Source organism: Lepus europaeus, chromosome 11 (genome assembly GCF_033115175.1).
Source record: "Lepus europaeus isolate LE1 chromosome 11, mLepTim1.pri, whole genome shotgun sequence".
Lineage (NCBI taxonomy): Eukaryota > Metazoa > Chordata > Mammalia > Lagomorpha > Leporidae > Lepus > Lepus europaeus.
Genome location: NC_084837.1, coordinates 24,677,015 through 24,748,405, shown reverse-complemented (window position 1 = coordinate 24,748,405; position 71,391 = coordinate 24,677,015). Strand labels below are relative to the sequence as shown.

The 71,391-nt window shown below is 45.3% G+C and overlaps 1 protein-coding gene and 1 pseudogene across 1 annotated transcript; both read left to right on the top strand.

Annotated features, from left to right (window-relative positions):
* Positions 1-15,539: 15,539 nt before the first annotated feature.
* Positions 15,540-28,230, top strand: TMX1 (thioredoxin related transmembrane protein 1). The gene is made up of 8 exons (XM_062205141.1): positions 15,540-15,780; positions 18,383-18,498; positions 20,076-20,121; positions 21,386-21,514; positions 23,346-23,391; positions 23,484-23,585; positions 23,681-23,747; positions 26,644-28,230. The coding sequence occupies exons 1-8, from the start codon at positions 15,629-15,631 to the stop codon at positions 26,823-26,825; spliced, it is 840 nt and encodes a 279-aa protein (XP_062061125.1). The 5' UTR covers positions 15,540-15,628; the 3' UTR covers positions 26,826-28,230.
* Positions 18,611-18,722, top strand: LOC133770813 (small nucleolar RNA SNORA70; annotated as a pseudogene).
* Positions 28,231-71,391: the final 43,161 nt, after the last annotated feature.

The window sequence follows — 71,391 nt, the reverse complement described above, 5'->3', positions numbered from 1 at the left end:
CACACCTCAAACTGCAAAAGTTATGGGCATATGTGTGACAAGCGCTCAGTTAAGATGAAAAATGTATTAAGTTTATGTATGCATGAATATGTGTAGTCAAAAGCATAGTAAATATAGGAAAAATATAGTAAATACCGGGTTGAGTGTTATGGTTTCAAGCATTCAGTGGGGCACCTCAGACTGCACCCCACAGGACTACAGTGCAGTTTATTCCAAAAGCTCAACGTTTAGGTGTAGTAGCAGGAGATGGATTACTTCTGCTTGAGCCATGTAAGACTTACCGGAAGTGACTTCTTCCAGAACAGCTACCACAGGCTTGGCACAGGCTGCCTCACACTCAGCGAAACCATTTCCTGTGTGACCTAGCTCCTGGCCTTCTTTGCATTCAGCTGAGTTACAGTTGTTGAAAAATCAATCAATAAAATGACAATAAATAGCCTTAAAGCCCGATGTGCACCTGTACTTCTTGATAAAATCTATAGGCAGTGTGAGAGCAATTTTTTCCTCTGAAATTCCTAAAATACTGGATTCTTTAAGCTTTTCTTTGTTGTTCTGCTTGTAGACAATTTACTATTTATATAAACTTGCGACTAACAGGTATAGCCATACTAGACATTTACGTTTGACCAACATAGATTTGAACATTTAAAAGGAAACCAAGTTTATTTCTGAAGTTGCATTTCGCCTATTGTAATTTGAAAATCTCAATAATGAAAAACAAAAAAGCATGAGCATGTAGTTTAACTAATAATACAAATAAGTTGATCGTGTTTAACATGTAACAAACTGTCAACATCCAGTTGATTTACCAATTGTTATTGTAAATAGTCAGCTTCTCTCCTGTCTCTTGTAGTTCAAAGGATAGTTTTAAAGATTTACAAAGTTGGGGTGGGTGTTTGACCTAATGGTCGAGATGCCACTGCGGATGCCCGTATTCCAGAAGGGAAGTGCCTAGCTTCAAGTCCCTGTTCCACGCCTTCTGATGTGCACCCTGGGAAGCAACAGTGATGCCTCAAGTATTTGGGTTCCTTGTACCCCCGAGTTCCCAGCTCCCAGCTTCAGACTTAGCCCAACCCCAGCTTTTGTGGGCATTTATGGAGTGAATCCAGAGAGTGGGAGTTCTCTGTCCATCTGTCTCTCAAGTAAAATTAAAAACTCTCTCTCTTTCTCTTTCTCCACACACAAACGCACACACACATACACACGTAAAAAGTTGATATTTCTTTCTTTTTTTTTTTTTTGACAGGCAGAGTGGACAGTGAGAGAGAGAGACAGAGAGAAAGGTCTTCCTTTTTTGCCGTTGGTTCACCCTCCAATGGCCGCTGCGGCCAGCGCATCTCGCTGATCCGAAGCCAGGAGCCAGGTGCTTCTCCTGGTCTCCCATGCGGGTGCAGGGCCCAAGGACTTGGGCCATCCTCCACTGCCTTCCCGGGCCATAGCAGAGAGCTGGCCTGGAAGAGGGGCAACTGGGATAGAATCCGGTGCCCCAACCGGGACTAGAACCTGGTGTGCCGGCGCCGCAAGGCGGAGGATTAGCCTGTCAAGCCACGGCGCCGGCCTGATATTTCTTGAAAGCATCTTCTAAGCTGTGTAGTACAGAGTATGCCATTTCACCTTTGGGTGCAGTAGAGGAGGGAGCAAGAGCAGAGGTTTGGCAGGCTGCCTTTCTGTCCTGCCCAGCCCTGCCACAGTCCTGAGACTTCTCAGATGAAGGGGGGGGGGGGGGGGGGGGCGGGCGGCTGGAAATGGCAGTGCACAGCCTGGCCGCAAACTCTGCCTGCCTTTGAATATTCAGCAAAGCCCCACCCAGACACCACCCTCTAAGCCTCCCAATAGCACTAAGGACAGCCTCCACATCTTCAGGGCAGCTCGGCCTCTCTCAAGTTTGTCCACACTCAGTCCTTGAGTGTGCAGTTTTGCTTGAACTAAATCTGCTTTCCTGTTCATTTTATCGATGTTTTCCTTGAATCGTTTGTTATTTGGAAATAAGAACCTGGACCAAACATAGCCTGTGGCCACTCAAACACTTTCACCCTAGGTAATCTGGGGACAATTTCATAACAACATGTAATAACACATAAGATTTAAACTTCTTCCTTTTAGCCAGCACTCCCACCTCAGATGAGGAACATGAAAATTTGGAAACACTGTTTTGTTTTTAAATATTTATTTATTTGTTTTTATTTATTTGAAATGCAGAGAGAGAGATGAAGAGAGAGAGGTAGGCCACTGCTTCACTCTCCAAACACCTGCGACAGCTGGAGCTGTGCCTGGCGAAAGCCGGGAGGAGCCAGAAACTCCATCCAGTGCTCCCATGTGGGTGGCAGGGACCCAAGTACTGGAGTCATCTTCTGCCACCTCTCAAAATTCGAGTGAGCTTGACTGGAAGTGCGGGGTAATCAAGGCTGGAACCAGGCTCTCTGATACGAACGCAGGCATCTCAACTGGCAGCTTACTGCACTGTGCACAAAGAGAATCTCTTTGTTAATTTAAATAATGTGTGTGTAGGTATGAGATAACACGTTCGCACACACTCCTCGCTTGTTTTCCAAAGAAGAAAAGCAGAAAGGAAACACAAGTATAAAGACACTCAGTAAACCGTTACTGATGAGCAGAGCGGCCAGCTGTAGGAAATCTCCCGAGTAATGTGTGCCTACGAAATCCCCACGGGATCACTGTGCTGCCTCACGGTTGTAAAGCCGTCACACAGGGCCACAAAGCTCAGCGTTAACCAGTACTGCCTTCCGAATCTCTCGCTTTTCCCGGCCTAAGACGGTTAGAAGTGTTGCTTAGGAGATAAAGAGAGACGTCGTTTGTTATCATGAATGCCTTTTGCAAGCTCAAGGCTTCCGAATACAGTGTAGTTTTCTGCAGATGAGCACATTGGACTTCGAAAAATAAGGTTTTCAACAGCTCTGTCCTTTGGTTTCATTTTATTCTTCCAAGTGTACATTGATGCCATTGTAACATTGTCCTTGCCAATTATACTGTTGGAGACTTAATATCTTGGGCTAGAAACTGGGGTATGGGAACAATTAGCTTTCATTGATGAATTCTTTCTTCCAAGTACACGGGAAAAGGAGGTTCTGAAGGAATGAGTTAAAATAATGATCAGGGAAAAAAAAAAGAGAGAGAGAGAGACAAGGGGCCATTGTAGCACAGTGGGCAAAGCTGCCGCCTGTAATGCCCACACCCCTTATTGGAGCACCAGTTCTAGTCCCAGCTGCTCTGCTTCCAATTCAGCTCCCTGCTAGTGCACCTGGGAAAGCAACAGGAGATGCTCCAAGGGTTTGGGACCCTGCCACCCATGTGGAAGACCTGGATGGAGATCTAGGCTCCTGGCTTTGTCCTGCCCTGCACTGGCTGTTTCGGACATTTGAGGAGTGAACAAGCAGATGGAAGATCTCTCTCCCTTTCAAAAGGAGGGAGGGAAGGGGAGACAGCTTAGTGTTTAATAAACTCATTTCATACAGACTTTAAGGATTAAGCTCATTGACATTAGCATGACACTGAAAATATGAGAATATACCTAAAGCCAAAACACACTTTAACTAAGTATATCACAAAATGGTTCCACTTTCAAAAAAGAAAAGCAAAGAAAAAAAGAATGATTCTCCCTGTTGTGAGTGTGGAATGAGGCTGTGAGCCAGCCACCCAGATGCTGATGTCCAACAGACCCGGTTCGAACCCAGCCCTTGGCACTTATGTGTGACCTGTGCACCTTGCTGGGCCCCTTCAAGACTCAGCCCCCTCCCCTGCAAAGTGGGAATTAAGTGCTTACCCCACTTGGCTGCCGTGAGGATAAACAGCTCCTGTGCACCCCCTCTTAGTCCGCTCCCTGGGACACAATAAGAATTAAATCAGTGTTTGTGGTTTGCTTATTAGTGTTGCTGTTGCTATCATTATCATTACAATACAACCAAGAGGGCAAATTTGTGATAGTGGAAAACTTTGAAATAAAAATCTATGAAATCTATAATGTAATTAAAACATTTGTTTTCTCCTAAAACCTGCTTCCTACTGGATTTTTTTGTGTCTTTGTAATCAAAGGAATCATCTTCTGCCACCTAGTGGCTCCATGTGACCAAGTCAAGAAATACAGAACAAGATACCAAAGCCCAGAACCAAAACCCATACTAAATATATAGATGTATCTATTTTTATTCATTTGCAAGGTAGAGAGACTGACAGAGCCCCCATCCAATGGTTCATTCAGGTCTCCTACGTGGGTGACGGACAGGAACCCAACCACAGGAGCCCTCACTCCTGCCTCCTTAGGTCTGCATTAGTGGGAAGCTGGGGTCAGGAGCCACAGTCAGAAACTGAACCCAAGGACTCAAATGTGGGAGACAGGTATCTGTACCACTTGGCAAACCACTTTCCCCCATATTCTTCTTTTTTTTTAAGATTTGTTTTATTTATTTGAAAGGCAGAGTTCTTGGGTGAGAGAGAGAGAGAGAGAGAGAGAGAGAGAGAGAGAGAGAGAGAGAAGAGGCAAGTGTTCCATCTGCTGCTTGACTCCCCAAATAGCTGCAACAGCCAGGGCTGGGACAGGCCGAAGTCAGGAGCCAGGAGCTTCTTCTGGGTCTCCCTTGTTGGTGCAGGGACCCAAGTGCTTGGGCCATCTTTCACTGTTTCCCCAGGAGCATTAGCCAGGAGCATTAGCAGAGAGCTGGATCAGAAGTGGAGCAGCCAGGACTCAAACCAGTACTCGTATGGGGATGTCAGTATTGAAGGCAGCGGATTTACCTGCTACGCCAAAGTGCCGGTCCCTCCACATTAGTCTTTAATTCCATTTTTCATAAACTTTTTGAAGCCTCATCTTATATAGATATGAGAGATTTATTATAAGGCATTGCCTTATGGATTATAGAGGCCGGTGGACCCCAAATCTGCAGGGTGAGCTGGCAAGCTGGAGACCCAGGAGGACTGGCAATTTCGTGTCTGAACTGACAACCAAGAATCAGGAGACCCAACTCAGGAAGAGCTGATGCTTCAGTTAAAGCCCAAGGGCAGGAGAAAAGTCAGTGTTCCACTGGGAAGGCCCTGGAGCAGGAAGAATTCTTCCTGCCTTTTTGTTCAATGCCAGCCTTCAGCCAGTTAGACGAGGCCCACCCACAGTGGGGAGGGCAATCTGCTTCTTGCAGTCTCCTGAGTTCTGTGTGGGACTCATTCGAAAGCCCCCTCCCAGAGACGGCGAGAATGCTGGAGCAGATGTCTACGCACCTCGTGTTCTAGTCACAGGGACTCATAAACTCAACCTTCACAGTAGAGGACGTGTAATCTTAAATTCCGGAATCTGAAAATTGCTCCACGTGTTTGGGCTGCAGGATTTATGGTCAGGGGAGTGGCTAGAAAGGTGGCTATGAGTCAGATTCCCAGAGGCCTTGAATGTGAAGGATCTGGTCTGGTCTGTAACTTGTGGGTTACTGGTGGCCATCATAAATCTCTTCAAAGGAAATCAGATGATGAAAATAGAAAATGTTAGTAAGGACAAAAGATACCATAGATTAAATATCTCCTATGTGCCACAATATTTATTTTTTGAAAGGTAGAGTTACAGACAGAGAGAGGGAGAAACAGAGAGAGAGAGAGGTTTTCCATCTGTTGGTTCACTCCCCAAATGGCTGTAAAGGCCAGGGCTGAGCTGATCTGAAACCAGGAGCCAGGAGTTTCTGCTGGGTCTCCCACATGTGTGCAGGGGCCCTAGCACTTTGGCCATAGCAGAGAGTTGGATCAGAAGTGGAGCAACCAGGACTGAAACCAGCACCCTTATACTTAGCCCACTATGCCACAGTGCCAGCCCCTGTGCCACAATATTTTTGTTTCCAAATATTGTCTCAGTTCTTACAAAAGCCTTTGAGACTTTGCTTTATTTTAGCTTATTTTACCTGTTAAGAAACTGAGGCTCAGAGAAGGTAAGTAACTTTCTTGAGGTCACACAGCTAATAAGAAAGGGAAAGTTCAAGGATGAGCTCTCCAGAGCAGACAGCCATTCCAGGAAATTAGCAGGCTTTCCTGCTATGGTCACATTTGTTTAGTAAAATAAATAATGTTCTGTTGTTCCAATTGACTTTTTGAGAACTCAGGAACATACCTTAGGAGGTGAGGCTTACCTCTTAAAGTGGATTTGTCTGCCGTTGTACAAGCAGGCGTTCAGATCCTCGCTACCTGATTCAGCGCTTTCTGCCAGCCTGTCTCCAGAAACGGAGAACGGGAGGCGTGAAGTCAAGCATCCTTAGGGGGAGCTGTGCTTCTTCAGCTAGTTGCTCATGATTGCACGAGCAGGCAACTTCTGGACAAGTCTACGAGGCGTTCTGGGCTACCCTATCACAATCAACAACGCGTGTTGAGTATGCGTTACACATATGAGCTCATGGAAAGCTCACAGGAAGCCAAGCCCGGAGCCCAGAGAGATGGCACCGTTTGCCCAAGGCTGAAGGCTGTTCCCAGGGGAGGCAGGGTTCACAGTCACAACCCCTGACCTCAGGAGCCCACTCTTAAACACATGGCCATATGGTCACCCTGGGCTGCAGCACCTTGCAGTGAACACGTGGTCTACTCGATTCGATTTTGCAGAGCCGTCCTCTAGGATGGTAGTGGAGACATGGGCAGCCTGGAGCAGCATGCAGGGATCAGACTTCCAGGGCCGCTGCTGGGCTCTGTGGCTTCCAGCCAAGAGTGATGGGGACTCGCGGAGGTGCCTTGGCCACTGTCCCTACCCAGGCAGGTCCCCTGCAGGGCTGCCTCTGCCAGGAGGAAAGCATGGCTTTTCCTAATAACTCACGTGCAGGTGCCGTGGAGGCAAGCAGAGGGAACCAGGAGGTGTAGAGGAAACCACTCACCTTACGTGGAAAACTCCAGAGCTGGAGCATCGTAGAGCACGGTCCTCGGCTTCAGGGTTTGGCCTGGAAAGACCCAGGGCTCCATTCAACCACTCAAGACTCTTGAAAGTCAAGTCTTCAGGGGCTGGTGCTGTGGCGCAGCGGGTTAAAGCCCTGGTCTGCAGCTCGAGTCCCGGCTGCTCCACTTCCATCCAGCTCTCTGCTATTGCCTGGGAAAGCAGTGGAAGATGGTCCACGTCCTTGGGCCCCTGCATCCATGTGGGAGACCTGAAGAAGCTCCTGGCTCCTGACTTTGGATTGGCGCAGCTCCAGCCGCTGCAGCCATTTGGGGAGTGAACCAGTCGATGGAAGACCTCTCTCTCTCTCTCTCTCTCTCTGCCTCTGCCTCTCTGTAACTCTGCCTTTCAAATAAATAAATAAATCTTTTAAAAAAGAAAGAAAGAAAAAGAGTCAAATCTTCAATGGATTTTAAAATGATTTTTTTTTTTTTTGACAGGCAGAGTGGACAGTGAGAGAGAGACAGAGAGAAAGGTCTTCCTTTTTGCCGTTGGTTCACCCTCCAATGGCTGCTGTGGCCGGCACATCTCGCTGATCCGAAGCCAGGAGCCAGGTGCCTCTCCTGGTCTCCCATGGGGTGCAGGGCCCAAGGACCTGGGCCATTCTCCACTGCCCTCCCGGGCCACAGCAGAGAGCTGGCTTGGAAGAGGGGCAACCGGGATAGAATGCAGCGCCCCAACCAGGACTAGAACCTGGTGTGCCGGCGCCGCAAGGTGGAGGATTAGCCTGTTGAGCCACGGCACTGGCCAAAATGATCATTTTCTAATCCATGCTTTTCCTTAAGGATTTTATTTCATGAGTTTTGAAAAGGAAAGACTGTCTGAATAAATACTCAACTGATCTGAAAATACAAGTAGTCATAGCAGGAGTGGAGGTAGCAGCTAGTTTAGAAGATCATTTCTAATATACAAATTATATGGGCACCCCTGAATTAAAAAAACAAAACCATAGCAAACCATGACTATTTATTAAGACCGTCATTCCTATATAACACTGCACATTTTCTGTGTACATCTGATAGATGTGCTCAAGGTCACAATGTTGACTTTAAAAAAAAGACAGAAAGCCAAACGGCAGAATAATGAAGCTTCTCAAATCAAAGCAGCAGCTGGGGACGTGTAGCCTGCCAGCATCATTTCTGCCCAAGACCGTTTTCTCTAAACTCTGGAGCTCACCTTGTCCTAATCCCTTGTCATATCTATCACACAGCAGATCCCTGACTACAGTTTTCATTTGAGGCAGATACCACTCTAAAATCTATCTTGAAAGAGTTTTCTCACTGGTGTTTTCATAAATAAGACAAGAGATTAATTAAAGTGATCAAACCCTTATTGTGCAATGTGAGCTTCTTAAACTCTATTAAACTTTTAACTCACACACACACACACAAACACACACACACACGTGGCAGTTGATATATTTTATATCTCCCTTTTCCCTGTGTGTTTGCCAGAATGTGATTTATATTGGACACTCTCAGAGGTGAGTGTGTTGTACTTCAGTGAACAACTCATTTGTCCACAGCAAAGCCTACTTGTTTGGTAGGAAAAGACCAATTTTCAGGAAGTGCCTTGTGAGAAAAACAGTCATTTATAGGACATACATCCACAGGTTCGTGACTTGTCGGAGAATTTCCAACTACAGCTACCTGCTTACAGCTTTGCTTTTGAAAGCCTCACTACCGCTCTAAGTCTGACTGTACTTTGTAAGCAAGAAATGAATATGAAAACTGAAAAGTACCATACACACGTGAGACATGAGGTGGTCATGGTCAGGGAGGATAATAAAGTTGAAGTCAACCAGGATTTATTGAACTCTCAGGATGCTTTGGATCAACTAATGAGCTGAGTGACTTCTACTTGTTATTTCATCTTTAAACGACTCTATGTAGAACCAACTATAAGCCAGGGATACTGCTCTCTCTCTCTCTCTCATTTTTAAAAGATTTATTTATTTATTTATTTATTTGAAAAGGAGAGAGAGAGAGAAAGTGAGATCTCCCATCTATTGATTCACTCCCTAAGTGACTGCAACAGCTGGAGTGGGCCAGACCAAAGCCAGGAGCCAGGAACTCCATGTGGGACAGGAACCAGGCACTGCCATAAGGGATGAGGCATTCCCAAGGGATAGCTTAACCCCTCGTGTCACAGTGCCCATTCCCAGGCACACCCCTAAGTCACTAATGTTGCAGGAGACTGTGGATCTTACAATTCTATTTTTTTTCTCTGCCAGGTTTATGTCTCCTATTCAGGAAAGATTGGGAGCACGGACAAGGAAGCCTGTGTAAAGCAGAAGGCGTTTACTCAAGAAAAACAAAGGAAACAAGAGTAAAGGAGGAGAAAACAAAACTCAACAGCACTAACAGGGATCCCTAAAGAAAGCAAAAGTGAAAGAAAAGACTCCCAACAGCAATGGGAGGGCTCCCTGGAGGAGGCAGCCATGTAGAAGACTGACTGTCTAGGGTTTTACAGGCTGTCAAAGGGGCCCTTCTCACACTGGTCCAGGAAAGGGATGGTTTTCATTGGTGAACTGACTGATGGTCCCCACTGGGATCCAACAGAAAACACATGGAACTCCCCCAAGACTCAGAATTCGCATTACCCAGGTCAGTTACAACAGCACAGAAAGACCTGGATTACAAGGACTAGCACACGACACCAGCACATCCGCTTCCCCCAGAGAAGCTGGGGACCTGAATTTTCTAAGCCCCGAAGAGTAGAGGGGCCCTCTTGTCCTTGTCCACAGAGCCAGGAGTCTATATGTCTGTCTGTCTGTCTGTCTATCACTAAGGTTATGGTGGTGGAACTGACACCACCAGGGACAGCCACAATAATCAAAGTCATCAAATGGATACATAATGCAATGCCAAGTAGTCATATATGCTGTGAATAAAAGACACACAAAGGATAAAGGAAAGAAGCCAGAGAAAATCTCTGAGGAGGTAACAGTTATGTAGCGATCTGAATACAGTGGGCCACTGGGCTGTGAATAGAGGGAAAAACATTTCAGGCAGAGGGAACAGCAAGTTTCTGAAGTAAAAGAGTTTAGAGGATTTAAATAATAACAAAGAGACCAATATTCGGGGAAGAGTGAGGAAGATAGTGAGAAGGAACCAGGTCAGAGCAGCAGTCAGTTGTCAGATCAGTGTATTAGTCAGCTTTTCATTAATACAGCAAAATACTTAAGACAAGCTCCTTATGAAGGAAAGAGGTTTATTCTGGCTTATGGTTTTGGAGGTTCACAGTCCAAGATTGGGTGGCCCCATTGGTTCAGCATCTGCTGACAGTGCTCTTGCTGGCACAGCCCTGAGACAGCACAGAGCATCACGTGGCATGAGAGAGCACGTATGACTGTGTTTCTCCTTGGGAAGCCACCTGACTGGGTCATGGGGCCCCACTCTAACAACCGCATCCAAGCTAGCCACTTTCCAAGGACCCAGCCTCTAAACACAATAACTGGATCAAGTTACCACTCTGAGGACTATGAACACAAGACCTTGGGCTCCAAGCCTTTACTACATGGACCTTTGAGGGCCACCCAAACTGATATCCAAACCTCAGCCATCAGGTTCCAGTACGCCAGTAAATCTCCAACTCTTGATGGGAAGCTACTAGAGGATTTTGAGCTGCAAAAGAACACGGTGGGACAGAACGTACCATTGCGCGTGTGCTAACTCATTTTCTTATTATAGCAAACTTGTGAGATGAGGCCAACCTTTCCACATAGCAGATTAGGAAATGGAAGACAGAGTAGGTAGTGCAGTCAGAATTGGAACACTGGTCTGTGTGATTCCAGAAGCAGGTTCTCAGCCACCAGACCTAAACCACCATGACCATCGGCATGGAGTTGCTGGGTGTGGTAGCCAGTGTACCCTTGTCTGTACCTATCATACTCCTGTGTGTTCTCCCTGGCAATGAGCAAGGCTGACAACATTAAGACCAATAGGATACTGGAAGAGACTAATGGAGAGCTGCTGCAGAGGCCAAGTCGTAAGGGACAGTGTGCTTCTGTCCTGCTTTGTTGGATGGAAACCAGTCATGAAGAAGACCTCATGCACTCTGGGAGAAGCCCACGCAGATGGGAGTGGAAGTCTCCCACCACCAACTCATCATATGGAAGCCATGTTGGGAGCAGATCCTCCAGCACTGGCAGCGCTTTCAGACAGCATCACAAAACACTCTGAGCCAGAACCACCAGGAATTAAGCCACTCCCGATGTACAGAAATGGAGAGAGAGAAGGTTTATTGTTGCTTCAAGTTACTAAGTCTCAGGCTAACATGAGGCAGCAGTAGCCAACTAATGCACTAGGCTTTTCTGAAAACAATGCCCCTCGGCCTATTGGGTCCTAGTGTTATGTGGAATGAAAACATTAGAAACCTAAAGCACCTCTTCTGGGGCTCTATCCGAGGGCAATGAAATCCAGCAGCCGCAGAGACACCTGCACTGCCGTGTTTATTGCAGCAGTATTCACAGTGACCAGGAAATGGAAGCAACCTAAGCGTCCAGCCACTGAGCAGTGGATAAAAAAACGTGGACGCATATCAATGGAATATTACTCAGCCATAAGGATGAAATCCTTTCTTTTGTAACAACATGGATGGAATGGTTAAGTGAGGTAAGCCAGGCACAGACAGATGAATACCACATGATCCCACGGATATGTGGTGTCTTAAAAAATTGATGCTCTTGTGGAAGTTAACAATGTAATTGCAGTTATCAGAGGTTGGGGAGGCTGAGTGGAGAGCGACTGGCTGGGAAAGCTAGACTGATGGGTACTGGGATGTGGGTAGACAGCAGCGAGAAGTTCTTGGGCTGTGGTGACAGCAGGTGAAGATAGATAATTTAATTTATGATATGTGTCTCTATGTAAAGAAAAAAACTAGAAGATAGGATTTTTTTTAATGTTTTTACTATAAAGAAATGTTAAATGCTTGAAAGGACAAATATATTTACCCTGACTGGACATTGTACAATGTTTACATATATAAAGAAACATCACATAGTATCTATAAATTCATACAATTTTTATACATCTGTTAAATTTTATTTAAAAAAATTTTTAAAGCAAAAAGACCCTAGTTTAGTGGGAATACAGACAACAGCTATAAACAATAATGAATGGAAAAATGACCATTTCACCATCAACAGTAAATTTTAAAATAATCACAGAAACTAGGTCTGTTAAATTTTAAAACATCTAACTTTGGCCTTTAATTTTTTCAAACAAGTAGTTATTGTCTATAATTATTGAGATTCAAAGTGACAATTATAAGCAAGTGTTGTATTAACTGTAAGCCTAACATTTGATATTTATCTATTTTAATTAACATAATATGTAAATGTAAATTATTATGCAATATTGGTTTTCGTTAGCTGCCAACAGTCACAGGGAGGAAAGACTGCTTACTGCCAGGCATGCTCAGATAACCATCTCGGTTCTGGTCTAGCTCAAGCATTTCTTGTCATCCTGGTTCTGCATCATTTACAGAACCCTTCTGAGCACCGGGCCATCTGTGTAGGGAGAGCTACCACTTGTCTCAGAGATTTTAATGACAGGTGCACACACTTCTTTCTGCTTCTGAAATTTGCCAGACTCCAGAATTTCAGTCTACTGTCTACAGCTTAGCTTTCATTGTGCTTCATCTTCCTTGTGATTAGTTAACGTTCACAGAGTGAAACCTTTCTTTATTAATTTTAATTTAGAGTTTCACATGATAAGACCCCTTTGAACACTTAGATTTTTCTCTAACTAGATTTAAATATTTTATCCATGAATAAGAACTGTATAAAATATTTAATAAACTTCTTTAAAGTTAAGTTTTAAAGCCAACCTCATAAATTTAGAATGACTCTCACTTTTGCTTTTCTGCATTGAGATGGGAGAGCAGAATAATTAATCTTTCTAATCTTGGCCTTAGGAGCTGGGAGGTAGTCTGCAGAGCTGTGTCCTCTCTCGATGACACATGGCCCCATGTTTCTCCAGCTGTGTTTTGTTTCTATTTTAGTGCTAGTTTCCTACTGTCACTAACTAGGCAATGTCAAAAGATTTATCTTGCAAACTCCAATTAGAAAACCTTTTGATTGTATAAGAGGTACCATATTTTAATATGCTGTCTATGAGATGACATTGTTCTTCTATTTCATCAGTAATTGTGAACATACCTACAATTCTTTTCACAAACATGCTGGAAAAAGTCCAACTTGCTAGTTCATCCCTTACAACAAAGCACCTGGAGTGAGGGTGTATGAACATACTTCTGACTGTTAAAGCATAGTGTCAGGTCAGTGATTGAGTCTCATCATTAAGATGCTGGTTATGAATTGCATCCTATTGGAGTGCCTGGGTTTCACTCTCAGGTCCTGATTCCAGCCTTCTACTAATGTACACCGTGGGTAGCAGCTGGCAAAGGGTCAGGGAGTCAGCTGGGTGCTTGCCACCTGTGTGGGAGACTTGGACTGAGTTTCTGGCTTCTGGCTTTGGCCTGGCCCGGCCCTAGTTGTTGAGGGCATTTGTAGGGTAAACCAGAGGATGGGAAATCTCTGCTCCTCTGAATAAAATCTTTCAAAAATGAGGATAGATGATTCAATCTTATTTAGAGAAGAGAGGGGGATACACGCTCAGTTAGAAAATTCTCATACTCAAGGCAAGAGCTGGCTGATAGAACCTGGGACTAGGATGTTGGCTGTGGAGATGGAAATTGGTGGCCAGACTCAGGATATGTTTTGGAGTTTTTAGGTCTTGCTAATGAAGTACTGGGGGAGGGGGTGAAAGAAGAAAACAATAAAGAATCAGCATGTATGGGCCAGCGCTGTGGTTTAGCAGGTTAAGTCACTGCCTGCAATGCTGATGCCTCCTGGCTGCTATCCAATCCAGCTCCCTGCTGATATGCCTGGGAAAGCAGTGGAAGATGGTTCAAGTGCTTGGGCTCCTGCACCCACGTGGAAGACCAGGAGGAAGCTCTGGGCTCCTGGCTTCAGCCTGCCCCAGCAACAGCCGTTTCATCTATTTGGGGAGTGAACGAGCAGATGGAAGATCTCTCTTCTTTCTCTAACCCTGCCTCTCCAATAAATAAAAAATAAATTAAAAAAAAAAAGAATCAATACATAAATTTTTGGCTGGAGCAACCAGGTAGACCTGAGGGGTCTTTACTGAGATAGAAGACTAGCACAGGGAGAATCGAGAATTCTCACTTTTTTTTTTTCCGCAGTGTGTGTGTGGGGTGTTGGTCTTGTGATATTTGAGCTGCTTATTAAATATGCAAAAGCTAACCAGCAAGGAGTTCAATATACAACGTCTGTAGTTCCCAGATGACAGGCGTATGGAAGGCTTTTAAAGCCAGGATGAGGTTATCTGGTGTGAGTCCACATGAAGAGAGGGGACCACAGAAGCAGTAGCACATCCTGAAGCATCATGCCAGTATCTGGCAGGCAGTACTGGAGGGCAAGGTGAGGAAGTCTGACAAGGAGCAGCCAGTGAGGAAAGCAAAAAACCAGAGCACCCCCCTCCAACCCTCAAAAGGCAAAACAATAAAGCAGCAATGCTGCAGGCGGTCTAGCTAGAATGCAGATTCCAGGGCTCCATCCACTGGAGGGTGGTACATGGGCCTACTGGAATTTACTGTTTGCATTTGGCCGACGTGGGCACTGCACATGGAACAAGCCTGTGTCTTCTGCCGTTTTGAAGTTCTAATCTACCATCTCTATTCCAAGTTTCTTATTTAAATTCAGGGGTACACCTCAAAGTGCATAAAGCGTACTGATCTTAAAATGTACAAACGTTTTTCTACATGTGCTCACGCCCGTGTTAGGAAACTGGCGCAGTTTTATGTACGGTGCGATCTACACCCTGATTTACATCCTAGGCCCCGGTTCCCAGTTCCCGCTGCCATTGCTGGAAGCCAGGTGTCAGCCCCACCCCCCATCCTAATGGGATTCGCTGCTCTGCTTCCCTGCCCGCCCTCCAGCAAAGTTTTAAAAGGGCCTGTTCCTGAACACGTGGCTCTCTTGGCTCTTCTCTCCTGCTCTCTTGGCTTCTCTCTTCTCGCCTGCTCACTCTCTAGCCTCTTCTCTCTCACTCCCCTCTCCTCTTTCTCTCCTCTTCCTCTTTCGCCCCTTCCCTCCAGTCTGCTGGATTTCCCCAATAAGCCCTTTCCCTTACTCCGGTGTTTGGTGTGCTTTGTGACGGCCTAACAGAAATATATAACACGTGTAACCCCTGTTCCCACCAAGGAAGCAAATACAAAGAGCACCCGCTAAGGGGCCCTCTGCACTTTCCCAGTGCACAATCACCCAGGGGTGAACCAATATTCCGACTCCTATCTACATCCATCAGCAGCACAACAAAAATTTCCAAAAACAGGTGAAATTTAACTGGAAACTGATTTCGTGCTAACCCACCAGTTGGCTAGAGCAACCTTTTGGCGCCAAAATCCTGGAGGCGACTTTTAAAAACCCATCTTCGGCGAAGCCCCGCCCCTCCCCACGCCACGCCCCCTCCGGGCTCTCGTCCTCGCCACAAGACTGGGGCACTCCAGTAGGTGGGCGGAGGCCGCTTTCTGTCATGCGCACTACGCGTCGGCGCGAGCCCAGGGCGCCGTCATGCGCATTCGGATCGCGCGCCCCGCCGCGCCGTAGTGCGCAGGCGCAGACCGGCGAGGGCGGAAGTGAGAGCCACTGCGGGGAGGTGGGGGCCGCCGCGCTGTCGGTGAGGTGGGCGAGCGTCCGACATGGCGCCCCCCGGGAGTCCCGTGCTTCCCCTGACAGTCTCGGTGCTGTTGCTTTGGGGGGCTCCCTGCACTTACGGGCGGAGGAGCGACGTGCGCGTCATCACCGACGAGAACTGGAGAGAGTTGCTGGAAGGAGAGTGGATGATAGAATTGTGAGTTCGGGGCTGCGGTCCCGGGCCCCTGACCCGCCGCACCGGCCGGGGTCCTACAGCCGAGCCTGGACCGCGGCTTGGCGCCCGCGCCCCTCAGCGGGGGCCTGGGTTCCCCGGAACCGCGCCCGCCACTGTCCCCGACCCCTCCAACTCCTGGAATCCGCCCCCGGCTTGGTGCCACCCCCCCTGCTCGGCGCTTACCTGGGAGCATGAAGTTCCCGCTGCAGCGCCCTGGGGTCCCTTCCCGCGCTGTGCTGCGCCCGAGGGCTTCGACGCTCCGTGCAGCGTTTCCTGGTGGCTTGGAGGACGGGGTGGGGACGGCGGGCGGGCGGCGGTCCTGCCGGGTTTCCGTGCGTGGTTGGTTTGAGAACGGTCCCGCACGGGCTTCCAGACTGGGCTCACGGAGAATGCCGAGCGATAGTTCGCGTAGAGCGTTGGGATTTGAGGTTGTGTTTAATTAAGCGTGATGTTTTTGTTGTGTAAACACTGCAAATGCTGAGCAAAACTCCAGCTGGGTTATTCTAAAGTCTCCGTTTCCCCTTTTTGCCCCGTGTTTTTCACTCCACTCTCGTTTTTCCTTTCAGGGGTTTTTGCAGTGTAGAGAATGCCTGAAGTTGCAACGCCTAGGCCTTTGTTACTGCATTGAAGTATAAAGTTAATACATCAGGGTGATTATTGTAAATTTTCAGGAGTGCTAGGTGGTTACGAGTTCTAACAAAATCATGTGTTTGTGAGGGATTCCATTTGAATGGCCTGCAGCGATAGGAAATGACCGCCCTTGCTTTCCATGCTTAGTTGGCGGTGTTGATGTTATCCATACACCTGTCGATACTAGTGAACAAAACCTTACTGCATAACTGCTGCACACTGATAAGCACCTGCGCAGATCTTATTAATTCTCGCCACGTTCTCTATGACAGGTGTTACTTCCTACATTTTTTAGCTGCCTAAATACCTTAGTTAACCTGTCCAGATGCTGCTCCGGGAGCTTTATGTGGGTCTCCAGAGGAGACATGGAGAGTAGGGTTACTGGAACACCCCCTTGTTTAACACCAGTCAAGCGAGTGAGTGCCTGTATCATGGATCTACCCAGGGTTACCAGTTTTGGATGTAGGTGGAAATGGAGATCGCAGAAAGCCAAATGAGTAACTCCTTGAGGTAGTTAAAGAAAAAGGGGAGAAACTCATGAAACTTCGGAAGGGTAAGACAGGAGAAATGATTTTGGGATGCATGTGGTCTACAACTTCAAAGTTCAGTTCAGGTACCATTGAAGCTAGAGGAAAAGGAAATACAGCGAGTGACAACTTTGTTTTGTCATAGCATTATGGGCAACATATTAAGCAATAGTGACTAAGAATTTATATGCAAGGATCATTCAAGTCACTTGGTCAAACTCTATAAACGTAGCAGACAGAAGAAGCATTAATGGGAACAAAACTCACAAACACTGAATATTAGCTAAGCCCAAATTAGTGTGTCTGTCAGAAATGATAGTATTGTGGTTTTCTATTTTTCCTTTGCTAGAAATTCTGACAATAGGCCTTTAAAAAACACAAAGAAACAAAATGAACTTTAAAAAGAAAGAATGTAATAGTCCGGATAGTCTTCACTTAGTTGCAGGTGAATCATCTTCAGTAGCTTCATTTTTGATTAGAAACTGTGTTGTAAGGTTGTTTTGTTGCAACACAGTTTATTGTTTAGTATAGTACTAGTTTGTTCTGCAGTGCTCTTTTGGGAGTGTGATTTTTCCTAAAATCTGTCAAAATGTGAAGAACAGAAGCTGTATTTGTGTGTAACAGCGATAAGCTTTATTCTTCTTGGTTCCATGGAAAAGGTGTATGGTGGGAGCAAATTCCAAGACTTCATACAAGTGAAGTGGAAAAATAAATTCCTGGGGAAAATCAGGGCCTGAGAAGACAATAGCAGAGCAGTAATTAAATTGCTAATGTGTTTGGCCTTAGAATTCTTTTTTCTATGAAATGGTTTACCTAACTGGGCCAAAGAGTTTCAGTTTGGCCTTAGTTTTGGGTGTGGGTTAAGATTTGAAATAATGCTTCTACAGAGAAATGCAGATCTCTGGCTTCTTTTATAAATGAATAGCCTGCCAGGGTGGGCTGGCATCCTTTCTGGCAGTCTTGCTGAGTGATGGTTGTGGCCTTAAGATGGAGTGAGGGCTTCCTTCTTCAGCACAGCCTAAAGGCACTTCCTGTTTTTCCAACACTTTGCATTTGTGACTTTGCCTTGTAAAATCATTAGAATTGGTGAACACCAAATTTGACTTTGCACTTCTAGTGGCTGCATTTCAGTAGAAAAATCCAAAGGCTATTAAAAAAGCTGATTTGCCTATGAAAAAGCACTTGAGTCCTAGGAACTTATTCTTGGAATTACTTTTATGTAGTCAGCATCATTAGCGCGTGCTTCTTGATTTCTAGATTTGTTGACCCACATTTAGAACTCTTTTGTTTGAAATTAACCATTTTGCTTTCTTGAGTGTTTTTACTATTAAATATGCTTCACAAGTTACACATTTTAAAGTTTTCATTACAGAATGAATGATCATTAGCTTGTGTAACTTTTTTTTTAAAAAAATTACATTCCCTAGTTATGCTCCATGGTGTCCTGCTTGTCAGAATCTTCAACCAGAATGGGAAAGTTTTGCTGAATGGGGAGAAGATCTTGAAGTGAATGTTGGAAAAGTAGATGTCACGGAGCAGACAGGTACTGAAAGTGTGTGGCTTTGTTTGTTGGCACATTGGGTTGATACATTCATCATATTTTCTGCATTACGTGGTTTTAACTCCACCCTTCATTAGATTTAAGACATAATGGTCTGCAGCTAGCTGAGCCCGCTAACCTACTTCCCTGGGGGGCTCAGTTTGCAGTGGCTGTGAAAAGCAGCTCCTTTTTGGTGCATGGTACACCGTGGTACCTTGGAGATATCACCCACTCCCCATTCTGGCCCACGTAACTGTCTCTGGTCTTTGGTTTGTATCACAAGCCCTAGGTTAGCATGTAAGATGCCTTTGAGAAATCCTAGAACATTGTATTGAGGTGGACAATAACCAGGGCATCGTTTGCATGCAAACCAAGTTTGAGAGTACTGAGAGTGGCTGAGTTTCTTTTTAGAGTGCAGGTCACTTTCCCTGTACAGAGAAGACCATCTCTGAAATTGAGTTCCACAATTACCACCCATAATTTGAGGGTATGGCCTCTTCATTGTGAAGCCCTCTGTTGGGTCAGTCCTGACTTGGCTCCCTGCACAAGTGGCCAGTACTGCCTTTAATGATGTTCCTTTTCAGGGAGCCACATCTTACCTGTTTTTGGTGGTCCCAGTAAACTTAACTTCTTAGCTACCCCATCCCAGATGATAGTAGCAGGTAATATTTCTTGAGCATATTCTCATTATAGTACTCTCACATGTCTAGCATTGATTATTTAATTCCTGCACAACTCTGTGAGATATATAATGTTCTCAGTTTCTAAGTAAGAAACCTGAAGGACACAAGGTTAAATCTTAGTTCACAGTGCTTGACACGTGGTTTATAATTGTTGGCTGCTGTCGTTATTGCCTGTTTTATGAAATGTTCACAGTCCTTTCTGTTTCTAACAACACCTTAAACTGCCTTTGATTCTTGAATTTAAAGTGCAGTTTCATTTGACTTTAGACCCTTCTAAGGTCTTAATGTAGTCAGACTTCCATATCCGGGTTCTGCATCTGAGGATAGGTTCAGCCAACCAAGTATGGACAATATTTGGGGGTTGAAGGGGAACAAGAATAACATCTATACTGAACATGTACAGACTTTTGTCTTGGTCAGGATTCTCTGAACAGTGCAGTATAACAACTATTTTCATAACATTGACATTGTATCATTGACATTGTATTTCATAACATTGGCATTGTAACTGTCATAAAGATGGTTTACAGTGTATGGGAGGATATGTGTGGGTCATGTGTAAAACTGTGCAGTTTTACTTAAGGGACTTGAGCATCCTCAGAAATCAAGTTGTGCTGTCCACGATTCATCACTAGTAGTCTTTATAACAGCAGTTGTGTTTATATTCATGAATGTCTTCAGTATTCATCCTCACATTTTAGTTGAGATAATAGTCAGCAGTGTTATGTTTCCACTAATGGCTTTAAGAAAATAATTCATATTTTTCATTGCTTATTACAAAATTCAACTATTTTATGTGCAATTTTAATATTTCCTACTAGTATTTAAATGATTAAAAATCAACCATTAAGTGGCAATTGGCCCATATAAAACCTATTTGTTCTTCACTGTTTGCAGGACTGAGTGGACGGTTTATCATAACTGCCCTTCCTACTATATATCAGTGAGTATTTGAAGATTTTCTGTTATGGAGAAGGAAGCATTAGTGTAATCAGAATAATAGGGCTCTGGCTTGAATCATGTTTGAGGAGCCGAAGTAATCTTATTATATTTGGCAGATATTTCACAGGCTTTGCTTTGTTCCTACTGTTGCCCTGGAAGCTTTTAAATAGACGGATGATAAATGAAATAGTCCACATTCTCAGAGCCGAAGTGCTTTGGGAAGGTGGTGTTCACAGGAACTGGCATGGTTTTGATTTATCATAGTCAGTGATTATGAGCCCAGACTAGTAGTGATTGCTGCAAAAAGCTGGGTAAAGGAGAAAGCACTATCAGGTGGAGTGATTCCTGGGTGAAACCTTGAAAGTAAAACTTTTTTTTTTTAAAGATTTATTTATTTATTTGAAAAGCAGAGTTACTGAGAGGCAGAGGGAGAGAACTCTTCTATCTGGTGGTTCATGCCCCAGATGGGCATAGTGGTCAGAGCTGGCCCAATCTGAAGCCAGGAGCCAAGAGCTTCTTCCAGGTGTCCCACGTGGGTGCAGGGGCCCAAGGACTTGGCCATCTTCTGCTGCCGGCCCCTATAGTAGTACCTTTAATATGTTCATTGCAGATCAGACTTCAAATTGATTTTCTGAGATTTATCTATATATTGTGTTTAGTAGTTTTATTTGGAAAAGCGCAATAAAATCTTAAAGCTTATGAGTTTTTAAAAATATAGTCTTATATAGGCCGGCGCCGTGGCTCATTAGGCTAATCCTCTGCCTGTGGGGCAGGCACCCTGGGTTCTAGTCTCGGTTGGGGCGCCAGTTTCTGTCCTGGTTGCTCCTCTTCCAGTCCAGCTCTCTGCTGTGGCCCGGGAGTGCAGTGGAGGATGGCCCAGGTCCTTGGGCCCTGCACCCCATGGGAGACCAGGAGAGGCACCTGGCTCCTGCCTTCGGATCAGCGTGGTGCGCCAGCCGCAGCAGCCATTGGAGGGTGAACCAACGGTAAAAGGAAGACTTTTCTCTCTCTCTCTCTCATTCTCACTGTCCACTCTGCCTGTCAAAAAAAAAAAAAAATATATATATATATATATATATATGTATATAGCCTTATTGAATTAAATTTGATGCTGAGTTGTCATGAATAGGTAATTATTATTTGTTTACTTATTCATTGCTAATGCTTTTGAATATTAGGATTGACTGTAAAGTAAGTTGTAGAAATAGAAAAAACAAAATTTACTACTCCATGCTGATTAATAATTTAATTCTGACCCTCTTTAGTTGTAAAGATGGTGAATTTAGGCGCTATCAGGGGCCAAGGAGCAAGAAGGACTTTATAAATTTCATAAGTGAGAAAGAGTGGAAGAGCATTGAGCCTGTTTCATCATGGTTTGGTCCTGGTTCTGTTCTGTAAGTAGGAGGGACTTTTTTCTTACCTATTTCAGAATTAATTGGAGCGGATGATGATGTCAGTGAAACATTCATACTCAGTTTTTCTTGTGCTTTTAAGGTACACTCGGGGTTTTTTGGGTGTTTGATATGACCCTAGCAGTCAGCTATGTATATATATGCTTGTTGACACAGGTCATACTTGTTAAGCTGGAAGGAAGCATTCTATAGAATTCAGTTGAATAGCTTTTCAGGAATTTTTTTGCTTTGTAGCTTTGGTCATAATTGTCATCAGACACCTAAATAATCCCCCGAGAGTATGAGTAATATAATGGGTAAAGTGTGCTAATTAGAAAGGAAAAAGCTCAAACATTTACCTATTCTAGTTACCTTTAGAGTTAAATTCTTGATGTAAGTTATTGAATTATGTTTGGTTGATTATTCTACTTGTCTGACAACTTCTGTGAATAGTGTGGATGAACGATGATCCTAATGGTATCACTGACCATTGAAATTTGTGGATTCTTGATGGTAGGTAGATTTCTCCATAGCAGTTTACTGTAGAGTGGTAAAGATTGGAAATGGCAAGCATGTGTCTGGCTCTGCTGTGGGGGTACAAGACCCCTCACTCATTTGAGAGACCTCTGGGAATAATGATGTTAGGCGTGTTCACCGTGCACTTATCCCTGTTTGGCTAAGCTGTCTCTTCTTGTCCCCTTAACCACAGTTGCCCTTGGAACATTTGGAGTTGGAGCCCCTGCTATATAATGGAAATATGCTGTGGATTCTGTGTGGGAGAAGTAGTTTAGCATCTTTTCCTTTCATACCCCTCTTTTTGACAAAACGTTTGAATTGTGTTTCAGCTGTCAGAAATTACCCATTGAACCACTGTGGCCAACTCAGTTAAGGGAACCTATTACTCTGGATATGAATTACGTGGTGCAGAATAGAGTAGGGCCATGTTTCAGTTCCCTGTTCCTATTCCCACTTAACCTTTTAAATAATAGAAAGTGCCTTTCTATGCTGATCTTAAAATGTAACTGATTTTTGATCTTTGCTATCTCATCTCATAACTGAACCTTTTACTCTTCTTTGGTTCAAGAAGGTAGTTGCTTTTAAATCTCTGCTGAATCCTCAGGACATGAGTGTGTGCCTTTTTAATTGGCAGTTTGAATTCATTCCTCAGCACATTTACCTGTCCTAGGGATTGGCACTTGGGTCAGGCCATCCTTTGGCTAGTTGGCAACCCTACCAGCACTTTTTGCTAGAGAGGAAACCGATGGGATCCCACAAGCCGTTACTATTTTTGTAGCGTGCCTTTTTTTTAACTGCTGTTTTAAACCTGAATTATTTTTATTCATGACAGCATTTATTCCCTATGTAACTAGCATATCATAATATGCCAAGCTAACACTACTGTAAATTTTCGTTAATTTTAATAAAAGGATAATTCTTGGGTAGGAAGGCTTCCTAGGCTTCCTTTTCTACTCAGTCTTTAGAGGTTTTTAGGAGTGACTAGAATTGCCATTTCCACCTGATTTCATAGTGTTTGTAACCTGTTACTCTGCATTCAGAAATAATTACATGAAGATTACTCTCAAAACAGTAGGAAAGGAAAGAGAAATATCCAGTACTTTATTTATGAGGATATCAGATTGTGATAACAATTCAGAAACAATTTTAATGAATCTGCTTTATTACAGGTGTGAAATAAGTGATGTGTCACTACTTAATTAACATCCAAAAATTCTGTCTTTTGGGGAACATTACAGGGTAAAGAATAGACTATATTAATGTGGACAATTTGTGTGTCTAAATCAGTTTTTTATTGATCTCTTATTTTTTATTTCAGGATGAGTAGTATGTCAGCACTCTTTCAGCTATCTATGTATATCAGGGTATGGACTAAAATATTATTTCCATCTTGAGCATTTTTAACACCAACTTTTAAAAAATACAGATTTTCAGGTTTTTTTTCTTTTGGTTTTAGACTTGTCATAACTATTTTATTGAAGACCTTGGATTGCCGGTTTGGGGATCATATACAGTTTTTGCTTTAGCAACACTGCTTTCAGGACTGTTGTTAGGACTTGTAAGTACTTAATTTTTAGAATACTAGGGAGAAAAATATTTTAAAATACGATAATATAGTTGCTGTATCATATATTCTTACATGTGTTTTTGCAGTGCATGATATTTTTAGCTGATTGCCTTTGTCCTTCAAAACGACGCAGACCACAGCCCTACCCTTCAAGTAAGCATATTTTAAGTATTTCATAATTTTATTTGAAAGGTAATGACACAGACACACCAATAGAGAGAGATCATCCATCTACTGTACTGTCCAAATCCTTATGACAATTAAGCTTGGGGCAGGTGGAAGCCAGCGACCCAGAACTCCATCTAGAGCTCCCATTTAGATGACAGGGACCCAGATACTTGAACCATCACCTGCTCTTTCCCAGGGTGTGCATTAGCAGGAAGGTGGAACTGGAAGTGTCTTTAACTCAGTCTGGGTTACCTCCGTGGGTGACAGGGACCCAAGTACTTGAGCTTTCACCCGTGCTGCCCAGGGTGCACATTAGCAGGCAGCTGGAAGTGGAAGTGGAGAGAGGACTTGAACCCAGGCACTTTGATATGGGTGTGAGCATCCCAGGTGGCATCTTAACCTGCCCCTAATTCAGATTTCAACATGATACTGCTGCTTCTATAACAGACCACTTGTTATTTTTCCAGGATTAGTGATTGGCTTCCTTAAGTTTTGAATTGAAAGGGATAGAAACCCAACTCTATCTCTTGTGAGACAAAATGAGAATTTATTGGTTCTTATAGCAAGGAAGAGTGAGGGCAGAGTTGACTGTATCTTTGGGGCTTAAATGTTGTTGTTAAGATGCTCTGTGTTCCTGAATTGCTCAGTTCTCCTTACATTTCTCTTTTCCCTTTTTTAAAGATTATTTATTTATTTGAAAGGCAGAGTTAGAAAGAGAGATCTTCCACCTACTGGTTCACTCCCCAAATGACTGCAACAACTGGAGCTGGACCAGCTTAAGTCAGGAGCCAGGAGCTTCTTCTGGGTCTTTCACGTGTATGCAGGGGCTCAAGTCTTCGGGCCATCCTTTGTTGCTCTTTCAGGTGCGTCAGCAGGGAGCTGGATCAGAAGTGGAGCAGCTGGGACTTGAACTGGCTGCCCATATGGGATGCTGGCACTACAGGCATTGGACTTACCTGCTACACCACAATGCTGGCCCCCTGGTTATATTTTTCTAAGGTTGGCTCTTATAGTCAGCATAGATAGTTATAAAAAGGCATAACTCACAATCCAAGAGTTAGAAGGAAATCCATTTTCCTCCTAACCCTATCTATCTTTTGTAGAAATATATTTTGTAGATATTTTTGTAGAAATCCCACTTACGTGGGCCGGTGCTGTGGCTTAACAGCCTAATTCTCCGCCTTGCGGCGCCGGCACACCGGGTTCTAGTCTCGGTCGGGGCGCCGGATTCTATCCCAGTTGCCCCTCTTCCAGGCCAGCTCTCTGCTATGGCCTGGGAAGGCAGTGGAGGATGGTCCAAGTCCTTGGGCCCTGCACCCGCATGGGAGACCAGGAGAAGCACCTGGCTCCTGGCTTCGGATCAGCGAGATGTGCTGGCCGCAGCGGCCATTGGAGGGTGAACCAACGGCAAAAAGGAAGACCTTTCTCTCTGTCTCTCTCTCTCACTATCCACTCTGCCTGTCCAAAAAAAAAAAAAAATCCCACTTATGTAAAGGGCTCACCTTGAGGACAAGTACTGTAAACAAGCATTATCAACCTCCACAAGAATGGCGTTTTGGGCTGGATAATTTTTTTTTTTTACAGGCAGAGTTAGACAGTGAGAGAGAGAGAGAGAGAGAAAGGTCTTCCTTCCGTTGGCTCACCCCCCAAATGACCGCTACAACCAGCGCGCTGTGCCGATCCGAAGGCAGGAGCCAGGTGCTTCCTCCTGGTCTTCCATGCGGGTGCAGGGCCCAAGCACTTGGGCCATCCTCCACTGCCTTCCTGGGCCACAACAGAGAGCTGGACTGGAAGAGGAGCAACCAGGACAGAAACTGGCGCCCCAACCGAGACTAGAACCCAGGGTGCCTGCCCCACAGGCAGAGGATTAGCCTAGTGAGCCGCAGTGCTGGCCAGGACTGGATAATTCTTAATAGTGTTCATATTGTATGTTCTGCAGTATTCTTCCCAAGATGTGCCAGCCAAAAATAAACTGTAGACATTGCTCAGTTGTTCTTGGGCGACACAAACATTTTGGGGGGAGATTCACCTCTGTGAGCTGTGGTACTTGCTAAAACCACATGGGCTATGGCATAGGCAGGGATTGATAACCCAACCAAAAGAGGGATTGTCCTCTATGGTAAATGCTTTCTGTCATTTTTTCTGTCTTACCTCCATCCCCTGACCACTCTCCTTCAGGTTTGCTGGATTAGGGGCAGTCTGGGATCACTGAAAAGAGAAAAGCTCTTTAGCCCAATTCTGTCTGCTGTGTCTCAGTAACATGATAGGCTATAAGCTTAAGTCACGAACTCCTGAACCTGTAAGAAAACAGAACAGGTATGGGTGTGTACCTAGTTCAGTATTCCTTGAGCTGAGCACTTGAGATTTGTACGTTTTGGGGCAAGTGTTTGGCGAGTAGTCAGGATGCCAGCTGGAGCTAGATTGGAGTGCCTGGGTCCAGTCCCAGTCGGACTTCCTGCTCATGTGCACGCAGGGAGGCCGCAAGTGGTGATGGCTCAAGTACTTGAGTCTGTCACCCATGTGAGAGACCAGGGTTGAGTTCTCAGCTGCTGAGTTTGGCTTGGCCCTCACCTGGCTGTTGTAAGTGGTTGGGGGGTGAATTAACAGGTGGGGGACCTCTGTCTCACTGCCCTTCACATTAAGTAAATAATAAGGTTTGTGCATGTTATTGTTACTAATTAACTTTTAAAAAATAGTTTAACACTTCATCAGAAACACTCTTCAGTGAAACTGGCAAAATTTTAGAATTTCCTTCTGAAAATCCAAATATAAATAAATGTCAAAGCAATGTATGGACATGTGATTCATTATTGTATATTTATTTTACTGTAAAAAAAATCTATTAATAAAAACACGTTCGTGGTCTTTTTTTTTTTTTAAGAGAAATCATTGCCAGAATTTTCTCAACCTTTGAAAAAAGTGGAAGAAGAACAAGAAGCTGATGAGGAAGATGTTTCAGAAGAGGAAGCCAAAAATGGAGGGGGAGCAAAGACAGACTTTGTACAGGCAGATGCCCTAAGACAGCGTGCGGTGGGCCCCTCGCAGGCCGCAGATCAGTCCTAGTTCATTTTGATACCTCTCTCAGTACTACGATTTCGGCAGAAACTGAAGATGGATCATTTCTTTTGGTTTGAAGTGAACTGTGACTTGCTTGTATAATGCAGGGTCCAGTCTAGTTTGTCATTAATTGAGCAGTCTTCAGAAAATAAAAGCACTAGTTATAAAAACTTGAAGTATGATTTAAGGACAGTATGGTGGTTTCAACAGTTTTTACATTTTGGAAAAATCTAGTGCCAAGCAATAAGATTTGTGTGTTTATTTTATAATTACCTGTTTGAAGTCTGAGCTGAAAAGTTATGTTTCTCAAGTATTACATTATGGAGTATTTAAGATCCTTACGTTAGAGAAAAAAGATTTCTCACTTGATATAATTTTTCTCAGTTTCACTGTGTGAAAAAAAAGAACATATTTCCCATAAATGGGAACTTTGCCCGTTGTCTCAAGAAATGTGTATTTCAATAACAGTTCTGGTCTTTTTAGAGACATGATCCAAAATCTCATATTTTTAGATTATGCAACTAATAATAACTACTTTAATTACAGTTTTCTACACATGGTAATAGAGGAAATGCTACTACTGATCACAGAGGTTTTTCTAAGTCCCTGATAACTTTCTCAGTTCTCACAAAAGTTGATGGCTGCTTTTGTTCCCTCTGTGTGTGTTTTATTTTCTTGGTGGCCAAGGGTCACCTTTTTCAAATTGAATGATGTGAACAGTATCACTGTTGTATTTACTGTGGGTGAATAATTCTTTTCTGTTGTTTCAAACTGAAATTTACTGAGGGAGCCATCAAGTTGAATTGTCGATAATTTTGGCCACTTTTTTCACTTTTATGTCACTCTTGATAAAAGTGTCTTTTAATTTTTCTTTTCTGTTTTATGGTTATGGAAGGTGAACATTCCTGATTTTTATTTGATGTGGAAAAGCCTTGGTGTTTCACATTTTGAAAATTCACTGCAGCTTAATTTGATATAAAATAAAGTATGCATTCTACTCAGGAAAAAGCATCTTTTAGTACATGTTTTCGGTAAAAGTTTGCCCTTGTGTACAGATAAGTCTTAATTGGTTTCATAGTCAATGTATGCTTGATGTTTTAAAGTTACAACTTTCTTTGTGTTTTTAAAAAGACAGACTTCTTATTCTGCTGGTAACACTACATGACACTTCACATGGGGCAGTCAGTGTGGTGGAATGTGTCATTTATTTTCATTCCTTTATGAGTGAGCACACACGTTGCACTATGGAGTAAGAGGAGTGTGATAGACCGTCAGCCGCAAGAAGGGGAAGCAAACCGGAAACACTCTGAATCACCTGACCATTATGTAATGAACGATTTCTGTCATGTTCCCTTTTTTCTAGACCCTCTTGCTGCTGAATTCATTAAACTTACTGTGTCGTAAAGCACAAGTTTCTTCAGAGGTCTCTTCTTTAGCATACTGAATATTTACCACTGAGGAGTTCGAATTGCACACAATTGCAATGCCTTAGAAAAACATTGTGAGCATGAATTAAACTTTTCTAAGTACTTCAAAGATAATGAAGACCCGTACAGTTTCTTGTCACATACTTGAAAGTATGCTTGGTTGCTTTGTATTTAACGATGTTCAGATAAATAGTGTGTGTCACTGTATGGTAATACTTCAAAATGTTCATAGAATATGGAACTAAAAGATACATGTATTATTGTGAAAATTTTTTGAAATCTTGCCTACAAGGGTTCTTCAAAAAATGCATGGAAAATGCATATGATGGAAAAACTATACCTGGATTGCAAAACTTCTACACCAAAATAATCTTAATTTGCAGTTCCATTTTTCTATGAACTTTCTGAACCTTGTGTGTATACTTAACGTGTATAATTGAAAGGTTGGAATCCTCATGTTACTTACAGTGATGGAGGAAATAATGCTGTTACCAAGCATTCTTTTTTCTGGTAGTGTTACATATGACATTTTCAGGGCTCTAATTAGAAAATACTTGATGTTGCATAAAATATGGATCTCTTAGTTCTGAAAGATTGTTATAGGAGATATCCTAGTAAGTTTTCTGTTGACGCCATCTACATTTACAAATGGTTCAGGAATAAGATGCAGTGAGCTAAATCCTGGAGAATTCTTGCTCATTCACCCTGTGTAACTATTAAGTTCCACCACTGAATTTTTTAAAAATCTGGTATGTAGCAGTAAATGCAGTGTTCTACCACATTTTGTGTGAATACTTAATGATTTATTAGCAAGACTGCAAAAAAATTTCATGAAGACTTTTGTGTTTGTCTAACAGGTACAACACATTGTTGTATCTATTGGTAGATTTGACAGGTGTTTCTTAGAATTCATTTAGTTCTTATAACTACTCTAAGATAGTTAAATATCTCTGAGGTGAACAGGCTAGGAGCTAAGGTGGACTCTTGAACCATTCAAATTCCCAGTCTTGCCACTTTTCTTCAGTGTAAGTACTGAAGATTCAGCCATCTCTATTTTGGTCTAGAAATTCCACTCTTATCAGAATATAGCAGTGAATGCTATTTAGAAGCCATAAATAGTATTTGCAGACTTGTGGCTTGGTTATTGTATGCAGTTGTTACAGTAACTGATGCTTTTGAAAGCAGTTTTCTCGAGCTGGTTGTGTCATTACTCAACCAAGTGAATCAAAGATGCACTAAGTCCGGGGTCTGGATGTAGTTATGATGAGAGTAACATTTTTGGATGAATTTTAACTTCAGGGTTAGCTAGGACATTCTGATTCATCCCCATAATTTTAAGTTAGAGTTCTTAAATAAATTGCTTTTGTTTTAGGTCTTTTTATTAGTAGATTATTGTTGTGACTTGGAATTTGAGTGAGTGGTCTTACTGAGTGGTAGTATTCTCAAAGTAGTTTTTTGAGTTGAGCATTCTTGTAGATGTTGGTATTGTATATGCAATATGTTGGTGCTGCATGTCTACCAGTTTTTGTTTGGAACTTTTAAATAAATTTGAATTAGAAATTTTGTAGTCCAGTTTGATAATACGGTTACACACTTAAATGGGTCTAAAATATTCTTTGTTTAAAAATAATTTTTATTCATTGATTACAACTCGTGACATCAGTGTTTTCACTGTTAATGAAATCAGCTTGTATCTCCTTTTTACCCCCTTAGCTACGTGTGATGTTACTTTTAGGCCTGTTTTCATAGAAGATAAGAGAAATGAAAATACTAGAAGTAAATTGCTCAAGTAGAGGTTTGATTTATCTAAGACTAAGTTTAAATATAAGGAGAGGCATTGTGGTCCAGTGGGTTAGTCTGCCACTTGAGTTGCCTGTATACCATATAGGAATGGGGTTTGAGTTCTGGCACCTCTACTTCCTACCAGCTTCCTGTTAATGCATTCTGGGAGGCAGCGGATGACAGCCTAAATATTTGAGTTCCTGCCACCCACGTGGGAGACTTGGATCAAGTTCCTGAATCCAGGATTCTGCCTTGCCCAGCTCTGGCTGTTGGGGGCATTTGGGGATGAACCAATGGGTGGAAGATTCTCTCCCCCCTTCTCTTTGTCTCTCAGCCTTGCAAATGAATAAAGAAACATATATATATATATTTCAGTTTGAAGAATAACTTAGGCAATGTAAATCATTCTAGAATCTTCCTAGCTCCAATGCTTTTAATAAAGTATATGGAAGACCTGGAAGAAGCTCCTGGCCTCTGGCTCCAGTCTGGCTCACCCTCTGTCACTGCATCCTTTTGGGAAGTGAACCAGCACATGGAGGAGCGATAGATTTCTCTCTCTCTAACTCTGCCTTTCAAATAAATAAATTTTTTTAAAGTTGATGGGAAAATGGAATTAAAAGTTTCTTTTGATACAAGATTTTTTGAAATACATATGAGGAGTATAAAATGTTCATGGAAAATTGTATATTGTGAAAAAATTTACTGCATTTCAAAATTTTTTGCAACAAGATAAATTTTATCTTTTAATTTCATGTTTTATCTGCCAATTTTTGAAGCACCTTTTATATATGTCTTGGTTGAGAATTTTAATACAGATAACTATATGCTACGTGTCTACCCCAATTAATGTTCCTAAAACTATAACAAGTCATGTGTTCCAGCAACATACCTCACATTCTGTCAGCGTTAATCCTTTCTGTCCCACAACTGATTTTTCACAAACCTTAGAAAGTTTTACCATTCCTTGGCAGTAGATCACATCTTGTTTTGTAGTATTTCTCTTAGGTTTGTTATACCATACGGCTGAGTGACACTGAGCAAGTGACCGTGCATGTCTGGTCCTCCTTAAAGTACAAAATGACTTCTGAGGTTTCTTTTCTACCTTGAGCAAGATAACCACTTTATTCATACACTGTCTGCAAAACCTGATTCCTTGAAGCCTGAGGCTCTTGAGAGACAAACTCTATTCTTTGTCGGGGAGACTTAGCACTGATTTTCACTTTTGTAAAACAAGTCTTTAGGCACCAACTAATGTCCTCATTTTTTTTTTTTAAAGATTTATTTATTTTTTTGGAAGAGTTACACAGAGTGAAAGAAAAGTCTTCCATCCGCTGCTTCACTCCCCAGATCGCCACAACGGCCAGCGCTGAGCTGATCTGAAGCCAGGAGCTTCTGGGTCTCACACACAGGTGCAGGGGCCCAGGCACTTGGGCCATCTTTCACTGCTTTCCCAGGCCATAGCAGAGAGCTGGATCACAAGAGAAGCAGCCGGCACTGTAGGTGGTAGCTTTACCCTGTATGCCACAGTGCCAGCCCCGTGTCATTCTTCTGAGATGAGCAGAGAGGAAAAATGCTGTAGCCATTGCCCTTACAGTCAGTACTTTGATTGTGTCACTACTAACACTGTCCCATCCTTCACAGCAGAGACCAGGATTTAATTCCACCATCTGTGTTCATGTGCTTCTGAGGGAGCCGACTCTGTTTTTGGTTATCACTGGGGGTTATAAGGATGCATGCTGATCCCGGCCATTGAATGACCGGGTTAATGGGCTTGTGATCTGATTGGCCCCAGTGAGATGCTGGGCATCACTTAAAAATGGGTATCAAAGAGAGAATTCTATTTCTTCTGGAGTTCAGCATTGAATTTTGTGGACAACCCAGTCAGAGGATTAAGCCAGCAAACAGGAGTGCAGAGAATCCCAGAAAAGCAAAGTCGAAGCCTGACATGGTGCATTTGTGCTACCTCTAGACATCTTTTTCTGAGGTAGTTTTCTGTACTACCTGTTTTGAATAAGGATTTTAGTTCCTTGAAATCTAAAGTATGAGTGTTGCTGTCTACTTCTCTGGAGTTTGTGAACCATGGTGTGATTTAGCTGAACCTATCTCAGTTCCATGTTTGTTGCATTATCTGAGTTGCCCCTCCTTCAGGCTGTGGGTTACTTCTCTCTGGTGTTCCAAGTCAGGAAATAAAAATGTTACGTGTGGTCGAAACTAATTCATGAACCAAATCAGACATTTCCTGCAAACATACTGGGTAATAAATGACTCTGGTTTGCCTTTTCAGGAACTTCTTTTTGCTCATAGTTTATTACACTAATATGTTCTGTAAGCATTAGAGACAGTCCTGGAAGCTGAAAGTGGTGTGTGTTGACATCAGTCTTTGAGCCTAGAAGAGGCTTGTTTGGCTTGTTTAAATCTTTTTGTATTTAGAGCAAATTTCTTATCATTTTAAACAGTAACTTGAGTCTTCTGAAAAGAGGAGCAGTGTAAGTTTGGAGGTGGTGAGGAGGAACCATTTTGCCATTCTGTCTCTGGAGAGGAAGGAGGAAAGGCTGAGGTATGTTTATGGTCTGGCATTTTTCTTAGTCTGATGTTTATTAATGTGGATTCTAGTTGAATAAACATTGCTTAATAGCCTGTAACTTGTGTAACATGAATTATTTTTAAGGGATTATTTTTGCATACTTGTCAACGTGATTGCTTTTTTGGATATGATTTTCTGCTCCTTGTGTGTGTGCACTGTCACCTTAGTGGTGGAGACGCCAAATGACTAAGAGTCAGTGATACAGTGCATGTAAAACTAGTTGTGCCCAGTGTTTATATGTGAGGTCACGTTGTGAAATAGCTTCAGCTTTCTGGTTGATTTTTTTTTAATTAATTAATTTATTATTTGACAGATAGAGTTAGAGAGACAGAAAGGTCTTCCTTCCGTTGGTTCACTCCCCAAATGGCTGCTATAGCTGGAGTTACGCCAATCCGAAACCAGGAGCCAGGTACTTCCTTCTGGTCTCCCATGTGAGTGCAGGGGCCCAAGCACTTGGGCCATCCTCCACTGCCTTCCTGGGCCACAGCAGAGAGCTGGACTGGAAGAGGAGCAGCCGGGACTAGAACCCAGCGCACATATGGGATGCCAGTGTAGCAGGTGCAGGATTAACCAAGTGAGCCACGGCGCCGGCCCCTCTGGTAGGTTTTTAATCAAAGGGAATATAAACTGCATAAAATGATGTCTTTTTTTTTTTTTTTAAGGGAAAGGGTTTATTGGGGAACACCCTACAGACCGGAGTGAAGGGGTGGCGAAGGGAAAGAGAGAGAGAGTATAAGAGAGAGAGAGAGGAGAGGAGCTAGCAAGGAGAGAAGATAGAGCAGAGAAGAGGAGAGCAGAGCCAAGAGAGAAGAGTCAAGAGCCAAGAGAGCACCTGTTCAGAACAGGCCCCTTTAAAACTTCGCCTGAGGGCGGGCAGGGAAGCAGGAGCAGCGAATCCTATTAGGATGGGGTTGGAGCCTGGCTCAGGTAGCTGGGCCATGTGGCCACCTGGCTACAACTGCACCAGTTTCCTAACATTCCCCCCTTTTGTTTTTTATAAAGCAGGGTTTGTACAGGACTATATTAGTCCCAAAAAGTCCAGGAGGGGTAGAGGGGCAATGATCTGTCTTTAGATCTACTTCCTGCTGGCATGGGGCGATGTCTCAGGCCGCTGTCTCCTGGGTAGGGAGCCGAGTATATCCTTGTAGCAGCATTTGGTTGACTGCCTGGTTGTTGAAGGCCTTTGTTCCATTATAACCTGCTGTAAACACTTAGACACTGTAGTATAAAAGACAGGGTGAGAATAGTAACCAGTGATCCAAAGAGTAGCATTAACCAGGTAATGAGAGGATTTCATAGAGGAGAGGAAATGGAGGGAGGTCTCTGGACCCTTGTGGGGACAGTTTAATGGATGTGGCTTAAAACTGATTCCAGCCAAGACTGGGAAAAAAGCCACTTAACTTTTACAGGTAGCAGGGTTTGTCTGTAGAGAAATTTTTTTTTTAATTAAACTTTTATTTAATGAATATAAATTTCCAAAGTACAGCTTATGGGTTACAATGGCTTCCCCCTCCCAAAACTTTCCTCCCACCCACAACCCTCCCCCCTCCCGCTCCCTCTCCCCTTCCTATCACATCATGATTCATTTTCAATTCTCTTTCTATACAAAAGATCAGTTTTGTATATATTAGGTAACGATTTCAACAGTTTGCCCCCATATAGCAACACAAAGTGAAAAAAAAAAAATACTGTTGGAGTACTAGTTATAGCTCCAAATAAAAGTGTACAGCACATTAAAGACAGAGATCCTACATAATATTTTTTTAAATTAATTAATTTTCTATGCCATTTCCAATTTAACACCAGTTTTTTTTTTCATTTCCAATTATCTTTATATACAGAAGATCGATTCAGTATGTAATTAGCAAAGATCTCATCAGTTTGTACCCACGCAGAAACACAAAGTGCAAAAATACTGTTTCAGTACTAGTTACAGCATCACTGCACATTAGACAACACATTAAGGACAGATCCCACATGGGATGTAAGTACACAGTGACTCCTGTTGCTGACTTAACAATTTGACACTCCTGTTCATGGTGTCAGTAATCTCCCTAGGCTCTAGTCATGAGTTGCCAGGGCTATGGAAGCCTTTAGAGTTCGCTGACTTTGATCTTGTTCCGATAGGGTCACAGTCAAAGTGGAAGTTCTCTCCTCCCTTCAGAGAAAGGTACCTCCTTCTTTGATGGCCCCGTTCTTTCCACTGGGATCTCACTCACAGAGATCTTTCATTTAGGTCTTCTTCTTTTTTTCTTTTCCATGGTATCTTGGCTTTCCATGCCTTCTGTAGAGAAATTTTGAACAATTATACAGCATTAAGTGGGGAAGAGGACCATCAGTACACACAGGATGGGAGTAGAGCCATTGGTGGAAGAGTAGAGGCTATGGTTACAAAGGAATGAGGCCCAAGTGGGCTAGATACAGAGGACCCAGTTGTTATTAGAGAACCTAAGAAAGGTGCTAAGCTACAAATAAGTTTTCTGATTGAGAGGCAAATAGAACCTGACAGAAGGGGCTTGATAATAATCAGGTGGGCTTTAAAGCCTTGTAAATTATGAGTCCCAGACTCATCTATCTCTTCATATAGCCTACATCCTAAGGGAGGTGTGAACCTCCTTGGGGAAGGCACCCTGTTGACTTCCATTACCTAGCTGGCCTGAGAGGAGAGCTGGCCAGGTAAAGGCAGGTGGCATCTCTAACAGGAAATTTGCAGCTCTGCCTGCAATGTTACTGACCATATTTGGTCATTTCCTCAGTTGCAGTGGTCACTTTGGAAGCTGGGCTGAGTGAAGGGCTTTTCAGCTTAGAGCCAATAAGATCTGTGGCTCTGACCTGAAAAAATGATGTCTTAATGTCACCCTTGGGTATGAGCTTGGAGAGAAAAGATGAACACACAAATGGGACCATGTGCTGCATTTTCCATTCATCTTTAGGGATGTCCTTTAATCTGATATTAGCCTACTTCGTGTTTTTGAAGTGGAAATTGGTAGTAGCTGTTTAAAAAATGACCTTAGTGAATTTAAAAATTGACAATCTTGTATCTAAAACTTGGGGAATTTTACCGGACATAAAATGGTGAAGTTTGGGAACCATTCATGTGGTTGGAGGTGAACAATTTTTCTTTTTTTAAAAAAGATTTATTTATTTATTTGAAAGACTTACACAGAGAGAGGAGAGGCAGAGAGAGAGGTGCTCCATGTGGTGGGTCACTTCCCAACTGGCCGCAACAGCCAGAGTTGTGCCCATCCAAAGCCAGGAGCTTCCTCCCAGTCTCCCACGTGGGTGCAGGGTCCCAAGGACTTGGGCCATCCTCCACTGCTTTCCCAGGCCATAGCAGAGAGCTGGATCGGAAGTGGAGTAGCAGAGACTCAAACCGGTGCCCATATGGGATGCCAGCACTGCAGGCAGCGGCTTCACCTGCTACGCCACAGCGCCAGCCCAAATGAACAATTTCCTAACTGCCTCGTGGAAGGCAGAAGCTGAGGATTCAAGGCTCCTCACAGTCAATTGATTTCTTTCTGTTTCATGTGTTTTTTAGTCACCACACTGTTATAAAGCTGTGTAGTTAAATAGAACAAATTTTTTAGCAAAACCAGCTATGGAAGTAAGAGGTCTGTCAGGTGGAAGTTTGCGTTTCTCTATCATTCAATGCTTTAGTAATCTCATTCTTCATGACTGTGTTAAGATAGAATCATCAAGGTGTGTGATTATCTTTGAATTTTAGTTAATATCAGTGACATTTCCCCCATACATACAGGAAGATCTGATTGAATCTGATACTTGGTGCTAAGAGGTAGAAAGACTAGTTGGGTATACACAAGTTCTGAAGTTCTATAGCTTTTTTTTTTTCCTACAGAAACTTCAGTACAAAATATGTAGCAACAAAGAGAAGTGTCCCAAGTCCATATCAGCCTTGTGGCACAGTGGCAACCTAATGAACTTTTGCTGAAAGTTTTTTCCTTCAACTTTATCACAGATTGGCCACCAAAGAAAGCCCCATTTGCCCTAGTTATCCAACTTTGCTGGAAAAACAACTTTCAATAGACTCTTTTCTATTTAATTTCACTAATAACACTCACTTTCATGTATTTACCTTATCTTTAAATTTAGGCATTTTAAAAACACTATTCGTGTGTATGAGTTTTTCCAAGGCTTTCATGATTTATCTCATCTGAATCTAACAACAACGAGAATAAGTGGTTCGGAAGGGCAGATGATTTTTCTTACCATCATTATTTTGTGAGATGACTGCTTGAGGTAATACCACAAGTAAGTGGTAGAGTTAAGACTTAAACCTAGGACTGTTGAATTTGGCAGAGTTGAGTGTTTCTCAAATTATCTTTTGTGAAACATCAATTCCACAGGTATTAAGGAAGAAGATCTTCATAGTCAAATGAGTTTGGGAAAACATGTCTGTAGTACGACCCAGGTGAATGTTTGCAGTATGGACGTCTTCCTCAAGCAGCAAGATCACCTTTGGTCAACCTGATAGCTTCCAAACATATTTGAATATTGACCCTCTTTTAAATGTGGCACCCTCTAAACAGTCCCAGAGGTAAGTGTTTTCTTACAGTACATTTTGTGGAAAATGTTAGTATACTTATATACCCTGCTACCCTCTTTTTTTTTTTTTTTTTTTTGAAAGGCAGCATGATGGAGGTGAGGCGGGGAGGAGAGAAGATAGGGAATGCTAGATCTTCCATCTGCCGGTTCACTTCACAGATAATTGTAATAGCTCGGGTTGGCCCAGGCTGAAGCTAGAATCTAGAAACTCCATCTGAGTCTGGCTTGTGGGTGGCTGGATCCCAGGCACATTAGCAAGAACCTGGATTGGAAGCAGAGGTCGGGCCTCACGTGCTGCACCACAACCCTGCCCCTGTATGGGACTTCTTTCTATGATACTTTGTAATTTAAGGTTCTTACTGTTGAATGCTAGCTTCCTGAAAATATGTTGAAATAACTCTACCGACCAAGCAAAGCTGCATTTATTGCTGGTATGATTGGGGTGAACGCTACATAGATAGAATCTTGGTAGCATCTTAGAGGGAAAGCAAAAGCAGGATATTTGGATTCTTTTGATTAGCAGGCTTGTTTATGACTGGACAAATTTGAGGTTAGGGTTTTTAAGTGGATTTTAAAAAGTGAATAGCATGCAGTGCTATCCTTTCTACATTGAAAAGAGTTTATGAGAGGGCTTCATCTTATAATTCCATTTTCCTTGAACGTTTTGAAGCTCCCTGGTATACTTTGAGCATAAGTTCAATATTCACATAAATGAGGAAGTTCTTGAAGAGAACAATAAAGTTATTTTAACTTGAGCCTCCTGGGCATGTTTCCTAGGGTATTAATGCTTTTTGAATGAAGACAGCTAAATAGTAAAATTTGTTCATGTTGACAAGGTGTGTAGATACTGATGGTTTCAGATCTCAGTATTCCCACCCCCCCACCCCCCCCCCCCCCCAGGATCTAATATGAAGTAGATATTTGGTCTGTGTCCTCTGACACAGATTTCCTAAAACCCTAGTAATTTCCTTAGCGAATGAGAGGAAAATCTTTTGTTGGACTATTTGGCCTTATTCCAGTTTCTTGGTCCAAGAGTGGGATTTCTGGAGTGAGTGATAAGGTGGTTTTTATGTGCTAATGAGATGAGGGGTGGCTGAAGGCTCTTGGCTAGCTTTGGGTTGGGGCTCCAAGGTCTAACTAACAGATTTGAACTTTAGCCCTGTCCAATCTCGTAAGACAATAAAGGAGCTAGAGTTATTTCACCAGTGCCAACTATTTAGTCAATCGGATCTATGTAATGGAACCTCCATTAAATTCTAACAAGGATTTGGAGAGTTGGTTCGTCCACACGTGGAGGTGGTGTGGTCAAAGAGGACATGGACACTCCCTCCTTCCCCCTTGCCTTGCCCCTTGCATCCCATCTGTTTAGCTGTTCTCAGGTTACATTCTTTATAAGAAATCAGTGATTGTAATTAGATGGTTTTCCTCAGTTCTGTGAGTGTTCTAGCAGATTGTCAGACCTGAGGAGGAGCTCTTGGGAACCCTCGATTTGTACCTGTGGGAGGTACAAGAGGCCTGGATTTACAATTGGTATTTGAAGTGTGGGAGAGTGGGGTGGCCCATCTTGGGGGCTGAGTTCTTATTTCTGGGGTCTGCACTAACTCTGTCCAGATTAAATTGTAGGACACCTACTTGATGCTCATAGGGAATCGGAGAATTCCTTGGTGTGGAAAACTCCGATATCTGGTGCCAAGAGCATCATGAATACAGTTTTTTCTTTTTACTTTGTTACTGTCATTCTTTAGCTTGGGCTGAAGGAGTCACTGCTGGGCATGAGGTCATTGCAACTCTTCAGGACTGTTTATGGAATCACCATCTTATTCCTGTTTTCCCAGATGGTTGCTTCAACAGCTGTGTTAGGTTTTTCTGCTCTTTTTATTGGATGACCCATTATTGGATAGCATGATAGGACAGTAGTTGGACAGCACAATTTGAAACTTGTGTTGACCCTTTGAACCCCTGAAAGAGACAAATACTAAGTGAAGGATTATGATCGAGAGCTTGTAATCCTCTAAACCATGAGCCAGGAAGGTCCAAACTGATCCAGAAGCTCAGATTTCATCTGCAGGGTGCTGGGTGTACCTCACCAGCTCTGAGATTATTACCAAATAACTCCATTATGTGCTTTTTGTTGTTGTTGTTAGTCTATGGATGTCTTGCGTGATATTAAAGATGTGGGCAAGGTCTGCAGGGGTATAAGCACGTGATGTCCTCCCAGAACAGTGCGTGCTGCTTCTGAAGACAGTAGCATCATAACTAATGGGCTCTGTCTCAGTACCCCGAACCTCTTGGCAAGGAGAGGGGTTCTAGCCCCTGTGGCATTGCCCAGCTCTTCTGCTCTTTGAACTATAGCATGCAAGGGGGCTCCTTACCTCTCGGCAGCTCATAAAGTGAGATGAAGAGGCTTGGAGAGAGAAGAAGGCTGTCCTGGGGCCGGCACTGTGGCATGGTGGGCTAAGCCGCCGCCTGCGGTGCTCACATCCCATATGGGCGCTGGTTCGAGTCCTGGCTGCTCCATTTCCGATCCAGCTCTCTGCTATGGCCTGGGAAAGCAATTGAAAATGGCCCTTGGGCCCCTGCACCTGTATGGGAGACCCAGAAGAAACACCTTGCTACTGGCTTCGGATCAGTCCAGTTCTGGCCATTGTGGCTATCTGGGGAGTGAACAAGCAGATGGAAGACCTCTCTCTCTGTCTCGCTCTAACTCTACCTCTCAAAAAAAAAAAAAAAAAAAAAAGCCATCCTGACTGAATTCCATTGCAGTGGTTACTCCTCCAGTTCCAAATCAGTGCCCACTTTTTCTGCTTTTGTTAAATTAGCTAATCTCTTTTTCCAAGATGGGGGTCAATGAATGAACCAGAAGTTGATACCAGCGGTTTTCCTGAAGGCAGGTAACAAACTGTCCAGTTTGCAGGTAGTGGCTTTTTTGTTAGAAATCCAATCATCGGCGGCCACCTGGTCATCTAGTGTGGGTCAAAGTACCCTATAGGAGTTGTCAAGTACTTTTGCTATGTTGTGATGTTGGGTGGAGGGAGCATTTATAGAGTGGTCTGGCTTCAGGCAATGAAACGTATAGTGTCAAGATCATTAATTAGCTAGCCTTAAAATTATCTTTCAAACTGGATAAAATGAGACAAGCCTCCAACTGCGCGCCATCTGCTCCCTTGTTCTGTTCCATGCTCTTAGTTACCAAAGCTAACGCCCACCACAGATCCCGAGCACGGGTGGAGATAGGAGCCTCCTTTTCTAGCTGTGATAGGAGATTGTGGGCTTCTGGCTACCTTTGTGTTGCATGCCACTTAAAAGGTCACCTGATACCATGCCGGAGTCCAGTTACCCAGCAGTTGAGCTGATCTTGTTACAAGAGAATGAATTGACAGAAGCTGAAACCGTGCATGGTCCCCAGACTCCGTGTGAGTGTGTGCTTTCGTCAGTTCACGAGGGAGTTGTCTCTTCCAGGAGGCTCTTTTGGTTTTCGATTGTATGTAGTTTGCTTAGGAGGATTTTGAGGGAAGGTTGCTTCTTTCTGTTTGTGTTAATACTACATATAGTGTACGTGCTCCTTGCACTGTGTGGTCCTGTTGGCTGGTAGCGTGTGGAGTCTAGAACAGTATTATCCCTAGACGTGTGGGCAGGCCTGAGACTGAGAAGGTAAGCGTTAGTCAAGGGGTCGTTAAAGCCAGTGAGAATATCTTAGATCATAAGAATTTTTTTGAGTCTCTGAGATCTTTGCTAAATTGTTTTAGAGTTTCATTTATTATTCTTTTCCTGGATATTGGGGGCAACACAAATATAAATAATCTGTGAAAGTGACAGTGCTTTTCCAAAGTACCAGAAAAAAATTGGTTTCACTGGAGAGAGAGTTTTGGATGACTCATGTTGGGAACATGACATCAGGAGATATTTCTGGGGTGGCTATTGTGGTGTACTGTGTTAAGTCTCCATTTGGGTTGCCCGTACCCCATATTGAAGGGTTTGGGATCAAGTCCCAGCTGTGCTTCCAATCCGGCTTTTTGTTAATTTGCATCCTGGGAGACAGCAGGTACTTGGGTGCCTGCCACCCATGTGGGAGACTGGATGGAGTTCCTGGCTCCTCACTTCAGCCTAGCTCAACCCTGGCTATTTCAGGTATTTAGAGAGTGAAGCAGTAGATGAAAGATCGCCCTGCTGCTCTGCCTTTCAAATAATTTTTTTTAAAATTTATATATATATATATTTTTGACCGGCAGAGTTAGACAGTGAGAGAGAGAGACAGAGAGAAAGGTCTTCCTTTCATTGGTTCACCCCCCAAATGGCTGCTACGACCAGTGCGCTGCGCTGATCCGAAGCCAGGAGCCAGGTGCTTCCTCCTGGTCTCCCATGCGGGTGCAGGGCCCAAGGACCTGGGCCATCCTCCACTGCCTTCCCAGGCCACAGCAGAGAGCTGGACTGGAAGAGGAGCAACTGGGAAAGAACAGTCACCCCAACTGGGACTAGAACCTGGGGTGCTGGCACCATGGGCGAAGGATTAGCCTAGTGAGCCGCAGCACCAGCCTCAAATAAATTTTAAAAAATAATTTAAAAAAAGAATAAAAACTAAGAAAACATACATAAGAAAAATTCTTAATTTTGCTGTAGAGCCATCACTCCCTGGTAAAGGAAAGCTTTGTTCTACCCTGAAAATAAGCAATGACCAGGACCTATTAAGAACTAGGCTGGACATGAGCCTAGGATGACCAGTATTTTCTTCTACCAAAGAATGTAATTCTGACATTCACTGTGATTGCTAACACATTTGCAGTTACTTCTACTACCTTATGTTTTGTGAGTTTCCTGCTTTTTCTCTATGTACTTTCTCCCTTTTGGTTTAATGGAGAAATCTGTTCTTTCATTAAAAAAGTTTTTAAAATATTTCTTTTGTTTATTTGAAAGGCAGAGTTACAGAGAGCGAGATCTTCCATCTTCCAGTTGCTTGTTGACTCACCAAATGGCCACAATGGCCAGGGCTGGGCCAAGCTGAAGCCAGGTGCCTGGAAGTTCATCCAGGTCTCCTATGTGGGTATCCGGGGCCCAAGAACATGGCCATCTTTTGTTGCTTTCCGAGCTGCATTAATGGGGAGCTGGCTGGGAAGTGGAGCAGCCAGGGCCTGAACTGGTGCCTATATGGGATGCCAGCATTTCAAGCGGTAATGTAACTTGCTGTGCCACAACACTGGCCCCTAAAACTTATTTTTAGTTACATTTTCCTCTTCTATTAAAAATGACACTATTGTATTTTAGCTCTCTGTACTTGAGCTCTAGTTAGTGATGTGGAAATGTGAGAAATGTAGCATTAGGTGATTTCATTGTTGTGTGACATCACTGGGTACTTACCTACTGCACACTTGGGCTATTTAGTGTAACTTATTGTTATCTGTGCTGCAAACCTGTATGTAGCATGTTACTACACTGAATACTATTGGGGATTGTAATACACAGGTAAATGTTTGTGTATCTACACATAAAAAAGTACAGTAAAAATGCAGATAAAAGATAAGAAGGGGCTGACATTGTGGCTTAGTGGGTAAAGCAACCACCTGTGATGTCGGCATCCCACATGGGCACCGATTGATATCCCAGCTGCTTGACTTTTGATCCAGTTCTCTGCTAGTGGCCTTGGAAAAGTTGTGGAAGATGGCCCAAGCACTTGGGTCACTGCCACCCATGTGAGAGACCAGGAAGAAGCTCCTGGCTCTTGGCACTGGCCTGACCTACCCCTAGCCATTCTAGCCATCTGGGGAGTGAACCAGTGGATGGAAGATATCTCTCTCTCTCTCTCTCTCTCTCTCTCTTTCCCTTTCTCTCTGTGACTCTGAGCTTTTTTTTTTTTTTTAATTTATTTATTTGAAAGAGTTACACAGAGAGAGAGGAGAGGCAGAGAGAGAGAGAGGTCTTCCATCCACTGGTTCACTCTCCAATTGGCCACAATGGCCGGACTGCACCGATCCAAAGCCAGGAACTTCTTCCAGGTCTCCCACAAGGGTGCAGGGGCCCAAGGGCTTGGGCCATCTTCTACTGCTTTCCCAGGCCATAGCAGAGAGCTGGATCGGAAGTAGAGCAGCTGGGATTCGAACCAGTGCCCATATGGGATGCTGGCATTGCAGGCGGCAGGTTTACCACTACGTCATAGTGCCAGCCCCTCTAACTCTGAGCTTTAAGTACATAAAAATTTTTTTTTAAAAAAAGTGGTATACTTTTATAGGTGCTCAGCTTGGGAGTCGCTGTGGGTGAGTGAGTGGTGAGTGAATGTGAAGGTTGAAGACACTAGTGCTCACTACAGCAGACTTTATGTGGGATGCTGGTGCTGCTATGCCATAGTGCTGGCCCCAAGCACCATATGCTTCAACCATACTAAGTTTGTAAAGTTTTTGTTTTCAGCACACTAGCCCTACATTGTTTCAACTTTTTTACTTTTTAAACTTCTAAATTTTCTTAATTTTGTGATTCTTAATAACATCTTTTTTTTGAAAGATTTTTATTTATTTAATTTAACACATAGAGTTCCAGACAGTGAGAGGGAGAGACAGAGAGAGAGGTATTCCATCCATTGGTTCACTCCCCAGTTGGCTGCAATGGCCGGAGCTGGGCCAATCCAAAGCCAGGAGCCAAGAGCTTCCTCCCAGTCTCCCATGCGGGTGCAAGTCCCCAAAGACTTGGGCCATCTTCTACTGCTTTCCCAGGCTATAGCAGAGAGCTGGATCAGAAGAAGAGCAGCCAGGACTAGAACCAGCACCCATATGGGATGCTGGCACTACAGGCGGGGGATTAACCTACTGCACCACAGTGCCAGCCCCAATAACATGTATCTTTTTTTTTTTTTTTAAAGATTTATTTATTTTACTTGAAACTCAGTTACACAGAGAGAGGAGAGGCAGAGAGGTCTTCCATCCAATGGTTCACTCCCCAATTGGCCGTAATGGCTGGAGATGCGCTGATCCGAAGCCAGGAGCCTTCTCCGGGTCTCCCATTCGGGAGCAGGGGCCCAAGGGCTTGGGCCATCTTCTCCTGCTTTCCCAGACCATGGCAGAGAGCTGAGCAGGAAGTGGAGCAGCTGGGCCTTGAACCGGTGCCCATATGGGACCGGCACTTCAGGCCAAGGCGTTAACCCCCTGCGCCACAGCGCTGGCTCCCAATAACATGTATCTTAAAACACAACCACATTGTCTAGCTGTACATAAAACATTTTCTTTCTGTGTTGTCTTAGTCTATAAGCATTTTCCTGGTTTTGTTTTAATTAAATTTCTAAAAGATTCTGTTTATTTGAGAAGTAGAATTACATACAGAGAGAGGAAGAGACCGAGAGAAATGTCTTCCATCCACTGGTTCATTCCTCAAATAGCCACAGTGGCCAGAGATGGGCCGATCAGAACCCAGGAGCTTCCTCCAGGTCAGGAGCAGCCAGGACACGAAATGGTGCCCCTATGAGATATCAGCACTGCAGATGGAGGCTTAGCCTACTATGCCACAGCACTGAACCCTGAGTTTTTTTTTTTTTCTTCTAACTTTTTATTAGAAACTAAGATGGAAGGGAGGCCTTGTGGCTCAGCGGGTTAAGCCACCACTTTGAATGCCGGCATCTGTGTTGGAGTGCTAGTTTGAGACACAGCACCTCCACTTCTGATCCAGCTCCCTGCTAATGTACCTGGGAAGGCAATGAAAATTGGCCCAAGTGCTTGGGACCCTGCACCCACGTGGGAGACCCTGATGGAGTTCCTGTCTCCCGCTTTCGACCTAGCCGAGATCTAGCTGTTACAGCCACTGGGGAAGTGAACCAGGGGATGGAAGGTGAATCAGTCAATCCCCCCCAATCCCCAGACACAAACCCATCTCTGTCTTTCAAATAAAAAACAAAATCCACAAAAACCAAAATTAAAACACAAACACACATTAGCTTCCGCCTACAGGGTTGGGATCAGAAATGTCGCCGTCTTCTTTCGCGTCTTGTCCTACTAGAACGTCTTCAGGAGAATGAGCTTGTGGAGCTGAGGTCTGTGATAACAGTGCCTTCTTCTGGAACATGTCCTGAAGGACCTGCCCGAGCCTCTTCCTGAGGAGATGCCGGTCTTTTAGAAATAGATCCACAGTGGGTTGCTGGTTTGGTCTTGTTTGACAATAGATTTGCTTGTAAGCACATAATGTGACATTCTGCTTGGTTGGTAAAATCTTTCAGTGCTGGGACCCTAAGAGAGAGCGAGAGAGACATCGAGACATCTTCCCATCTGCTGGTTCACTCCCCAGATGGCTGCAATGGCCAGCACCGGGCCATGCCAAAGCCAGGAGCTTCATCCAGGTCTCTAAGGTGGGTGGCAGGGACCCAAGCACTTGTGCCATCTTCTGCTGCTTTTCCTAGGCCATGAGCAGGGAGCTGGATCAGTACTGGAGCAGCCAGGACACAAACTGGTACCCATCTGGGATGCTAGTGTTGCAGCTGGGGCTTTATTGGCTATGCCACAACACGGCCCCCCAGACCCGTGTTTTTAAACTTTTTAAGCTGAATGTTGGAATCTACAAAAGCTGCTTGAACCCTTCACTGAGGATTTTCTTGGGCGTCTGATTGTTCAATAGTTTCCTTTTCTCTTGCTTTTTCAGTTATGTGTTCCCTAGACAGTAGGATTTTTTTTTTTTTAGCTCCATTGTAGTCTTATGGGACCATAGTTGTGTATGTAGTCAGTTTTTGATCAAAAATATTATGTGACACATGACTGTATTGCTATTATTCTGATCTTATGCAGTTCATATTAGTTTAGATTTTTCTACCTATTTTCCATTTGTTTTACTTACCACTGGTTCTTACATTATGGGCCTTCTTTTGGGGGTCATTTTACTTCTTCCTGGAGAAGATCTGCTGAAGTTTAGAAGCCGGCCATTAAACTCATTTCTTTATTGACGGTCTTTTTTCCACTGGCTGCTGTTAGGATCTGCTCTTGTTCTGCAGTGTCTAGATGTAGATCCCTTTATTTAAGCTCTTTTAAGATTTATCAGGTTCTATGGATCTGAGGATTTTTGCCTTTCACCAGTTTCGGAAAGTTTTCAGCTGTTAGGTATATGATTTTTTTAAAAAATTATTTTGTTTATTTGGAAAGCTGAATGACTTAGAGGGAGAGAAAAAGATACTCCATTTGCTGGTTCACTCCCCAAATGGTTGTCACAGCTGGGATTGGACCAGGTTGAAGCCTTGAGCCAGCAACTCCATTCAGGTCTCCCAGAAGGGTAGCTGGAACCAAAGTATTGAGCCATCTTCCACTGCTCTCCAGGCACATTAGCTGGGAGCTGGATTGGAAGTGGAGCAGACAGGACTTGAACAGCGCTCTGATCTGGAATGCTGCTGTTGCAGGTGGCAGCTGAACCTACAGTGCCGCACCCCAGCCCCTGTGTCTTTGTATATTGTCTTGTCTCTATTTTCTCTATTATCTCCTTCTGGTGCTCTGGTTAGAGCTTTGTTGAGCGCTCACCCTTATATTTTCCTTCTCTTTATTCTTTCCTTCATTCTGAATAATTTCTTCAGATTTATTAATTCTTTCTTCAACCATGCCTAATCTTTTTATCGAGTTTCTAGATATGATAATATATTTTACATGTTTGGATACTCAGGATATCTACCTGTTTTACTTAGTATAATTTACACTTATGTTTACCAAATAAAATGACATTATTTCTGTATTTAGTCACAAACACATCTGAGTCATGTATTTGAGTTTGATATGGTTGTGTTGAATGTCAGTGGTTTTGATTTGTTTCCTCTTGTGTGTAAAGGTTTTTGACCTTAAAGTCATATTCTCTGTGTTAATTACTGGAAACCTGACTTGAACATGTGTTCTTTCGGGGCTTGCATTTATTTCCATGAGTCTCTTGGGGGTGTTTTAAATTCTGAGCTTGAGGTTTTCACACCCCCAATAGCAGGAATTTTGTGTGCAGACCCAGCTTTTGAATGGCCGTCTCCAGAGGAATTTTTTCCCCTTCTCCCAGAGCTGAAGTGAGATAGGTGCATTTTCCAGGTACGTCTTTCTCTGAAGGCTCTTTGCTGGTTCTCATCCCTGAGGGAGTTGCTGGTGGGACTGCTCTGACTTCACACTCCTGGTCCTGGACATTTTCTCTAGGCTCTTTCCTAACAAACTAAAAGACCCGGCCTACCAGGGACCAGCAGAAGCCGCGGTTAGCTACTTCACTGGGTTCAAGCTTTAGCTTCATTTCTGGCCTTGAAGGGGTTTCTCAAATGGCCAGCCATAGATTTTAAGAAATTTTAAAAACCTGGGGGGAGTGCCCCTCTTCCAGGCTAGCTCTCTGCTATGGCCCGGGAAGGCAGTGGAGGATGGCCCAAGTCCTTGGGCCCTGCACCCGCATGGGAGACCAGGAGAAGCATCTGGCTCCTGGCTTCGGATCAGTGAGATGTGCTGGCCGCAGCGGCCATTGGAGGGTGAACCAACGGCAAAGGAAGACCTTCCTCTCTGTCTCTCTCTCTCACTATCCACTCCGCCTGTCAAAAAAAAAAAAAAAAAAAAAAAAACACTTGGGGGGAGCGGGGAGGTGGACATCTGGCCTGGGGAGAGGGGGGAGGTGGACATCTGGCCTCGTGGTTCAGATGCCACCCCAGGTTTCTGCATCCCACGTCAGGGTCCCTGGGTTTGGTTCTTGACTCTGACTCGCAATTCTCTGTTGCCAGTCATTGACTGTAGACAGCCAGTCTCACTGACCTAGGGTTCATTGGTTCGCTATTTCTTTTGCACAAATGAATACATGAGTACATGTGCATATGAGCATGGGTCTAAATTAAAGAATATCTGTTTATATCCTGTTTTACATGAAACGTAGCATGCTATAGATACTCTTTTGCAGTTTGCATTTTACATTTAGTGTGTCCTGGGAATCGCTCCGTATAATTCGTAGCGACTTTCTTCATTCTTGTTTGTAGCTGCTCGGTGTTCAGCTGAGTGGCTGAATCGTAGTGGTTCCGTGTGGGCATTCAGCATCCAGCAACTGCCAACATTCTGCAGTTACACAACGGAGAACCTTGCGCATGGTGATTCTGTGGTATTTGCCTTTGGAGATTTATCTTCAAAGTGGATTCTCGGAAGTAGGACTGCTGGGGCAAAAGCAAAGCGCATCTCTGAGTTTGTCTGTCAGATTTCCCTCTGCAAGCCTTGAACCGATCTTCATTCCCACCAGCTGTGTCCAAGAACACTTTTCTGCAGCCTTGCTGTAGATAAGAAATGCTATCTCTATGTTCATTTCATTTACATTTTTCTAGCTATAACTTTTTTCATATATTTAAAGGCCGTCTTTTATATTTTTGGGTGAGCTGTTCATATCAGGTTTTTGGTCCTTTCTCCCTTGATATTCAGGAGCTCTTTGCATATAAAGGTATGTGTATTGCAGATGTTTTCCCCCAGTGTGTCAGTTATTTGCATTTTTTGCCATGCATATTTTATTTTCATGTGATCCAATTATTAATATTTTGTTGCCTCTGTATATTAAGACTTCTTCTCTACACTGACATTGAAGAGAAATTTGCTCCTGTTCTCTGTTAGTACTCAGATAGTTTCATTTTTTACACTCAGACCTCTGATATCTGGAATTGATTCTTTTGAATGGCATGAATATGGGTTGCATTGTGTCTTTTTCCAAATGGTGGTCCACTTGTCTCCACGCCCTTTATTAAGAAGTCCACCTTGCCCCAATGATTTGAGATGCCACTTTTATCGAAAACGAAATGACCTGGAATCACCTTTAAACCTGCCTGAGTCTTGTGGCGACCTCTTCAGAGCATGTGGGGCGTGCCAGAGGAATTTCTGCTCTCCATCCACGGCCCGCCAACGCAAAGAACGGTTCTGGGTTGGTGTTTGTCCTTCCGAAAGAGTAATTCTTGCAGCAGGAATCTTCGAAACTGGAGGCATTCACCTTCTGGCTCCGTATTTCTAAAACGCTGTTCCCAGGTAGAAGCCACAGCTGTGAAACATCGCTGCTTCCACCCAGATGTTCTCAGAGTCCGTTCTGTTGTACAGTCCTGAGGCTGGAAGGGAGCTTTCGACAATGAGTCCCCACACTGCCTTGGAACCGCCTGTGGAACCGGTGGGGCATGGCCTCGGGGGCCCCAGCTTCCTCAGGCTTTGGTGTCTGTGGCTCCTGGCTGTGTTCCCATAACCCAACTGCTGGATCTGTGGAGATGAAGTATCATATTGTGATCACTGCCAGAGTAGACTCATTAGGATCGTGAGGCAATTTGACGTTCCTGTGCACCTACATCACTGTTACTTGGCAACGATGCTGTTCTCTTTAAAATTCAGGAAACCTGAAACAAAAGTCTAGACACTGGTGTTCTGGAGTGACTTCACCCTGATGTGAGGAGGAACACCATCCTAAAAACTCCCTCCTGTTCCCAGAATAAACATCAGTCGCTTGGAACAATAGGCTCTTGCGGCCCAGTGCAGTCTCTTGCTTTCCCCCATTGTATAAGAGAAGCCGTAAGTGCCCAATGTCTGGCTTTGCTTCCGAAGCACCTCTTGGGATTCTAATTCCAGAGTGTGTGGACGGTGTATGTGGAGTTTTAATGTTCTGCCTTTATTTTGTTTCTGTATTTAAATAATGACAAATTGGTAGTGGTAAAGAAAGATACAGTGATTTTTTTTTTTTTTTCCCCTTTTACAGGTTGCTACTCAGGGCATCAACCTCTAGAGGGAGCAAGAGGGTTATAATTGGGAGTAATAGTAATTCCTGCAAAAGACCTCAAATCATCTCTCCTTTTCCTCCCCAGGCCAATTGGAAATTTGTTTCAGCAGGTGGGGCTATTTCCTTGGAAATATTCTTGGAAATGGTGTTAGCCCCATCCATTAAGGGAGAGAGGTTTATGAGTTCATTTCTCCTTACTCCTACTCAACAACAAAATGTTGGGGTGCATAACCAAAAACTAAAGTGTAGGTCATTTTTCATCATTAGAGGGCCTGCTCTCCAGGTGGGCTGAACAACTGGCAAATTGCAGTGTCCTTTGTTGATGGCAGAGTCAAAGCTTTGAGAGAAGGCTTTGTCTCTCGCTGGTCTCCTGCTTTGCTGGGAGTCTTCTCATCACGACTGGTCCCAAAGAAATACTCACAACATATTTTGGACTCAAAGCCTGTGCAATAATGATAACTTAATTCCAACATGCGCATTTTTCTCTCTCTCTGGCGGTTGCTCAATTGAATACAAGCTGAGGTTCCTGAGTTTGGATCTTGAAAGTTGTGCTAGATCAAAGAGCCTGCCTGGAGGTAGTGTTGGGGTTATTCCTCCTTTGCCTTCTGTGGGTTGACCCTCAGACAGGTTCAGGCCTGGTGCCTTCCATGGTTGGACTTTGGGTACCACCTGTGTGGTGACTGCTGTTTTTAGGCTACATCTCTGACCTGTCTTTGGAGTGCCTAGTTAATGTTGCCACATGAGTGTCTGGCATTTCAATGTCTAAGTTCAACCCAGAATTCCCCTCTCACCTACCCCCTGACCCGCACACGCTGCCTCTACAATCCATTTCTTCTCCAGGATTCTCCATTCTAGTGAAATGGACCACTGTCTGCTACTCACTTTGTCATTGTTGGTTTCCCTGTTTTCTTCGCTTCCCACCATTTAATCCATCAGGCAATTCTATTAGTTTTACCTCCAGAACGTGTGTCTCCTGAACTTGCTTGGGTGTCTTTATTTCTTTCTTTTTTTTTTTGGACAGGCAGAGTGGACAGTGAGAGAGAGAGAGACAAAGAGAAAGGTCTTCCTTTGCCGTTGGTTCACCCTCCAATGGCCGCTGCGGCCGGCGCATTGTGCTGATCCAAAGCCAGGAGCCAGGTGCTTCTCCTGGTCTCCCATGGGGTGCAGGGCTCAAGCACTTGGGCCATCCTCTACCGCACTCCCAGGCCACAGCAGAGAGCTGGCCTGGAAGAGGAGTGACTGGGACAGAATCTGGTGCCCCGACTGGGACTAGAATCCGGTGTGCCGGCGCCGCAAGGCGGAGGATTAGCCTATTGAGCCACGGCACCGGCGGCCTTGGTTGTCTTTTTCACTTTTACTCTCTGTCCACTTCCATCAGCTAGCAAGCTGTGGTTGTCTCTCACTCAACGGGGGATATGATGGCCATGGTCTGGAAAGATCTGTGCTTTGCCTTTTTTCCCCGAGTGTATCTGCCTCTGAGAGGGGATAAAAGAATGCAGCCTGGAAGGGAGTTGAGATTTGGCTTCTGATAGTCAAAAATGGGATTTGCAGAAAGAGTAGCTTTGAAAGCTAGAGTTTGTAGAAAAAGAAAGGGTTTTATAAACGTTTTTAGTTCCCACTTACTTAGGCTGGGAATAAGAATATAAATCTCTCCCATAACAGGTAGGGTGTTTATTGTGTTGCTCCTAATGCCCTGTGATAAGGCTGGAGGTGAGCACATGAGGGCCGTGATAATGAAGGTTGCCTTCCAGCTTGGCTAGGTTTTTTGGAGAAGAGAGCCAGGCAGGAGGGAGATGGTCAGTCAGATGGTTAGTTAGGTATTCTGAACTTCCTCTGGCTGCAGCCTACCGAGAGGAAAGTCTGTGGAATACCAGGAGGAAGACAGAGGGCAAAAGGGCTCCTTGCTGGCTCCCATTCTGGGACACGGGGAAGCAGTCAGCTGGAAGCTCCCTAAGGGACCTTCTTGGCCAACCTGCATGGTGAGCCCCTGAAACAGATTCTGAGCTGTGCACAGAGTGGCAGGCTCGTGTGCATCCGCGGGCCTTCCTCTGTTCTCCTGAGGCGTGACTTCAGAGGTGGGAACCAGCAGAGTTGACGTGGCGTGGCGTGTCTGTTGAGAGAGGAGACACAGAGGCACTCAAATGGAGCACGGCCCAAGTGGTTACACGGCTGGGGCCTCTGCCATTGAGGCTAATGACAAGGGTGTCAAGGGACAAGCCCCAGAGGAGCCCACATGGTTTGGAGGCGCTAGCACAACGTCCTCATTGTTCCTGGAATAAGCCACGGCTTCCTGGTCTCAGGCCTCGATGCTCGCGCAGACCCTCTGTCGGCTTGTACTGAATTGCATCAGTAGTGACTCTTGCCTCCTGGTTGGAATTGGCCAATAAGGAAACTAGCAGATCAAGAGAGTGGGGTGGGGGAGGTAGGTATTCAGACTGCTTGCTGGCCCTGCTCCCTGCTGGCATGTCACCTGGGGCTGGTTGCCTCCCTTCACGAAGGGCTGCGCCCCACCCCCCCCCCCACGACCCTCTCCATCTTTCTCCTCCCCTTGTGCTGCAGGCCACACCCGCAGCTGCCCTGGGTGTGAGCTTTTGCACATAACCCCTTTGGAGTGCCAGACTTCAGCTGTCACGTTGTGCCCTGCAGGCTCCTCTCGGATGCCCTGCACGCTGGTTCCCTCTTGTGGGAGTCTCCGCCCAGACGGCTCCTCCTCTGGGAGGCCTCCCCTGACTACCCACATCCTACCTCCTGCCCTTCGCTTTTAATTTTATTTAAAATGTCTCCCCCCGCCCCCCTACTTCCTGATAAGAACATATAACTTTCCCTTTAAAGGAAAGTTTTACATGTGCAGTCCAGCGTTGTTTACAGTTGGGAGCAGATGTGTGGAAGGTACTCGCCTTGCGTAACTGTAGCTTCATTCCTAGTGGAACGGCTACTCCCCACTTCCTCTTCACCCCAGCCCTGGCACCCACCATTCTACGCCCTGCCTCCATGCGTTTGACCCTTCCAGAGACTTCGTAAACAGTGGGGGAATCATGCCGTGCTTGTCCCTCTGTGGCTCTGCCCTTTACTCCTGGTAACAACATATTTTTAATTCCTTGCATTACAACTATAACAGTCTGACACCGGCTTTGTTGTTTTTTTACGGGTCTCATCCAACTGGCCTGTGAGCCAAGGAGGGAGGGAGCCTCAGCTGCTTCACCCTCTGCTGTGTCCCCAGCCCCTGGGAACCAGCTTGTGTGGAGCTGGCAGACAATACGCAGTCTTGGAAGGAATGAGCGAAGAGATGATTTTTCTCAAGGCAGGTGTCTGTGGGTGGGGGTGGCAGATCAGGACACTGTGTCATTTCCTTGTACTCCAGTAGCATGGAGATACTGTTTGTTAGCCAAGTCCACTACGGGTGCTTCGGAAGTAGGAAAGGAGATGTAGGAAAGGAGACACATTTTGTGTTGTTGTTGCAGCTTAAGGCCTTGTAATGCAAATATGAGTATCCATTCCATCCCTCTCTGTCTCCTTTACCTATTTCTAAGTGCAGCCAGTCTCAGTGGCAGTGGAAGTTGCTTTGTATTTCTTTTAAGTCCTACGACCCTGGGGTTGGCGACAGTCTGAAAGAATATCACAAAACTGGAAAAGAATGTTCTCGGTGAATCATGATGCAATGCTTGGGCTGCATAAAAATAGCAAGACAGGTGCCTAGCAAAGCGGTTCCCAACATTAACTCCTCGGCTGAGTCACCTGCAGCATGTTCATAGCTCTGGGCTGCATCCCAGGCCCACTGAGTCATCACCTCCAGGGGCTGAGTTCAGGATTCCACACTTTCTCAAAGTCCTGTACTTGTGTCCGGGGCACAGCCAGGATGAGAGCCACTGGATTGGCATAAAGAGGTTGGGCTCTTCTTAGTTCCATAAATTCAGGGAGCTAATTAGGTCATTTAAATTTCCCAAACCATTAACACAGGGCTGATACACACACACATTTGACGTTTGAATCAATAGCTGTTTCCTTAAATGTCTTTGGAAGTATTTTTGAGTATCAATTGGGGTCTTAAAAAGTTGGCATTTGAAGGCTAGTATTGTGATAGTCTATACACAAGGAATTGAAATGCAGCCACACTGGCATTGCTAACACTGTCTCTCTCCCTTTAAGCCTTATCCAGCTGTCCACCGCATAAAGCTCCTGTTACTTTAAAAATGAGGCTGCCTTCAGGATCCTGTAGGCAGTTCTCTTTATTTCTGCTTGTTCCTCTCAATACTGCTATACCTCGTTTCCATCTAGGGCAACCTCATCGATGAGCTCAGCCTTGCTGGGTCGGCCCTGCTTCAGAACCCTTCTCCGGCTCATTTCTTTTCTATTTGTTGCTTAGAAAATCTGTGAGCCATGGCCATGCATCCAGTACCATCTAGTCCTTGTGTGCGCAATCAAGTTGTACAGATTTACACCAATAGAACAGCCAGGACTCTATGCCATATATCTTCCATTTGTATTATGCTATAAATACAGATTTATTTGTTTATTTGAAAGGCAAAGTTACAGAGAAAGGGGGGAAGACAGAGAGATCTTCCATCTGCTGGTTCACTCTCCGAATGGCCACAATGGCCAGAGCTGGGCCAAGCTGAAGCCAGGGACCTGGGACTCCATCCAAGTCTCCCACATGGGTGGCAGAGGCCCAAGCATTCAGGTCAGCTCCTGCTGCTTTCTCAGGCACATTAGCAGGGAGCTGGTTTGGAAGCAGAGCAGCTGGGACTTGAACCGATGTGCACATGAGATGCCAGCATTGCAGGCAGCTGCACCACAATGCTGGCCTCACCATAACTATTTTTTAAGATCAACTATATCGAGGTATAGGTTCACATATCATAAACTGGACCCATTGAGGTCCAGGCGCTTGTATGAGTAGTTGAGCTTTTGCAAGTACATGTACTTTTCACCACTACCAGAGAGCTCCCTTCATAACCTATTGTGTTTCTGGGGGGAAAAATAAATAAATAGTAACTTCTAAAAAAACAGTGCCCTACTGCGGGCCACCTCCCCTTCCATTCCAGCCCCAGGCAACCCTGCCACTGAAGGGATTTTCCACAAATGACACTGTACACAGCTACGATTTGTCTTGTTTCCTTTACTCAACGTATCTTAAGAAGGAAATCTTTTTCATTTTGGTCTACCTTTTTTTCTTATGTAATTTTTCCACTACCATTGCCACCTCGCTCTCCTAAACCTGATAATTGTGGTAGATGTACTTTGGTCTCTTCTATCAATATTCATACATACACTCAGATGTATATATGTGTATGTATGCCTATGATATGTCTTAGATACTATGATTATCCTTGCAGGACACAGAATAAGACAGCAAAGGGAGAGTCCGCGACAAAGCTAGAAGCGGGTTCCTGTGTCACAGATGGGGAAGCTGCGAAACAGCAAAGCCCACCTAACTACACAGCTCTCCTGACCCCAACTGCCATCTCCCAGTGCCCTCCGAGAGCGTTTTTAGCTCCGTGAAGTTTGGAGGGTCTAAGGGCAAGGAAATTTGATGATGTCAGTGATGGTGACTGTACGGCTTGGTGGGCAATGCTGTGGGTGAGGTGACAGTGACAATGGCGTTTGGCACAGCTGTCAAGATACCACTTGGGACATCCCCATCCCATATCAGAGTGCCAGGGTTTGAGTCCTGGCTCTGCTCCCAATTCCAGCTTTTGGCTTACGTGCGTCCCTGGGAGGCAGCAGGTGATGGCTCAAGTACTTGGGTCCCTGCCACCCATATGGGAGACCCAGATTGAGTTCCAGGCTCTTGGCTTTGGCTTGGCCCAGCCTTGGCTGTTGTAGGCATTAGAGGAGTGAACCAGTTGATAGGAGATCTCTATCTGTTTCTTTCTCTGACTTTGAAATAAATTAAATAAATGAAAAATTTAAAAAGTAATACAGAACATTCAGACCCAGGGTGAGCTGAAGGCAGCAGACAGTAGAAACCACTCTTGTCCCTCAGTGCATTCGCCCATGTCCTCTCCCCTCCCTGCAGTCCTGGGAGGTGTGGGTTATTACCTTTCCTGTTTGGGAGGAGGAGCCTGAGCCCAGAGCAGTTTCTCGACAATTGCCGGAAGTGGGCGATAGGCTTTGGAGCCACTCTCCACATCACAGGTATTTGTGAAACTCAGTTACAAGGATTTTAGTGGCGGTCCAGAATTTCTTTCTTTCTTTTTTTCTTTCTTCCTTTCTTTTTTATTTTTTTTGGACAAGCAGAGTGGACAGTGAGAGAGACAGAGACAGAGAGAAAAGTCTTCCTTTACCTTTGGTTCACCCTCCAATGGCTGCTGCGGCTGGCGCACTGCGCTGATCCAAAGCCAGGAGCCAGGTGCTTCTCCTGGTCTCCCATGGGGTGCAGGGCCCAAGCACTTGGGCCATCTTCCACTGCACTCCCGGGCCACAGCAGAGAGCTGGCCTGGAAGAGGGGCAACCGGGACAGAATCCGGCGCCCCGACCGGGACTAGAACCTGATGTGCCTACGCTGCAGGCAGAGGATTAGCCTAGTGAGTCGCAGCGCCGGCCGGCGTTCCAGACTTTCAAAAAATTTGACCAAGATCACCAGTTTTTCATGTTTCAAATAGAAGCGAATTCCCTTCATGCCAAGTTGTTGCTAAACCTTGGAGCATGAGTTGACGCATATATTCACTTGGAGGGATTTCAGTCGTCGTTGGCATTGTCCTAAGTGGGGAAATGGAGCAGTAAAGGTATGGATAAGGTCTGTTTTCATTGTGTGAATGTCACGTGTGTGGTCCTCTGGCTCTGGTTTGGCTTGGCCTGGCTGTGGCAGTGTCAGATCAGCAGGTGGAAGGAGAGAGGGGCGGGGCCTTATCCCCCACCAAGACTGTTCCCACCTGACTTGCCATGGTATAGGCAGACGGCCCCCGCTCCTGTCAGGCAACTCCTCTCCCACAGCTCCGGGCCAGATGGCCCTGGCCAGGTTTTTGTACCATCGTTTCTTCCTCTTGCTCCCTTTTTAAAAATTACATTATTTTTTAAATTTGGGGTTAATATGTAATCCTTGTACATTTTTATGGGGTACATGCAATGTTTCAACACATACACACAGCGCTAGTGGAGCAGAGCAGGCAGTTAGCATTTATATTTTGTTACCTTCCTGCTGCTTTTGGAACTACCAGCTTCTCTCTTCCACTTCTTTGTGCAGAGTATAATTATGGTGAACCCCAGTCACCTCCCCCTGCTGCCCAACACCAGAACCCTTGACCTCCGCCCAGCTGCATTTTGGTACCATGATGCATCCTCATCAGGCCCCTTCCCCACCCTCCCCGCCTCTCATAATCATTATTTTAAATTCAGGTGGAAATATATGTACATGAGAAAAGCATGCACTATTTGTCTTTCTGTGTCTGGCTTATTTCACGTAACACAATGATTTCTAGTTTCATCCAATTTGCTGCAACTGTCAGAATTTCATCCTTTTTCATGGCTGAGTGATATTCCACTGCGTCTGTATACCACATTTTCCTTACCCTTGCGCCTGCTGGTGGACATCTGGCTTGACTCCCTGTCTTGGCTATTGTGAACAGCGCTGCAGTGAACACGGGAGTGGAGGGCTCTCTTCCATGTGCTGGTTCCCTTTTCTTCTGCTTCCTGCTGTTTCCAGTTACTGATCGTTTTACCTTTCTCCTAGCCGTGGCCGTTGTTAAGCCGAGGTTGCTCAGCTCCTACTCACTCTTCTGTGCCTTGGGTGTTGGCACCAGGGCTGGGACTTTGCCAGTGACACCCTCTCTGTCAGCAGCTCCCTGTCACAACTGCCCTCCATGGTGCTACCAGGAGCCTGCAAGGCTGGGGCACAAAAGGGATCAGTTCCTCTTTTTGCCTATTCTTCCTATGGCGCCCCCTTGGCAACAGCGCAGTCTGGCCCAGCACACCCAGAACCATCCTCAAGGTGCTGCCCCCAAGCACCTGTGGCAGCCGGGCAGTGCCTCTCTGGCATCTCTTCCTCCCAGACCTGTTCCCTCTCCAGCTGCTGGGGCTAACTTTCCTTTGTCCCCAGTCCCAGGGGCTTTTCTGGGTTACTTTTCACATACTCAGATCTCAGACCCTTCCTTCCTTTTCATTATGGTAAAAACCACATAATATGAAATGTACCATCTTGGCCGGCACCGTGGCTCACTAGACTAATCCTCCACCGGCGCCAGCACTCTGGGTTCTAGTCCCGGTTGGGGCTCCGGTTCTGTCCCAGTTGCTCCTCTTCCAGTCCAGCTCTCTGCTGTGGCCCGGGAAGGCAGTGGAGGATGGCCCAAGTCCTTGGGCCCTGCACCCACATGGGAGACCAGGAGGAAGCACCTGGCTCCTCACTTCGGATCAGTGCAGCACGCCGGCCATAGCGGCCATTTTGGGGGTGAACCAACAGAAGGAAGACCTTTCTCTCTGTCTCTCTCTCACTGTCTAATTCTGCCTGTCCAAAAAAAAATTAAAAAAAAAAAATTAAATGTACCATCTGAACCATTTCTAAGTGAACCATTCAGGAGGGTTAAATATAGTCACACGGTTGTGCAAACAATCTCCAGAGCTTTTTTCACCTTGTCAAACCGAAGTCCAGGGCCTGCACTGTGGCATAGTGGGTAAAGCTGTTGCCTGCAATTCTGGCATCCCATATGGGCACCCACTGCTCTACTTCCAATCCAGCTCCCTGCTATGGCCTGGGAAAGGAGTAGAAGATGGCTTGGGCCCCTGCACCTGCGTGGGAGATGAGGAAAAAGCTCCTGGCTTTGGATTGGCCCAGCTCTGGCCATTGTGGCCATTCTGAGAGTGAACCAGTGGATGGAAGACACTCCTCACCCTGCCTCTGCTTCTTTGTAACTCTGTCTTTCGAAAAAAATAAATAAATCTTAAAAAAAAAAAGAAAAAGAAAAACCGAAAGCTCGCACCCATTCAACACCTCCCCGTTTCCCACCACACACCCCATCCCCGGTAACCACCTTTCTTTTTGTTTCTGTGACTCTGACTTGAGAATCTTCATTGAAGATCTCCAACACTTTGAATTACTTATTTAAATTCAATGTGCTTATTAAAATAACTGGCATGGTTTCTGTTTTCCTGATTGGAATCTGACCAATAGTCTGTTCTTTCAATAATTCTTAATTTAACTTTTTGTGCCATCGGATTGCTGCTGAAGCACTGACTATTTTTATTACTAGTCCTGGCTTCAGAATGTCCGGGCCCTTCTTTCCCAGGAGGAAGCCTGACAAACGGGGCTGCAGGGGGTCTTGCCCCAGGACACGGGGTATAGGGTGGCAAGGCCGTGGAGGAGGGTCGTGGCACACTGGCGAGTGCCCTGGCTGCCTGAGTCTTCTGGAGAATTCTCGCCACCAGCCTCAAACACCGTGTCTTAATCAAGAAAATCTGAACTCCAAGGGCAGGATGGTGCCCCCTCCTGAATGTTTGGCCGGCCTGGGCTCTTTGTGCTTAGGTGGGACTAACCTCCAGGAAGGGTCCTCTGTGTGGCTTTCGTGGCCAGATGTTGTAGGATGCAAACACGTGCTCCTCCTGTCATGTCCAGGAACTGTGGAAGCCCCTAATAAGCCATCTGCAGAATCATGCATGTGTGTGTGGGAGTCTAGAACAATTTTTGGGCACCTTTCAATGCCACCCGGTTCACAAGATAAAATGTCCCCTCCCTGCCTCTTCCCTCCTCCTCCCCCAACTCAGAAGAGTTCCTGATATGAGTCACCGAGGCCAGGACCATGACTTTCATCCTTGAATCCTTGACTGCACCCTGTCCAATGGGCTTTGGGCACAGTTTTTTTTTTTTTTTCCAGTGGGTATTTACTGAATTGAAACTGTCTAAGCAGGCTTCAGCTTTGGGAAGTGCACAGTAAATCCTTTCCATTGTGAAGGTTGGCTGGTGGTGGGAGACCCCTTGGGCATCTTGGTGGCAGCTGCTTCTGGGTGTGGGATGGCTCTTCCCGCAGGAGTCTTGAAGTCAGACATGATGGGACATGAATCTGGGAGGCTGCGTGCTGGTCTTGGTTTCCTTGACACTTTTTTTCCCCTCAGTTTTGTCATCTGCAAAATACAAGGGCACTTCAGAAAGTTGCTGGAAAATAGGATTAAAAGATAAGTTGATCCTGGCCGGCGCCGTGGCTCACTAGGCTAATCCTCCGCCTTGCGGCGCCGGCACACCGGGTTCTAGTCCCGGTCGGGGCACCGATTCTGTCCCAGTTGCCCCTCTTCCAGGCCAGCTCTCTGCTGTGGCCCGGGAAGGCAGTGGAGGATGGCCCAAGTCCTTGGGCCCTGCACCCCATGGGAGACCAGGAGAAGCACCTGGCTCCTGCCATCGGATCAGCGCGGTGCGCCGGCCGCAGCGCGCCTACTGCGGTGGCCATTGTAGGGTGAACCAACGGCAAAAAGGAAGACCTTTCTCTCTGTCTCTCTCTCACTGTCCACTCTGCCTGTCAAAAAAAAAAAAAAAAAAGATAAGTTGATCCTGGTACAAAAAACTGTGAAATGCCTGCATCTCTGGGTTCTTCAAAAAGTTCATGGAAATGCATATCTTGGAAAACTGCATGGTTTTAAAAATGTTTCACATCAAAATAAACTTGTCTTTTAATTCCACTTTGTCAAAGTGCCCTTGCAGGTTCTTATATACTACTCCATGAAATTGTCTTGGGGAATCCTGATAAAAATGAGAGGAAGGCATTTTATCATAAACTCAATCATGGTAGATGAAATGCAAGTTGGCCACTTGCTTCCTCCTCCAGGTCATTAGAGGAGGAAAACAGACACGCTGGGGAGGAAGAAAGATGCAATGGGTATTGTCACTGAAACATATGGAGGGGGGCTGGCGCCGTGGCTCACTTGGCTAATCCTCCACCTGAGACGCCGGCATTCCATATGTGTACCGGGTTCTAGTCCCGGTTGTTCCTCTTCCAGTCCAGCTCTCTGCTGTGGCCCGGGAAGGCAGTGGAGGATGGCCCAAGTGCTTGGGTCCTGTACCCACGTGGGATACCAAGAGAAAGCACCTGGCTCCTGGCTTCAGATTGGCATAGTTCCGGCCATAGCGGCCATTTGGGGGGTGAACCAATGGAAGGAAGACCTTTCTCTCTCTCACTATCTATAACTCTATACCTCTCAAATAAATAAATAAAATCTTAAAAAAAAAGAAACCATATGGAGGTAACATGACATAGTGTAGGTGAGTGGAAAAGATGGCTTCGAGTCACTCATTTCTCTTTTTAAGGCTTTACTTATTTATCTGAAAGGGTTACAGAGAGAGAGGGAGAAATAGAGAGAGATCTTTCATCCTCTAGTTCACTCTTCAGATGACTGCAATGGTCAGGGCTGGACAGGCCAAACCCAAGAGCCAGGAGCTACATCCAGGTCTCCCACATGGGTGGCAGGGAGTCAAATACTTGAGCCATCTTCTGCTGCTTTTCCCAGGCCGTGAGCAGGGAGCTGGATCGAACTGGGGTCACAGACAGTAGCTTAATCCATGATGCCGCAATGCCGGCCCCGAATCATTCACTTTTCAAAAAAATGTTTATTTTACTTTAGCTCCTCACTTGAAGACGGTGATAGAAATGAGTCCTAGCAATACAGGATGTGGCAGGACTGGTGATTTTACTGGTATCCTCTCAGTTGGAATTATTTCCTCTTCATGTCAGTCATGGCCACCGATCTGCTGAGGGCATTAAGACAGAGGGACAGGCGAGGAGGCGGGAACTGCATTGGATTGATTCTGGAACACTCGTTCTGCACAGCACAACGCCTCTGGTGATCTGCTGATGATGTTGGCCACTGGAGGTGCACTTGTTAATAATGTCAAAACTTAGTCCAGTGGCTCATACTGTCATCGCTGAAGCGCATGGTTAGCACTATAGATGGTGAGTTCCATTGCCTTTTAAAAGTTCCTCACAAAGAATATGCTATGTTTTGACATTGAAATAAAAATTGCTGGGTGTGCAAAAAGATGTAGAAAAAAAGCTGCAGGACTTCTAATTTAATCTTTCTTTTTAAAAAAGATTTATTTATGTATTTATTTGAAAGGCAGAGTTAGAGAGAGGCAGAGGCAGAGGGGCAGGGAGGGGGGCCTTCCCTCTGCTGGTTCACTCCCCAGATTGCTGCAATGGCTGGAGCTAGGCCAATCCAAAGCCAGGATCTTGGAGCCTCTTCTGGGTCTCTGACACAGGTGCAGGGCCCAAGCACTTGAGCCATTTTCTACTGCTTTCCCAGGCCATAGCAGAGAGCTGGATCGTAAATGGAGCATCCAGGACTAGAACTGGCACCCATATGGGATGCCAGCATTCTTTTGCAGCACATGGGATAAAGTTTGCCTTAGACCCAATGGACAGTGGCCCAAATGCAAGCCTATGGCACTCAGGTGATCACTCCCTTTTTTCCAGGAAAAGAAGACAAACCCAGTGCCCCGTTGCTGGGGGACCTCCACTTTGGAGAGCAGCACAGGCGCTGTGACAATGGCCCTCTCTGTGCCTGTGATTGCTGCTTGCCCAAATGAGTGGAGCGACCAGAGACAGAATGAGTGTCAAGACCATGGAGGAGGAAAAAACCAGTTCTTTTAGTTATGTATGTAACCTTGAGATGGACAAAGGATTGGGGGTGGGAATCAGGTGCATAGTTCTTTATTTAAGGTCAGAATTTTTGGTGCCAGCGCTACGCCCTAGAGAGTAAAGCCTCTGCCTGCATCGCCGGCCTCCTGCTGTTGCACCTGGGAGAGCAGCTGATGATGGCTCAAGTGCTCTGGGCCCTGTACTCATGTGGGAGACCCAGAAGATGTTCTTGGCTCCTGGCTTCAGCCTGGCCCAGCAAGGTTGTTGTAGCCTTGGGGAATAACCCAGTGGATGGAAGATCTCTCTCTCTATAACTCTGCTTTTCAAATAAATAAATAAATCTGAAAAAGAGTCAGAATTTTCAGTTTGGGTGCTTCTTATGAAAAATAGCAGAAGATAAATCTTTTATAAGAGGACTTCAGAAAGTTCCCGGAAAATGCAAATTAAAAGATGTTTATTTTAGTGCAAAAATTTTTTGAAATTCATGCATGGGTTTTTCATAATAAGCATTTCCATGAACTTTTTGAAGGTCCCTGGCATGCATGGATTTCAAACTGTATTTTCCACCAAAAAGGAATTTCTCTTTTCATTGCATTTCCATGAACTTTTTGAAGTACTTTGTATGTATATTTTTAAAAGTTTAACAGTTTCAGTTTTCCCCAACAAATATGTTTTAAATTTGGCTAATAAATATTTAATATGTCTCTTAGATTATACCTTTAAATTTACAAAGCATGACTTTTTCATGAGTATATTAAATTCTATATAGTCAATTATTAATGGCCCTAAAATAGCAAAGTTACTTCAGTTTAATAAAAACACCACATATCTATATTTTTGCCAAAATTCTGTTAAACAGAATATGAAAGGAAGAATCTATACAAACTTGCTTCCTTGTCCATCCCACCCCATCCCCACCTAGGCAAGGACAAACAATTCCAGGCATCTCAGGTCTGTAATTCTCCGTCTCGTGTTGGTTGTTGAGTCTGGGATTTGTGGGCAGAGCTCCCAGGGTGAGCTCCAGGCGTCCCTGAAATAACATGACAAATCTTGGGTTGCGGGTGCTTTTTGGGAGAGGGATTCTGGTGGTCACAGATGAAGAGCAAGTGTCCACGCTGTACAGAGGTAAAGGGCCTGTGCACCTCTGGAGAGCATTCTGTGTGCCTGGGCCTGGGCCTTCAGCCCCCGCCCAGCCATGGGCACCGTGGGTGAGTTTTTTGCCCTAGCAAGAGGCTGGGGCTAGACCCAAGGACAATGACAGGGAGACTCATGAGTGACACGACACCGGGGAACGGCTTTATTATTCTGTCTGGGTTTCGGGATTTGGCTGCTTTTCCTCAAAATAAACAAAGAAAAGCCACTGCATTCTTGTGACCTCCAGGTTTAATCTGGCACTTTGAACTTTGTTTCCAAGTGACAAGAACCAGGTCCTGGTCCTTTAGTTTGCCTCTCTCTCTGGCAGAGCCTGAGATACTGTGCCGGTGATAAGGATGTGATGGCGGCCGGCTGCAGGCCGCAGTCCAGGCCACCTGCCATTGAGCGGGGAGTTGACTGTTACACTCTGATCTGAAAATGCAGAAAGGCCAGGTTGGAGGGATGCTTATCTAGTTCCGTGGAATTCCTGGCCTCACAGTTCTGGCCAGTCCCAAGCTGATGCTCAGCCTTTGAAGAATCGAGGATGTCTCAGAGGTTAGCAAACATCAGGGTGCGCTGGGGAGCCTGCTCCAAACACAGACTCCTTGAACCATGCCCAGACATTCTGAGTCAGTGGGTCTGGGCGGAGTCCTGGGCTTGGTTTTTGCAACCGGCATCTCCAGGTGCGTCTGAGAGAGGGCCCGCCGAGGGTTTTGGTGTTCCTCATGTGAGAGCCTGGATGAAGAGGAGGACTTCTTGCCCTCAGATCTCTGTCTTTAATGTGGTCATTCTGTTGGGTCTGGGGTCTCCTTTCCAGCGGGCAGCTCTGGGCCTAACTCTGCTTCCCCAGAGATATGATACAGAGGCCAGGATGACCTGGGTCCCCCCGCCATGGTGTCCACCATGTCAGCAGTTCCTGGTGGCCCTGCCACCTCCAGCATTTATCCCCAGGCCAGGGCATGCATCCCCTGAATGGCCCCTGAGTGAGGGGTGCAGCATCTGGGCTGAATTCACAGCAAAGAATTGTGTGCTAGGGGCCATGATCTGCAAGCCCCTGGCTGTGCACCGAAGCCCGTGAGCATGTCCACAGCACGGTGGGGCAGAAAAGCACTAACCTGATAGTCCTGCGTGATTGAGTTACTCCTTTACTCACTCAACAAATACCTTGATGCTGACCCTGTACCAAGCAATGAGATTTAAGAGTAAGCAAGACATTAATGAAAGGTTCTACAGTTCCTACGTGAGAATGGGTTGGGACTGCCATCCGGTTTTATGAGACAAAGAGTAGCATAGAGACTTGTCTTGAAGGTGGTTGTTTTCTTTGGGGTGGACAGGAAGAAAGAGCTGATGGGGACCGTGTTGGGTGGGCAAGGATGCTTCCCTTCCCCCACAACACAACACCAAGCCACAAATCTGTATCTAATCCATTTAATGAATCTGTCGCTCTGTTAGTAACAGCTGTAAGTGCTTAGAGGTAGGAGAAAAAGACTCCTAGTCTACAGCAAGGCATGAGGCAATGATAACTTAAACAAGCATCGTTTCAAGGGAGACCAGAAGAAGTAAAAATGGGCATGGGATAAGGGTGTGCTGGGGCCTGGCCGGGATGGCTGACCCTGGGGACACTCAGGAGCAGGGTGGGATCCTGCTTATGGGGCCCTTACCTGTCTGTTTCTTCCCACTTGGTTATCTGTGTTCTTGTGTTTGCTCATTTTCTTATCGGCAAAATCAGGAACAGAGCCAGCCTTGGTAAGGCTGCGGTCAGGACTAAAAGTTGCTCTGTAAACATAGCGTGGCACGAACAAAATTCCCTTAAGCATCATTATTAGTGTCTGACAACTCACATTCTCCTCAAAGTGATGGGATGGTTTGGGCAGGAGCCCACACGAGGACCTCGTGAGCACTTCCAGAAGCTTCGTGTACAGGGAAAGGAGGCAGGGCCAGCCCGTTCCCCTGACCCTCCATTTCTACCTGTGGCAGCTTCTCCGGGCTCAGGTGGAGATGCATTTCCTCCCGTGGGCCATCGGCTTCTGGAAGGGGGCAGCCCTTCTGGTTTCTGGATGTGCCTTCACTTTCTTTTTTTCTTTCTTTCTTTCTTTTTTTTTTTTTTTTAAGATTTTTATTTATTTATTTGACAGGCAGAGTTACAGAAGGTGAGAGAGAGAGAGAGACGGAGACAGAGAGAGAGGTCTTCCATCTGCTGGTTCACTCCCCAAGTGGCCCCAACAGCTGGAGCTGCAACAGCCAGGAGCAGGTGCTTCTCCTGGTCTCCCATGTGGGTGCAGGGCCCAAGCACTTGGGCCATCCTCCACTGCCTTCCTAGTGCCTTCACTTTCAACTCTTGCGATTTCTCTGATTTGAGTTTTAAGCCATTTATTTATTTATTTTTTAAGTATATTTGGGAACAGCAACTTTTGATTAGACAAACATGCATTTTTTTTTTCTAACTCAGTAAATCCATATTAATAGAATTCGTGGACATTGACAAATCAACATGACATTTGGCTGTAGCATCACGGGACAGGAATTGTACCTAACATTTTTAAATTCTATGTATTAAGTTTTGCCTGATTCACAGACGGCCAGTAGAGGTTCTTTGATGAAGACCTGTCTGCTCTTTACCCTCTCCTCTCTTCATTGTCTCCATTTTGGGAGTCGAGTAGGGCTGGGCCCTGTTGTGCAGAGGGTTAAGCCTCCACTTGGATGCCAGCATCCCATATCAGAAAGCCTGGTTCTAGTTTCTAGTCCTGGCTACTCTGTACTTCCCATTCAGCTTCCTACTAATAGGCCTGGGAAGCAACAGACAATGGTCCCAGTGCTTGGGCCCCTGCTACCCACATAGGAGACATGGATGGAGTTCCTGGCTCCTGGCTTGAACCTGGCCAGACCTGGCTTTCACGGCCGTTTGAGGGGAGTGAATCAGAGATGGAAGATACCGCCCCCTCCTGTGATCCTTAGGATCTTTCTGCTTCTCTCCTTAGATGAGCAGCTTAAGCGAAGGCCATACAGTGACCTACAGAATGACTTGGAATTTGTGAGAGTGTTCCATTTCTCAACAGATGCACGCTTCCGGCTGTCTGGCTCTGCTGTGCAGCCTGTCTTCAGGAGGTTGTAAGTCATTGGGAAGAGAGGATCAGGGAAGAACTTTTTTTTAAAAAGATTTATTTATTTATTTGAAGGCAGAGTTACAGTGAGAGCGAGCGCAAATGAGGAACCCGAGACTCAGAGGTCCAGCAAGGTCATATCACTTTCTTAAGGTCATACGGTTGGTAGATGACGAAGTTTAGATTTGAACTTAGTCTCTGACTTCCAAGTGTACGCCCTTCCCTTTCACCATGCTAACTCGTGCAGAGGCCTACATGGGAGAGAGACCACAAGGATGAACACCAGACAGCTCCCAACTGAGGGCTGAGCTGCTCGTGGCAAACCTGGCAGTGCTCACCGGGCTCAACTCTTCCCATGCTTTTCTTTGTCTCCCAGGGGACTGACCTCGTGCTTGGGCTCTGGCCAATGGGAGCCACCTGCAGGAGAACATGAAAGTAGGGACAGCTGCTCACCTGCCTTCCCCATTGGAAGCAGCTGTGTGTCTCTGCCTTGAGGCCCCAGCCCAGGTGGCCTCTCCTGCAGCTCCCTCTGGTTTCTGGTAACTGTTCCCTCCCCATGTCGCTTCAGGCTTGGTGATAACTGCTTCTGCTGTTGCTGGTCCCCGAGTGCCTTCCCATCCCCTTTGGGCTCCTCCATCCAGCCCAGCCCACTCCTCTGTCAAAGATCTGTTGGGTTGCTTTTGAGGTACTGCCTGTTTCCTGAGAACACAACTCACCGACTCGTTCCCTACACCTGTGCAGGTGGTGGGTGTGGCTGAAACTTAGGAGGCGGAGCTTGGGGCGGAGTTAGGGCTTCAGCTGGCCTCCACAGGAGAGGACGTGCCCAGAGAGCGTCAGCAAAGGCAAGTGTCACAGGGCCCTGGGGATGTGCCTGCATTTGGGGACGAGTGACAAAATACGTCGCTGGGGTGTAAGCTGGTAAGACTGGGTCTCAGGATTAGTGGTGCTGGTGTTAAGTGCGCGAGGGCTGTTCTCAGTGCTCTGTTTGAACTACCTCATCCTATCCCCAGTAGCTCTGCAGTTATTTATTTTTATTGAAAAGTTTTTATTTATTTGAAGGGCAGAGAGATGTTCCATCTGCTGGTTCACTGCCCAAATGGCCCTAAGAGCTAGTTTCAGGGCAGGCCTAAGCCAGGAGCCAGAATTCCATCCTGGTCTCCCACATGGGTGACAGGGACCCCAGTGCTCAGGCCATCCTCCACTGCCTTCCCTGGCACATGAGCATGAAGTTGGATCCGAAGGGGAGCAGCCGAGACGGAAGCTGGCGCTCCGATAGGGGAACCGGCAGTAGCTTCACCTGCTGCAGCAGCACGCCAGCCCCACTAACCATGCTGTTAAAAAGGAGGAGGAAACCGAGGCACAGAGAGAGAACTAGTCCCAGACCTCCTCGCTTCTAAGTGGCCAGGGTTTGACCTTTTGTGGTCTGGCCCCAGACCTGCCCCTTGGCCCATAGTTCTGTGCGGAAGCCCAGACTTCCTGAAGCCAACGGCTGCCGTGAAGCCAGGGTGGCCTCCAAAGACAGTGGCGTTGAAGGCAGGGGGCCTGGGCGTGCAGGACAGAAGGTGCGCGGGGAAGAGCGAGGGAACCTGTGGTCCTCAGGGGCCTGCTGCTCCCGGGTTCGGTGGGGATGACAGCGGAGGACCTGTCTTCCCTTCAGGTGCCCCAGTGTGGATTTCATGTTCATTCCTCTCAGTGGCAGGACACAGGGAAGGAGCTGCGTCCGGGTGACTGATCCTGCCCGGTCTGGGCGGATGGGGGCGGGATCTGAAACCGGGCATAGTAGCCCTGTCTACACTGTGTTCTCCTTTGTATACGTAGCTATGTGAAATTTTAATTTGTACATTAGGCGCAATAAGAGGAACAATAAGAAGTCATAGTAAACTAGGAGAGTCATAACAGTTTACAAGGTACTTCAATAAGTTTGTGGGAAAATGTGATAAAATATCAGTTGATTTTGGTGCAGAAATTTGAAATCCATGCATGTGAATGGTATTTCAAAAGTTCATGGAAAATGCATACAATAAAAAATGTTCATAGGCTTCAAAGTTTTTTGCACCAGAACTTATCTTTTAATTCCATTTTTTTCCCCACAAAGCTTTTGGAGTATCCTTGTACTGTAATAAAATTATTTAAGTTATGAATTATTTATTTCAGGAATTTTCCATGTAATATTTTTGAACTGTGGGTAACTAAAACCATAGAAAGAGAAACCTAGGATTGGGGAGGGGGCTGCTGTAATTGGCTTTGTTTTTCATTGCTCAGAAATGAATTTCCTTAGCCACCAAGACAGTGCTCGTTGCCTAGTTCTGTTCTCTTTCCGTGTGGAAATGTGGATTTAATCGTTGTGTGGACAGCTGTGGGAGTGACGCCTCCGTGCTGCAGCCCAGGTGCCTGCAGGTGCGTTCCCACCATGGAGACCAGTCCACGGAGGGGTGCCCAGGTGTTAGTGCACATTGCTCCCTCTTACTCCGCCCTCCTCCACTGGGAAGTCATTATGCAGCGACGCTCAGGATGCTGGCAGGTGGTCTCCCTCCTCCATTTTTCCTCTCTCTCTGCCTCTTCCCCTTCTTTGCAGTTCCTTGGGAAAAGTGTCACACACACACACAAAAGTCAAGAGATAGTAAAATGTACCTTCATCATTTTACCAAAATTTAACAGTGCTCACCAGCTTGCCATGTTTGGTTTGTCTGTTTTTACTTTTGCTAAAATATTTTATTCTAAAACTTTTTTATTTGAAAGACAGAGAGACAGAGACAGAGAGAAAGGTTCCATCTGCTGGTTCACTCCCCAAATGGCTACAACAGCAGGGACTGGACCAGGCCAAAGCTAGAACTCAATCCAGGTCTCCCATGTGAGTGCAGGGACCTAAATACTTGAGTCATCCCCTGCATCCCACGTTAGTGGGAAACTGAACCAGAACTTGAACCTGGACGAGGCTAGAATCCAGGCAGTCCAGTAGGGATGCTGGTGTCCCAAGTAGCATTTTAAACGAAGTGTCAAATGCCCCACCCTTGCTAAAGTGTTTTAAAGCAATCTCAAGTGCAAATTTTACCCCAAATGGTTCAGTATGCATTTCTAAAAGACAACATTTTCTAAATATAATGCCATCCATGGATCTTACCATAATTCATCTATAGTAAGTGATACCTGACCATATTCAAATATATCCAACGACCAGTTGATTGGTTTCAGTAAAGATCTCAATGTGGTGAGGAGTTCTAGAGAGAGATAAAGCAACTGTCTGGGCCCTGTTCACAGCTCTTGGCATTCAGAAATTCTCTTTGCTGTGTGCACGCAGTGACTCAGCCTTGCCGGTACTGTGCACCCTGACATTTTTTTTTTAAGATTTATTTATTTATTTGAAAGTCAGGGTTATACAGAGAGAGAGATCTTCCATCTGCTAGTTCACTCCCCAATTGGCTGCAATGGCCGGAGCTGCGCCGATCCAAAGCCAGGAGCCAGGAGCTTCCTCCGGGTCTCCCCGGTGGGTGCAGGGGCCCAAGGACTTGGGCCATCTTCTACTGCTTTCCCAGGCCACAGCAGAGAGCTGGATCGGAAGTGGAGCAGCCGGGACTAGAACTGGCGCCCATATGGGATGCTGGCACTTCAGGCTGGGCATTAACCTACTGCGCCACAGCGCCGGCCCCAACACTTGTGGTTTTGACCATCTGGAAACAACCCCTAGTGTCCATGGCCTTTAGCAGTGCCTGCTGAGGCACAAGTGGGCCGTAGGCCCTTGTGAGACTGTCTGGCAGGGGTCAGTGCCCCCAGAGGTAGACCTTGGTGAGAGCTGGCACTCACAGGTATTCTGTTCTCTCTGTGTGTTCTGCCCTATTTTGAGTTGCACAGACTGGGTCCAGTTAAAAATATATGGAATCCTATTTAGGATTATGGACTTTTTTTTTTTTAATGTTGCCAAGTAGGGGTGTCAAAAAATCTGTCCCATCATCACTTTTCTAAGAGAAAAGGCAATTTCATCCCTGGAGAGTGGGCGTGGCATTTTTTCAGAACACAGGGGCACCTTTCCTGGGAAATGACAGTTGGCTGCCTCCTGTGACCTGGGTGTGTCCTCTGCTTCCGGTTTTCTTGTTTGACCATGGACCTGTGAGCCCTTTGTCATCCCACTACCCAGGATAGCTTGGGCAGTAAACTTGTCAGGCGGTAAGAACGCCACACTCTTTACAAACGTACCCCTAATGGGAAGTGGAGCTTTCAGTAAACGATGTGGAGGAAGTTCATGTGTGATGTGGACATGGGCACAGAGACCCCATTTTTCTGAATTCCGTGTGGGGACGTGCACAGAGGTTTCCATGTTCTTGAGCCCGGCTGGGGTTAGACTTTGTGGTGTCAAGGATTCTTCGTTTTCTTAAGCTCCTTGGACTTCTACTCCAACTTCCTCTTGGCTCCCAGCACCTCTGATCTTTCTTACATTGCCCAAGACCCCATTCCCACTCCCACCCTCCCTTGTAGGAGACCCCAGCCACGGCACACAGCCCTGGGCCTTCCTCCCAGCCCAACCAGTGCCAGAGAGGTGGCTCTCTCACTTCTCTCTCTCCTAACTCTTCACTGCCAAGCTTCAGAAAATATCCACGGCCACCATTCAGCAGCTCAGGAGAGGGGTCAAATGGGAGCCCTCTCTCTGCTTCTCCAGAATGGGGAAATTGCTCAAGCCAGACACAGGGAGTTGTCTGGACACATCCATCACTCTCAGAGTCATGCCACTATCTATCCCTGAAGTGTGTACTTGCA

Excerpts from the sequence above, each read along its gene's own strand:
- TMX1 (XM_062205141.1), top strand. The coding sequence starts at position 15,629 with ATGGCGCCCCCCGGGAGTCCCGTGCTTCCCCTGACAGTCTCGGTGCTG. Across the intron at positions 20,122-21,385 it reads GCCCTTCCTACTATATATCA|TTGTAAAGATGGTGAATTTA; the intron begins GTGAGTATTTGA and ends GACCCTCTTTAG. Across the intron at positions 23,392-23,483 it reads AGCTATCTATGTATATCAGG|ACTTGTCATAACTATTTTAT; the intron begins GTATGGACTAAA and ends TTTTGGTTTTAG.